Genomic DNA, 72,089 nt, shown 5'->3' on the forward strand with positions numbered 1-72,089 from the left:
GCGGTAAAAAAGAAAAAAAGAAAAATAAAATACTGAAGGAAACGTAAGAGGAGAAATTGGAGGAGAAAAATGGAAAAAGCGGAATGAACGGAAAATACATTGTTGACACTTAAGAGACGAAAGAAAAGGAGCCAAAGAAAATAGAGAGAGAGAGAGAGAGAGAGAGAGAGAGAGAGAGAGAGAGAGAGAGAGAGAGAGAGAAATAATAATAATAAATAAAAGTACCCTCCCCAACGTCCAGCTTCGTCCTAGTTTCTTCACGTGTGGAGTTGGACAGAGTTTCAAGTCCTCAGTCTGCCCTGAATACCAAGTGTCGGGGATCAGAGAGGAACGAGATCGAGCCCCGGGTCAGGTAGGCAGGGAGAGGCGATATGAAGTACTGGGAATCATAGAAGATCGAGTTCCAGGTCAGGGAGGAAGGGAGAGAATACAGAAGAGAGATGATGATGTTGGAAGGACGTATGGACGGATTAGAGACGAAGAACGTGCACTAAGAAAGAAAAAGAAATGAAAGGTGTGATATATTTAGATGAAAAGGAGCCATGAAAATAGAGAGAGAAATAAATGGTAACAGATGTAACTCGAAAAGAGGAATAAAAAAGGAAAAGGCTGAGAAATGAAGGTAGGGAGGCGGCATGAACAAATCTGGGAGAGAAATGAGAAACGGAAAATTAAACTAAACAAAGAAGAAAATGGCAGATCAGGTAGTAAACCAAGAAACAATAAACAACGGAGAAAACCGGTAGCATATAACCAGAAGGAATGAGGGAGGGATTCAGGATGATGTAATTAAGGAAGCAGTAACAGGCCCGATAACATTATGCAGTTCACTAAACACGGAAAAAACAGTAACAAATAAGGCGAGTCAAGATGAGACTAACGATCACAACCTCAGGGAGTGGTGATGATGATGATGATGATGATGATGATGATGATAAGGCAAGAGCAGGTGATAATGAAGGCACAGTCCAGTTACACCCTCAACCACGGCCCACCATGTAGGAACAGTCATCGCGTTTATAAACACATAATCATAAAAGGATATTCCAGACAAGCATAGCGGATTACAAATACAAACAGTCGAGGCCTTCCCTGTATTAAGTTGATGTAACTCTCCAACTATTGCTTACTCAGTACGCCATTAATTGCTGCTATGCAAATCAAGAGCGTATAATTTGGCGAGAGTGGTAGTTTCTCAGGACATGTTGCTGAGTTACTGTATGATCTCCTTTAGTACGATGACGCCAGTCTATTCTGATACTCAAGACAGCGATTTTATTCAGCTTACGGAAATTTCCTCGAATTGGGGGCCAAAAAAAATAACTTGTGGTCCATATGCCTTATCCTAGTACAGTCTTTTTATTTAATACCTTTCTTGTTGCTGTGACCCCAGGATCACCTCAAACGTGAACTTAGTAGACTTCAGGCTTAAGGTGTCCTCATCCTGCAGTCCATTATCTTTCCTCTGGGGGACAGGTGGAGAGTTAAGGGGCATTTGATTAACCAGGCAGTAGAGCTGCACGGTAATATCGGTGCCACCACGTGAAGGCGTCCCTCTCTAGTAACGGTACTTTTCCTGCTACCGTCATACAATTTAATTCATTTTAAGGAGAAAAAAAAGAAAAGGCTTCCAAATCGCAAACGTCCTCAACATTCAATTTCTGTTACGGTCATTCAATTTATTTCACTTTAGGGAAGACCTCTCAGTTTAAAAATAAATCATTAACCTTTCCAAAAAGCAATCACCTCTCTAAATTAAATATCTGTTAACGCCAGATGATTTCACACACGTTAAGACAAACATCGGCATCGTAAAATCACCATCACACTTCTCTATGGACTAGGCCACCACCTTTCCTCTTGGCAAAGACAGGTGTTGGTGGGCAAGTGGGAAATATGGACAGATATATGGTCGGAATATGGTGGTATTTGACAGGTATGGGGAGGCGTTTGACAGGTGGTGGCAGATATGGGACAGAAGGTATGGTAGGTTAGGGCTGCCATGGCTGCCTGTCTCGTAAAATTTCCGCTTACGAGCGCAGGGAATGAACTGGGGAAGCAAGATTAAGAGCATGCAAAGACAAGTTCTAACTTTATTATGAGTAAAAAAAGGGAATTTTATGTATTTGAGGGGAGGGTCTAACTTAGGCTTATAATCTTAGCAAACACCACGTGATCTCATTCAGCTATGGGAAACATCTGTCCTCTAAAAGGTTAAGAGATAAGTAATACAGATCTCGAATATGTCCACACATTTTGCACGTACAGTGTATGTAGGAAAAGAAAACCAGGAACTCAGGAATTCAGTATATCTAATACGTCTGACAAATAAAAATAAAAATCACAATTCCGTTATTTCTAAGGGATAATTTAAATTAAAAGAAAAGAGAGGTCAGAAACTCAAGAATTCATCATCTACCGTTACACACACACACACGTGTGTGTGTGTGTGTGTGTGTGTGTGTGTGTGTGTGTGTGTGTGTGTGTGTGTGTGTGTGTGTGTGTGTGTGTGTGTGTGTAAATTACATAAAATCACTATTATGAAAAAATCAGTCTTAATACTGAAGGAGTCACTTCACCTCTCTCTCTCTCTCTTTCATGGTCCCCAACAACCCCTACCCTGACCTACATTTCCGTCTGCGTATTTCACTTCTTTATCTTCCCTCACGTCATTCCCCTTTTTGCCAACTCCTTCACACCCTCCACGATAGCTTTTTTTTTTTCTCCTAGCACCCCTCTCATGCTATTTATATTGCAATGAGTCTTTCTTCCATGTATATTTGCACTCTCCCCATACATTACTTTTAACTCCCCCGCCTCTCTCTCTCTCTCTCTCTTTCAATCACCCTTATCTCCAATCTCTTTCTACCCCCTCTCTTAAAAAGCCTTCCTATCTCTCCCTCCCTCATTCACTACCTTCGTCTCTCTCTCCTCCATACCCTATTCTCCCTCTCACTTTCCTCCTCCCTCTCCGGCTTCACTCTCCCTTTCTTTATTCTTCCATATCTTCTACCATCTACCATTCAAGTAACCCTTTTCTCCCTAATTTTTCTCATGCCTATTCCTACTCATCCTACTCTCCCTTCATCTGTACTTTAAAAATCCTTTCACACTTCATACCTTCTTCCTCTCTCACATTTTCTTCTTCTTCTCTCTCTCTCTCTCGACCTTTATCCTTGTCCTCTTTAACCTCTTTCCTTTTATCCTTCCCTCTCCATCATAACTTTTTCTTCTTTCCCTCCCCATCGTTTCTCATCTACCATTCATCTCATCTTCTCTCCATCACGTACAAGATCTCTCCACCCTTCCTCATCTTTTCTCTGTGCCCATTTCTCTTCACTCGTCTCTCCCTCCCTCCCTCACTCTCTCCCTCTAATTTTATCTCTTTTTCCACATGCCCCCGTCTCTCTCTCTCTCTCTATCACAGTCAAGATCTCTCCTCCCTTCCTCACTTTCCTTCATGCCCCTCTTCACCCCTCTCTCCCTTCACACTCCATTTCCCTCCCTTCCGCTTTCCCTGCAACCTCTCCCTCCCTCCCTAGACATTCATTCTCCCTCTCTGTCTCTCTCCCTATTCCCTCCCTTACCTCCTCACTCTGTCTACTTCACCTTCCAATCATCTCTCCCTATCTCTCACTCTCACTCTCTTCCTCCAGTCTCTCACCCCTATCTTTCACTCCATCTAATAAAAATAAGGAGTATTTATGTGGGATCACGTAGCCCCTACCACTTCAACTTATGGTCTCTCTCTCTCTCTCTCTCTCACTCACACACACTTTCACCTTCTCCTGCAGCTACGGATTTTCTCTCTCTCTCTCTCTCTCTCTCTCTCTCTCTCTCTCTCTCTCACACACACACTTTCACCTTCTCCTGCAGCTATGGATTCTCTCTCTCTCTCTCTCTCTCTCTCTCACTTTCACCTTCTCCAGCAGCTATGCATTCTCTCTCTCTCTCTCTCTCTCTCTCTCTCTGATCTCAATTATGACAACGGCTTTCAAGGGCTTACAACTTTATTTGCCCCATAATAGTGGATCTATATCACTGAGCAGCAGGTGGTTGGGCAAGAGGGGGGTAGGAAGGGGGAGAAGAAGGGAGAAGAGGGGGAGAGGAAGGGGGAGGAAAGGAGTAAGGAGGAGAGGGAGAGACAGGGAGGGAGGTGGGGGTAGAGGGAGCGGAGAGAAACTGGGAGAGAAATATTGGAGAAGTATAATTTTGCAACCGTGGTTGGCATGGGTGTGAGGGAGTACAAAGGGAGGAAAACACCCTTCTCTCCCTCCTCCTTTATCTCTCCCTCCTACTCTATCTCTCCCTCCTCCGCTATCTCTCCCTCCTCCTCTATCTCTCCCTCCTCCTTTACTTCATCTCGTTGAAGGTGTATGTCAGAGTATGCTGTCAGTTTCATACCTATGGGTCGAATATAACATAAGCAAATCCAAAAAGGACTTCCCCCTCCTCCACTACTCCCCCAGCCGACGCAAGTAAGAAAGAGTGAGGGCTATCAGTTAATAAAAAATAAAATAAATACATAAATAAATAAGTTAAAAAATCTGTTTCTGGAATTTCATAGGGTACGATGCATGGACAATCTCTCTCTCTCTCTCTCTCTGCTAGACGTGTAGTGGGGTTTCATCTCAGGTATATATAAGATTTTAACTCCTGCCTAAGGACCGTATTTCGTATAAACATTTTTTTTCAAACTTCCAGACGATATTCTTCAATTTACAAAAGACTTTTTAATGCAGGGGTTATATCAAAGCCTTCAATAACCCCCTTCAATATTCTGGGTATATTCTGCTAATCTGATTTAAATTATCTGGCAGTATCAGAGTAAATAAAAAAATAAATAACTCCCTCCGAAAGAAGAGATTTAACCGCTTCACTCCAATGCTTTATTTTTATTATTTATTTTCTTGCAAACTCCAGACAATTTTACTGACCTCAGGAAAGACTTTTAGATCCGTATTTTCGTCAGTTAAGGAAGCTCCCTAACACCTTCTCCTTACCAGTTTATTTTTGCATACAGCTCACTACTAATCTCCTGTGTGTTATTTCTGCCTACCATGTTAGTGATTAAAAGATAAAAACAATATACAAGTGAGAGGTAAGACGTAGTATGGAAAACAAATCGCTAAGGAAAAGGTATTAGGTAGCATGAGGTCCGGCCCAACTTTAATAAAAATCGACTGACGGGAGAATTAATTTTTAATGGCGTCCTCGGGGTGAAGGTTTTAAGGAGAGATGGAGTGAGGGTGAGGGAGGCCTGAGGGTGGAGGTGGCAGGGTGTGGAGAGGAGGGATTAAAGGGGATTAGAGACGACGTTCAGGGATGAATGGATTTGCGGTTACGGTGGGGATTAGGATTATGGCAGGGTTAAGGTTGGGAAAAAGAGAGTTGTCGGTATCGTTATCATCATCATTATCATTATCATCATTTGCACGTTAACTCTCTCTCTCTCTCTCTCATCATTATCATCATTTACACGTCTCTCTCTCTCTCTCTCTCTCTCTCTCCGACAATTAACTCCGTCTTAATTAACACGGCAATTGGCGTCTCGCAAATGAAGTGTTTATGTTTCCTTCGTCTTGGCCACTTCAGCTGCTCTAGTTACTCTCGTTATAGCTGGGGGGAGAGGGAGGAGGAGGGGGAAGGGGAGGGGAAGGAAGGAAGGTGAAAGCGACGGGAGGGGGGGAGGGAACATGGAAGGGAGGGGAGAAGCAAGGAGGGGAGGGGGATGTGAAAGATGAGTCGAGAAGGGAAGAGGGATGGAGAGGGAGAGAAGAGAAGAGGGACAAGAGTGTGGAGCGAGAGAATATGAGGGAGGGGTAGAGGGAGAAGGGAGATCGGAACATAGATATGGCATGAAGGGAAGAGATATGGGGAAAGGGGAAGAGCGAAAGGAAAAGGGGGAAAGGAAGAGGAAGAAGGGAGGAAGGAAGGAAAGGGGAAGAGGGCATGAGGGGAGAGGGGGACAGGAATGGAGGAAATACATGCGCGGGGAAGAAGAAAAATGGGAAGGGGGGAAGGGAGTGCGAAAGAGGGATAGGGAATGTGCAAAGGAGCGAAGGGTTTTGAGCTCCTGATCGCCTTATTTCCTGGTCTTTATTTACTGATTTCGTTTTTTTTTTCTTTCTCATCTAATATCGTTACCTGAGTTCTTTTTCGCACCTTTCTTCTGGTTTTCACTGGATTTCAATGTTTGGGGTTTCTTCATTTGACATTTTTTTTTACTTATTATCGTAGTAGTGTGCCCCGTTTCACTTTTTTTTTTTTTTTTTTGCTGCTGAGTGTATTCTTAGGACTAACGAGAAGGGCAGAACACAGACAACTTCCTTACGATAAAGTCTTCACAGATTCTTGTCGCTTCCGGGTGATTTTATTAAGTCTAGGAAGAACTTGTCGAACTGAAGGTGTCGGATATACCCTTTACTGAACTCTTAAACAATACGATGGGCCTTTCCGAGGTTTAATTTTAAAGGGGGAAAGAAAAGGAAAAGGAAAGGAAAACAATCAACTAAATTTGACACTGTGCTGAAGGGAACATGAGTGAAAAAAGAGCTGTGGATACTATGATGGTGTGTGTGTGTGTGTGTGTGTGTGTGTGTGTGTGTGTGTGTGTGTGTGTGTGTGTGTGTGTGTGTGTGTGTGTGTGTGTGTGTGTGTGTGTGTGTGTGTGTGTGTGTGTGTGTGTGTGAACGATAATCTAGAAAGGTACCGTCCTACAGGTAAACTAACTATTGCTTGGTGTGGGTACGATCGAGTATTATGAACATCGCACAGGTACAAATTCACGACCTCGCTGCAATTACGTCTCTTATGTTCAGTTCTCGTTACCTCAAAAGAGTTGAATTCGGCAAAGGAGAGACTCGAAGTGTAAGGGTTAAATATTGCTTTCATTTTCCCCTTCAGACTTTAATGTCTCCCCCTCAGCAGAATACTATCCCTTGGTGGTTAAAAAATAAATAAATAAATAAATAAAATAAAAAGTATAAACAGCATATAGCAGTGACAAGGTGAAATACAATTACTATAAATACGCCTAAATAGTGGTGCATAATTTTTTTCCCTAGTAAGAAAAATATATTAAATACAATACTGTTCTGTACTATCCTGTGTTTCATTTGTCCTTCTTCATCCTATACTTAGACTGATCATTTATTGCACAATTTTGAAGAACAACTTTTAATATATATATAAAATGGTTTTCCTGTTTCAGTACAATGCAAGAATTACGAAAAGAGCGAGCGAGCGAGAGAGAGAGAGAGAGAGAGAGAGAGAGAGAGAGAGAGAGAGAATACACAAGCGGAAAGGGAAGTAGTGGAGAGGTGAGAAGGGAGGGAGGGGAGAAGGGTGGCAAAAACAATATACACGGGTAAAAAGATGTTTGCTTTCACCACCACGTGCAGGTCGCCGATACCGTCCTTGACAAACATTGTGTGTGTGTGTGTGTGTGTGTGTGTGTGTGTGTGTGTGTGTGTGTGTGTGTGTAAGACGTCGATCTGGCTAAGGGGTTAATGAATCTAGCTTCTAATCCCTCCAGTACGAGAGGCTTCCAGTAATGTAAATAAATTCATACGGTATTTGCAAAAATAAAATAAAATAAAAATAAAAAATAACAACACAACTCCATGTCAAAACATCGAGTCCTCCCACGATATTACAGAGACCCAACACACCCAAGCACAGACCTGACACAGCGGAGGAGGTGAGGATGGTTGGAAGAAGGGGAGGGGAAAGAGAAGAGGACGAATCAGAGGGAGGGGAAAGGGAGGGGAGAAAGAGACCAATGAAGCGGAGAGGATGGATAGGGAGAGAAGAGAGAAGCGGCCAGGAAGTAGACGGGGGGGGGGGGAGTGAAGGCAAGGCAAGGGAAATGGAAGAGATGGCAATGATGAAGAGCGTGGGAAGGCAAGGGAGGAGGAGAAAAGGAGGAAACAGAACAGGGGACAGGGCAACGAAGGGGGAAGGGAAGAGGTGGAGGAGGAGAGGGAAGAAAAAAAAGAGAGAAGGTGGTGATGAAGGAAAACGGGGGAAGAGGGAGAGAGATGACGGGAAAGGGGAGTCTATTTATCAACACGGGCAATGACACCGTCGTCTCGAGATGTTGCAGAGATCCAAGATAGCCCAACACAGACCTAACACAGCGGGGGAAGCAAGGGCAGAGAAGGGGAAGGAGGGTTGGAGCAGGGAAGCGTAGGAAGAGGGGGGACAGCAGGGTAAAGAAACAAAGGGAAGGGAGGGGAGGGGGAGGGAAGAGAAGTGAAGGGAAGAGAAACAAATGGAGGAAGAATGGAAAAGAGAAAGGAGGGAGAGAAATGGACTGAAAAGAAGCAGGGAAAGAGAAGGGAAGAGAAGATGGACTAAAAAAGGGAAGCAGGGAAAGAGAGGGAAGTGAAGATGGAAGAGAATGGGGGAAAGATAAGTTAACACAGACCCAAAACTTATCCTTCGGGGACGTTACGGATTGATAACACAGCCAAGCACAGATCTAACACGACAGAAGAAATCAGGGGGGAAGTGAGGATAGGAGGGGAAAACGACACAGTAGAGGAGGGAAGGGAAAGGAGCAAAAGGGATGAAAAGAGAAGGAAGAGGGAATAAATGAGGATGGGAAGGATACGATATGAAGGGAAGGACGGAAGAAGGGATGATATGGTAAAGGTATAGGCGAAGGAAGACTGGGGTAAAGTGGGAAAAGAAACAAGAAAGGGGAGCAGGAAGAAAGGGGAAGGAAAAGGGAAGAGTGGAGGAGAAATAGGGAAGAGGGAAGCGAGAAGAAAGGGGAAGAGAAAGGGAAGGGAGGGGGAAAGAAAGAGAGGAGGAAGCGGAAAGGGAGTTTATTTATCTACTGGGCCAAAAACACCGTCCTCCAGGGATGTTACAGAGACGCAACACAGCCGAGCACAAACCTAACACAGTCGAGGAAAGCAGTGGGGAGGTTGAAGAGCGAGGAAGAGCAGAAAGGGTAAAAAGTTTAAGAGGAACGAGGAACGGACGGAAGAATGGGAGAGGGAGAGGGAGAGGGAGAGAGAGAGAGAGAGAGAGAGAGAGAGAGAGAGTTAATTTATCAACACAGCTCAAAACCCCGTCCTCCAGAGATGTTACAGAGGCACTACACTGCCAAGCCTGGGGGGAGGGGGAGGCAAAAGAGGGGCAAGAGAGGGGATGAGGTGGGAGAAAAGAAGGGGAGGGAGGGAGGGAGGGACGAGAAGGAAGTGAAAGGAACGGAAGAGAAGAGATGAGAAAGGTAGGAATAAAACAGAGAATGGATGGGAATGGGAAGGAAAAGGAAGGAATATGAATTACAGGGAAAGGGACGGAAAGGAGAAGCAGAGAGAAGGAAGTGGGATGGAAAAGAGAAGGAGAGTGGGAGAGAAAGTGGAAGCAGACGAAAAGGACAGAGAAGGCGAGAATACCGTTAAGGAAAAAAAAAAAGTAGGACAGATAAACAAGACAACGAAACAAAATGGGAAGAGGTGAAAGAGACGATAGGAGAAAAAGGGAGGAGGGAAGATGTGAAGGAAAAGGGGAAGAAAATGGGAGGAACGGGGGAAGATAATGGGAGGAATGGGGGAAGATAATGGAGGAAACGGGGAAGAAAATGGGGAAAGAAGAGTGAAAAGAAGGAAGTGGGAAGAGATTACATTTATACGTAATGGGGGGAGGGATGGCAGGGTGAAAGAAAAAAAAGGAGGGGGGGGAGGGAGGGGGAGAGGGGAAAGGGAGTTTATTTACCAGGACGGAAGCCAGAGGAAGCATCCCCAGGGGCGGGTACTGGCGAGGTGGAGGCGGCCCAATGAATATTTTAGCGACTTTATTCATCGCCGGGAGGAGGGGAGGAACGAGGGACAGGAGGGCAGAGGGAAAGGAAATAAAGGATGCTGGGATGAGGAAGACGGGGAAGAGAAGGGCAAGGACAGGGTGTGCTAGAATGGAGGGAAGGTAAGGGCAAGGATGTGGGAAGGGAGGTGAAGGGCAAGGATGGTGGTTAAGGAGGGGCAAGGAGGAAGAAGTTAAAGGCAGGAAGGAAGAAAGGAAGTGAAAGGAGGGGAAAGGAATGAGCAAGAATGAGGGCTGGGAAAAAATAAACTGATGCTGGGAGAGGAAGAGGGAAGGAGGGAAAGGCCAAAAATGGGGAGGAGAGGGGAACAAATGGAGGGAATAAAGAGATATTGGGACGACGACAGAAGAAACGTGTCAAAGAAATTTGAATAATGAAAAAAATAAGCAAGGAAATGGGCAAGGACATGGAAGACGCTAGTGAGTACAAAGTCTAACCATTTCACCCCGAGGATTTTTTTAATACTTTGTTTTTGCTGTCACGTGGCGATTTTTTTTTTTTTTTTTTTAAGCACTGAGGAGAACTTTCACAAAGGAAGAGTCTAATAAAGATCACTAGTAACCTCCACACTGCTAGAATTTTCCTCCAACCACCAAACTGACTAAACTGGCATCGGGCTCTTCCAGTTTCGAGAAGGATGTGCTAACCAATGCGCCACTGAAAAGGATAAAGGGAATGTGATGGAGGGAAGTCACAGTGGAAAGGATAAGGGGAGGGGTGGGGATGGCATAGGGGAGGGATAGGGCCTTGTGGCAGGAGTCAGGGGGATCATAAAACACAGGGAGATGGACCTAGATATATGCAGAGGAGGGGAAAGTAGGAGGAAGGTGGGAGGGAAAGGGGGGGTAAGGGTAATGGAGGAACAGGAGAGAATTCAGAGGAGGGAAAAGATGGAAGGTACGAAGGTGGGTAGTGTGGAAGAACGGGATCATGAATAAGCAAAGGGATGGACGAAAGAGAAGCATAATGAGTACAAAAGTCGAGTATATGTAGGAAAGAGAAGGAGGCCGAGGGGAGAGAGAAAGATAGGGAGGGGGGGGGGGATAAAATGAGAGGAAGATCAGACTGTAGTGAAAAATAAGGGACGGAGGAGGAAGGGTGGCGATGAGGGAGAAACAGAATCCTAGACCAGAGAAAGTCGAATACGGGAACTGGGAGGGAAGAGGGAGCAGAAGCGAGAGGGGGGAAGGGGATGACAAAGAAGTGGGAGGGAGATCAGAGTCAGAGACGAAAGGACTAAAAGGTCGGATGATGGTAAGGGATACTGGATGCAAATTGAGATAGAATGACAGGCGGGATGGGGTGGAGCGGAAAGGAAAGAAAGGGGCGCGGGATCTGTTGGAATGAAACTGACAAGATGCGAATGAGTACGAGATTGAAAAAAGGGCGTGAGAAAGGGAGTGAAAGGAAGCGTGAATAAGGAAGAATGACTGAGAGCGGATCAAGCGAGGCTGTGACAGTAACAATGTATGAGAGAGTATGAGGGGCATGTGAGAAAGTGTGAAAGAGGGAGGAATGGTAAGAGAATGAAAAATGTGAGAGAGCAGGGGTAGGGTGTAAGCTGAATGTAAAAGGATAAACAAACACTGGGAGAGTAGGAAATGTGAGAAGGTGGCAGTGAGATCGTGTGAGAGGGGGTGAAGAGGGCGTGAGACAGTGTGTGAGAATGGGTGAAGAGGGCGTGAGATAATGTGTGAGAAAGGGTGAAGGAGGTGTGAGAAAGAGTGAGACTGTTGTTGAGATGGTGAAACGGATCTGAGAGTAAAAACGTGTGAGAGGTAAGAGAGGCAGAGAAAGGACTGAGTGTGTAGTACTGTAAAAGGGAGGCACTGAAGATAAATGGTATGGGAGACGAGGAGAGTATCAGTAAGATGGTGATGAAAGAAGGTTACTCTAAAAAAGACGACGATGGGGAAAGAAAAGAAAATTTAAATGAGATAACAACGACAGAAACATGTTTTTTTTTTTTTTATGTGAGCAAAAGTATAAGACGAAGGAGGTGACGGAGGAAGGAAACTCAAACAATGATGATAACGGAGAAAAAGGAGGGAAGAAAGTCATAAGAAGAGGAATAAATATGGCTTCCAGGTTGACAGATGAAAGAGAAGAACTAAAGAAGACAAGGAGGAGATGGAGAAAAGCAATGAGGCTTTGATAATGAAATCCGGAAGCTCCCTTAAAACAGAAAATAAGGGAAGAAAATAAAAGATGCCAGCAACGATCCAAAAAAGCATATGAATAATAAATAAAAATAGAATACAGGCAAAAAATGGGAAAACTATGAAGATATTATGAAAAGACAAAGTGCTACAAACAAAGAATTAAAAACCAAGACTAATGGCGTGTTACCCTACTACCACGGTACCCTTCAACCCCATATTACCCCTATGACGTGTAAGGTGCGAGGTTAGGCTACTAAAAATTAGAGACAGGTGACCAGCCGACGCCCATGTAGGCCTTACGTAATCGAAATTCTTCTTCCATTCGAATCGACGAGCAAATGACACGACCCCGACCCAAAATTGTCCCAAAACAGCACATCATCAAGCATCTCACATACATCTATATATTCTACCATATACTGTACTATAAAAAGGGGAGCTAATCTATATGAACACCTAAAAATCAGCCTCCCCCCCCCTCCAAATTCCACCCTCTTCCAATTGCCATGCACTTTTCTTCAACTCCCAGTCCAAAACTATCCCAAAATTCCTCCTTTAAGTCTTATTATCCCTTTTTCAAAATACCAACATAACACCTCTTCCAAAGCCACCCTGAAGGGCTTCTTACAATATCGCATAAAAATTCGTCTTTCAAAATTACCCCAACAAACAATCCGCTTGCAAAATGACTAAAATTCCTCTATCAAAACCGCCGTTTAACTCCTCTGTCAAGATTACCCTTCTCTCTCTCTCTCTCTCTCTCTCTCTCTCTCTCTCTCATATCCTCACCAATTTAGACGTGTAATGTAATGCTCTCAATGACCTCCGAGACACCTCAAGATGTCATAACTCCGGCCATCTTAGTTGGTGATGTTCAGAAGTGATACTGAGGCTGACGTTATAATGTGGGGAAAGGGGAGGTGGGCAGGGAGAAGAGATGTACAGTATGATGTGGAAGAATAAGCGTAATAAGTGGGATATGGATATGGATGATGAATACGGTATGGTTGGGGAGTACACGTGATATCGGAAAATGGAGGGTGGATAGGAAAGAAAGATTACGATAGGGAGGAAGCACAGACGTAAGGTAGGGTGGAGTGATAGACGTATGGTAGGGAGGAAGGACAGACGTAAAGTACGGAGGGATGACAGACGTAAGGTAGGGAGGAGGGACAGACGCAAGTTAGGGAGGAAAGATAGACATTGGGTTAGGAGGAAAGACTGATGTAAGGTAGGAAGGAAGGGCAGACGTAAGGTAGGGAGGAAGGATAGACGTAAGGTAAGGAGTAGGGATTGACGTAAGGTAAGAAGTAAGGATAGTCATAAGGTAAAAAAGAAGGACATTAATTCAATACTACTGTAGGGTCCCTAGTGAACGAGACGTAATGCGGGGGAAATTGAGGTGAGTACAGACAGGCTAATCTTAAGGTAGGGAGGAAGAAAAGATGTAACGTGAGACTAATATTAATGGAGCGCCTGTAAAGTAGAAATAATGTGAAGAAAACGAAAGGTGGGTTGGCAGGAGAGTAATGAGATAGGAGGGAGGGACAGCTAAAATGTGATATTACTTTAAGGGGGGGGGGGGGTTCGAATGAAGGTGTCAGTGGTTAAAGAAGTTGTCTGCTTTCTGAAGGACGTGAGCTGGAACCCAGGCTGGAGCAGGGATCAGTTTGATAATCTGAATTTTGCTACATTGACTGACATTCCAGAAGACCCACGAACATATTACAATCCTTCACCCCTTACTAATACCATTACAAAAGTCTTTAATTAGACAGCCTAGTATGTATTCAATAAGGGCGGTAGGTATTAGTTCCGATGTGATGGCATGTAAAAGTGTGACACGTGGGAGGACGCAAAGGAGAAAGAACAAGACCAACGTAATGTTCGATTGTTGTATAGTGAGGATGGTGGTGGTAAGGCAAGGCAGACCTGAGATGGAGAGTCGTGAGGCAGGCAGGAGGAAAAGCATGTTCTGGTACAGCTGTGGACATAAAGATCGATACACTTCAGCACGATAATGACTCAATGAACAATTACTTCTGAAATCCAGTAATGCCATCTTAGGAGCCAAACAAACATTTCAGATTATGATACAAGCGATTCTTTATTTTTCGATTAAGAAGTGAAGCGATATCCTTGTCCGCAACTGTACTCCGAGGCTGGTTATATGCACTCAAGTTACAGTAGATATGTTGACCGTAAAGTTTGTTAGATATACACGGCGGCTGGTTATTTAAACTAGAGTTAAGTACAGTATGTTGGAAGAGTAAATAATGTTCGATGCACACAGAGGAAGGCTGGAAGGTTATATAAAAGTTAGTTATGTTGGACTTTGAAGTATGTCAATCGCAACATGAGGCAGCTTAAAAGCAGTCAATACTGTACGACGCTAAGTGAGAGTAAGCATAGCCAAAGTAAAGTAGGTTAAACGAAGTGAGGTAAGTGAGAAGTAATGACGACAGATATAACCCATTTAGAATTAGAAGTTTGATCTAGGTTTCCGCAGATCTACGTGTGATTCAGATCTAAGGATATATATATATCCCAGTTGTGTTGGACGTATTGAGGAAGGTAACACGTCATGCGGTACGTTTGACGGGAAGTGATAATGAAAGACGTATATATAAGTAAGGGGGACAAAGTGAGAGGCAATATGTGAGGTCAATTATTATGTTAGACTGAAATGAGGAAAATCACACGCAAATTATACTATGTCACCCGTTAAGCGACATATTCTGAGATGGTCTGACCAAAATGGGACGATGGAGAATGAGAAACTGACTAAATAAATGTGTGTGAGTGAAGTGGACGGGGAGAGGGGTAGGGGGAGACGAAGGATGAGATGGAGGGAAGGAGTGGAGAGAGATACATGACAGAGGGGGGTGTAAGTTGGAGAAGGGACAGCCAAATGGCAGAGGACAGGACGACATGGAGGCAATTTGTTTGTGGCCACCTCTTACAGGATTAAGACGTCTGGTTAAAGACAGAAAAACAGGCAGACAGACGTTCAGTGAGGTAGGTTAGTCGAAAAAAAATTCATTTCTTGCCGCTTTCTTCATCTTTCAAGTGACACTTTGCACTTACGGAGTTCACTAGTCTTCGATAATTCTAGATATTCCCTCAGCTGAACAAAATCGTCTATCGGTGGTAAGAAAAAAACCGAAGACGTCATCCAACTGAGAGGGTTAATGTTGGGGGCTAGAGGTGGGGGAGAAAGGGAGAGGGAGGTGATCACAGGTAGAGCCGGGAGGAAGGTTATGTGTGGAAACAGGTAAGGTGTAAGACATGGTAAGGCAGGAATATGTGTGTGTGTGTGTGTGTGTGTGTGTGTGTGTGTGTGTGTGTGTGTGTGTGTGTGTGTGTGTGTGTGTGTGTGTGTGTGTGTGTGTGTGTGAGAGAGAGAGAGAGAGAGAGAGAGAGAGAGAGAAAGCGCATTAAATAAGGGTGTGACAGGAGTGAGAGGGGGGTGAGACAAGTAGGAAAGAGTGAGGCTGGGATGAAGCAAATGTAAGATAGGACGACAAGGTGAAACTGAGAGACAGGGAAGGAAAAAAAAAAGAAGATAAAGAGAAAAATTCCATTAAGGATAAACATAGGCAAGTTGAGGCAGGGCAAGGCAGGGAGTGGCGAGCGAAGAAAGTGAGGCAGTGGGAGGCATGGCAAGGCAAGAAGAGGCAGTGCAAAACAGGGTGAGGCAAGGCGACAGAGGGCAAGGCAGGGCTGAAACACGTGAAACACGGTGAAGCAAGGGTGAGAAGACATAAGACAAGATAAGGCAGGGAGAGGCAGGACAAGGCATGAGTGAAACACAGTGAGGCAGAATTAGGGAGACGTTAGACAAGGTGAGGCAGGGAGAGGCAGAGCCAGGCAGGGTGAGGCAGTGTGGCATACTTGGCAGAGGCCCCAGATCCCCTACTCGGCCAGTGTCTGTGCTCCCTCCCTCAGCCTGCTGCAACCTCGTCACTCCACACCACTCCACAGTACCTCACTCCACACTAATAGTACTTACACTCCACAGTACCTTACTCCACACTAATCGGCCTTACACTCCACACTAATGGCATTTACGCTCCACACAACTCCACAGTTCCACACTCCACACTAACAGTAGCCTACTTACACTCCACACTAGCAATGCTTACACTCCACAGTACCTCACTCCAAACTAACCGTCCTTACACTCCACACTAATAGCACTTACGCTCCACACCACTCCACAGTTCCACACTCCACACTAACAGTAGCCTACTCACAATCCACACTAACAGTACCGGGTACTTTCAATCCATATTCACAATACCTACATTTCATGACAATCCTTATCAAATCACACTACAGTAGCATGACTCACTCCACTTTAATCATACTTCCACTCCACACACACAACACCTGTTCTTCATAACGATCCGTATTACTTCACAAAACAGTACTTCCACTCCACTCCACACCACAGTACTTCACACAAACAGTACTTCTCCCTAACAATCTGATTAACTCCACACCACCAATACTTCCACTCCACGCTTTACCACACTGAAATACCTCCACTGAAGACTAAACACTCAAAACACTTACTCTCCATGACAAACCCTTTCACACCACAGTGGCAGTACCTCCACCTCATGTTTTTCCTTAGACTATTCGCACTGCATCACACTACTCCACACAACCACTTTTCCACATCACAAAACACTACACTGTCAATATCCCACGCTATTTCATTCTGTTCCACTGCCAAAACACTGTTCCAAATTACCTAAACTTATATTCCACACTACGAAACGCCACTAAAAGCACTTATATGTAAACCTTCAGTACCTCTTACTCCACACCACTCCACACTGAAGTCCGAAACGTGCCGAAACTGTTGTGTCTTCTGAATGAACATCTTTTTCGTAAGTTGATAAAGTTCTTCCATATAAAATACTTCTACTTGAAGCTACTCCAGACAGTTCCACCAACAGTTCATTCACCCTGAAATCTTCCACAACAAATACCAACTTACCCAACAAACCTTATCTATCTATGGTGCAAATAATCAAGGAGTTTCCACACTACTTCACTAACAAACAACACTCCACACCACTCCATACTCGTGGTAGTCACCCTCAAAGCTCCACACAATTCCATTCCAAACTTGTAATCCATCTTGCTCTCTAATAACCAATGCTTAAAATCTCCAAACGCATCTCTCCATATTAATTTAAATTTTTATTTCTCCATCTTCATCGTTAATCTCTCTCTCTCTCTCTCTCTCTCTCTCTCTCTCTCTCTCACACACACACACACACACACACACACACACACACACACACAAACACACCCTCACCTGTCAGAGATGATTAAGTCACCAGGTATCAAACTAAGACCTGAGTTTTTTCATTAATTTTTACTTATCAACCGACCCAAAAAGACACTGAAGCGGGATTAAACTACCAAAACCGAAGGAAAGGGCTGTTTATCTCACGACCAGAGTCAAGTAAACGAAATGGTAAAACAATATAAAAGTGCTCTCTCTCTCTCTCTCTCTCTAATTTTTCACTTTTTATTCGCCTCGACCCACGGCAAAGTTTGTCATCTGTGGCTGACACTAATGACCAACTGGCTGCTTCTTGTCTTTATCACCTTCAGGACGATGACCAATTTATTTATTTATTTATTCACTTATTCATCAGTCTGGCTTCCGGTATAGCCACAAGAATTTATTTAACCCCTTCAGTCCGATGATGCAGGTAACACTATACTCTTATCTCCAGACGATTTTTCTTCACCTCAGGACAGGCTTTTTCAACTGGAGGGGTTAGATACAGCCTTCATCAACCTTTCACTGCTCTAAGTCCTTCCTAAAGTGGATTAAATTGTCTTGTAGTTGCATGAGTAAACTAAATAAGGTCACTGGTTTAGAGGCGTTAATACAGATCTTTTCTGGAGTACTAGTTAACCTCTACAGTATGATGAAGTGCCTGTAGGGTTTTCCTGCTACCTCCAGACGATTTTATTCAGTCTGAGGAAGCGTTAAATTCAGGCTACACAAACTCTTCTAGTTCAAAAAGTCCTTCTAAATGTGAATAAAACAGATTGTGGTAAGGAAAAAATCTGAAAATAGGTCACTCATCTGAAGGGATTAATAATATTCCCGTTTTTTTCATATCCTTGTGGCCTTGGGGTGGCGGTGTTCAGTTGACACTAATACTGTGCAAAGTAAATCAAAGAACGTTAATTTCATGAATCAGATGGCGTATATTACTGATCTATTCTTCTTTCCCTCTGACGATTTTATTCAACAGATGTGGTTAAGGAAGGCTACAACAAACTCCACCAGCTCGAAAAAATCTCTCTTAGGACAAATGAAAACATACAAAAAAGCATTTTGAAAAATACGTCGACTGAATCAAGCTGTTTAGGAAAGCAAAGGCCAACCACAAATCTAAAGACGCCTCTGCTGCTCCGCGGGTGACTGTCCTAAACACTGAGGCACCCAAGAGGCACATTAAGGGAGTGAAATAGCCAGAGCTTCATGACTGTCAACCACAACTGAGTGACGACTGAGGCTTAAGCTAAAAGAAAAATAATAATAATAATAAAATGTTCCATTATGCATGTTTTTCTGGACAAGCACAAAGATGCAGACAGAGAGATAATGGCTATACAGTACCGGTATCTATAACGTACACACACACACACACACACACACTGTTACAAGTATATGTATGTATTATATCTATACATAAACGTACAGTATATATATATATATATATATATATATATATATATATATATGCAGTATAGTATATTATTACACATACATACATATACAAGCACATAATATATACTTTTTCATAAATATATACACACATATCCATACACATATGTACATCTACCTACCTACCTAGCTATAGAGCCTATAATATATATACAAATATCTATCCATCTATCTATCTATATCTATCTATCTATCTATATACAGAAAGATCAATTAGTCAATATACAAGATGGACATCAAAAGAAGGCAATGTTGCATAGTCCAGAATCCCATAAAAACAATATGTAAACATTATAATTTCCGTGAGAAATGGAGCGAGAAAAAATGTGTAAAAATGTATACATTTTGTCAGAGAAAAGGAGTCGTTAAGGTACTGGGTAGGGACAGTGACGTCTGAAGGTACATTTGCCGATGCCTCCCCCTCACAGGATGGGGCGTCAGGGAACAGACAGATGGACACAAGTACTCCAGTAGATTATTACCAGGGCAGGAGGATGGGGGTGAGGAGGAAGAGGACGGGTGAGGGGGAAGAGGAAGAGGATGGGGAGGGGGAAGAGGAAGGGGAGGGGGAAGAGGATGGGGAGGGGGAAGAGGAAGGGGAGGGGGAAGAGGAAGAGGAAGAGGAAGGGGAGGGGGAGGAGGGGGAAAGGGAAGGGGGGAGTCAACACAGCGGCCAAAGGGGAGGGGGGGAGAGATGTGGTGTTTACGCCAAGATCAGCTGTGGACCTTCTCACTCTCCCTCACCTCTCTCTCTCTCTCTCTCTCATTACCTCTGTTCTCCCACTGACTACCGCTATCTTGCATTTTCTTTCATACCCTGCATTATCTTTATCATCCATAATTTTTCACTTTATTCATTTATTTATTCTCTCCCAGTCTCACTTCATCTCTCTCCCTCATAATCTGTCTCACTTACATTTTTCTGCCACCTTCTCTTCCTGATTCCATCTGCATCTACCTTGCTGCCTCCCTCTACTCCCTTCTCTCACTCTCTTTATTCTTTACCTGCCTTCTCTATCTCACTTCATCACTCTCACTCACTTCACTCTTTCTCACACCATCTATATTCTTTCCGTCTGCATAGCTCTACATACCTTCCTCTATCTTTCCATCAGTTTCTTTCTTTTCCCTTCGTCTCTATCTCTGTGTCACTGCCCCCCCCCCTCTCTGTGTGTATGTATGCCTCTCATATACAATGATTTTCTTTAAATGTCGTCAACAGCGTAAAAGTTCATCTAATAAAATGGGCAGACTATCTCCCTTGAACAGTAAAGATTGTATGATCCTCTCTCTCTCCCCAAAAATCCTCTCCCTCTCTCTCTCTCCCCAAAAATACATACGAGCATTGTCTTATTATTAACATCTCAGCATGGTCGGTATATCTGGCCGCGAGGTGCATCCATAAATATATCCACAATAATACTCGTACTGACCTCCTTCTTGGGATACTCAGAGCTGAAGGCCCTATAATTTTCTTCTTCAGCTGATTCAATTTACATTTTCTCACCTGTTTCTTTCGTTGATTTATACTGTAAAGCGCTTAACCCCTTCAGTGCGATGACGTATTTACGTAGCTTATTTTTACATTTTTTTTATTTTTCAGCTTAGGAGGGCCCTCTGGTTGTGAAGGGGTTGACGGGGCCTTTATCTAACCCCTCCAGTCCGAAAAAAACTCTCCAAAAGTGAACACAATTATCTGGAAGCAGCAATACTAGTAAACTACCCCATCGTAGTGAAGTGGTTAGCGCTTGGATGTATATTTTAGGCGTGTTTACTATTTACGCCAAGATGATGCTGTGTTGGCGGACGTAACGAGAGAGGATAGTAGTAATCTCCGTCTGCCAGTACTCACCTGGAAAAGAAGAAAAGCAGTTTTATTTACTGGCAAAGCAGGAGAGATTTCTAAATAAATAATCTTAATCACCATCCAAACTAAAATCATACTATAACAAGTGAATGAAGTATTGCCATGCAATACACAGACCCCTACCGTATGATAACCATACATGTGTATTGTGTATACAATGTAGGTATGATAGCAATACGTATGTACTGTATACATAATACGGGTATGTAACGACCTTGACCTTGGGAGTAGATGGTTGGCTGTTGCGCGCGACACAGAGTCATAGTATGGGGAACAACTGTGTGAATTTATAGCAAAATCTGTCTGTGTTTGTGGAAGTTACAGAGCGGACACAAATGTAAGTACGGCTGTTAAGTATGACAGCACCCGACCTTGTTTGAGCCTCAAGTATGACCTTGACCTTGGGAGTAAATGGCTGGGTTTTGCACATGACACACCATCATGGTATTGGGAACAATTGGGCAAAGTTATTTCAAAATCTGTCCATGCAGGTGGAAGTTACAGAGAGGACACGAAACTGCGGACGCACTGACGTACTGACAGAACCACGGAAACCTTTAGTCCCCGACCGGTTTGACAGGTAGGGGACTAATAACTGGAGTGGGTATGATTATACATTTTCAAAAATTACTATAACAATATCCAGAAAAATTTTACCACACCTACATTCTCTAATAAACATTCAAGCTTTCACAATTCTTGGTTCTAACCCAGACATAAACATTCACATAAAAAATTTCCTTACACTGTACCTTGCATAAATATCAACTAATATTATACTGTTTTGTTCAATTACTTAATGTCTGCGTATTCCTTACCACAGAAATAAATACATGGATGTTTACTGATGACAAGGAAAAAGTACTACATGCATTACCTACTACAGAAATCACTAATAGTTTACTACTAAAAGTACTTCATAAAACAGAGAGAGAGAGAGAGAGAGAGAGAGAGAGAGAGAGAGAGAGCAAAGCAGATTATTTCATAAATCCCCTGGCTGCAACGTGGTTACTTACCATTTTATTTCGGATAATGTCAGACGCTTCTATTTACCTCACAAAAAGAATGGTTAAACCCTATTAAAAAAAAAACTGACCAACAATTGATTTTATTTTTTATTATATTCCATTCAACACTTTTTTTTTTTTTCTTCAGAAGAGGATACACAGCAGCCAAGAGAGTTCAATTACGAACACACTTCCTCCTTTAGTACAAAATCCCCGACAATACACAATTTAGATAATCTGCTACATTTATAAGGGTGTAAATGCTTTCTTCCCGGCGAGAATATTAATGGGGTCACATATTCGCTGAGCCTGACAAATACTACACACTCCTTTACCGTCTTAACAGTAAGAGTAGTCGTCTCTTAACCCCCTTCAGCCCCGCAAACGTTATATATATATATATATATATATATATATATATATATATATATATATATATATATATATATATATATATATATAGTCATTTGGGGTAATAAAATACAGTTTGCCTTAACTTTAACTTTTAATCATGTAAATCAAGCTTTCTTGACAAACAAATAGTACCAATACATTTGGTGCATGGATACTTACATGGTGTATGACTGAAATCCTCCTTGGAAGTAGCTTAAGAGTAAAGAAAATAAAACTGCTATTTTTTTATTACCCAGGTGAAAGGGGTGATAACATACCACTTTTTGGGTGAAAAAATACATACTTGTAAATTATCTGATAGTTGACAGTACGTTGTCAAACATTCAGAATATGTTACTTTAAGTAATCAGAGCCATTTCACAGTAAAACAGTAAATAAATTGAGGCTCAGAACTGAAACAGAACATTTATAATGAAAAAGTCTGTAAGAAATACTGCCGCACATCATGAAAATATAGCACTGGTGCCACAGAAGTTCACTAAAACCACCCATAAATGCAAAAAAGGGAAATACATTAGGGTTTCACTTTCTTAGGACTGGGGAACCCACATCTCACCACCTCCTTGAAGTAGTCATCAGCCTGTGCCTCTTCCACAAAGTAGTAATTTGCCTTACCACGTGACTGAGTTTCTATGACAGGTTGAGTTGGACCAGCTAGCAAGCGTGACACATTGATAACCTCCCTGTCTTCTACTTTTGGTCAGTCCCACCTAAGACAATGATGATCACTAGATGGAACAGAGCGTTTCAGGAACATCATTTGCATAAGTCCACTCTTCTTCAAGGAGAGTTTATGCCTCTGCATAACGTTTTTGGCCCAGTCATAACCCAGATTTTTGTCATTAAACAGATAATTTAGTTCGTTGCCCCTTAAGTAATCTCCAACGATTTCAATCATTTCATTCAGGGTGGGCCCAAATCCCAACTCGGCCATGCGCTTTATGTACCCAGCAAGCTTTTCCTCCATATCTGGTGCCAGTCGCTGTTTGGCACCTTGTTTCTTGAGTGTAATCAAACCCTGACTGTGTTGGCACCTTTGGCGAAGCATGAATGTGGACATACGATATTTCTTTGCTGTAGACCTCACGGATGCACCACCTGCAACCTCCTGAATGGCGGTTGCAACTGAAGCCTCTGTATACAGTTTGGTTTTTAGTTTGTAGGTTCGTGGCATTGTAGCTTCCGTGCTGCCCAGTTACAATGAAGTGCCTGTAATAAAAAAAAGAGCAGGTGAATGTCACATATATACATTATGTATTTTAGATTTTGACTATTGACAGTTTATTCCACCAAAAACTTTGGTTTTTATTGCTTTTGTACGGATGGGGTAAAAAAAAAAAAAAAAGCATGTTGGAGTAAATAAAAAAAACCATGGGTATTATTTACCCCAAAATAATGATTTTGGCAATGGGGTAAAAAAAAATACATACCGGTATTTATATCCTCAGAGCTGGAGTAATGACGATGATGTGTCCCACTGTTTTAAATGGAAGTACTGAAAACCTGAAAGCAGAATAATAAGCGTAGGGCTACTATCCCCTGAATGGCAAAGAGTTATATGAAAACCTCAAAAAAGTTGAAATGGGATGAAAAATACTAGTTTTTAATCTCCTAAGATTTCTGAGGTACATAAATGCGATTGACAAAAAACTGAGATATGTGTTGAATGGCTATTGCATGCAGATTTAGGGGGGGGGGAATAAAAAAAAATAAAACTAAAAATCAATGAAGAAAGTGGCCATGTTTCTTTTTACCCCAACTACCCCCCCTAAATTTTTTTATCCCAATTGACTATATATATATATATATATATATATATGGAGCCTCTGTGGTACAGCGGTAAAGTGTGCGTTTCGTACATGGGAGAACGAGGGTTAGCGCCCAGACAAGGTAATAATCTTTGAATGTTCTTCCGGCCACGTACTGCTTTGCCAGACATAAGGGGTGCTGTGGTTGAACCAGTGTCGCATACTATAATGTATGCTTGCACCCAGTCGGCTTGAGCGGGCCGATTACACTTGATTCACAGACTACACACACAGCCAAAGCCACTCCAACACTACAATTACACTTACAAGCACTTCTCACCCTACAAACAATCTCTACGAGACAACCTAAGCCACTTCGTAGAGATACACTGGCTGTATCGCTCCCATTTCGGTCGGGATTTGCCGGTCCTGCAGTGGACACTCAAACGGCTAATGATGATGATCTATCTATCTATCTATTGCCAGACGCTTCAATCCCGTTTGGGGTGGCCACAAACAAATCGCCTCCACGTCGTCCTGTCCCCCGCCATTTCACTGCCCTGCTCCCAACTCACACCCCCCTCTCTCACATACCTTTCCACCCCATCCCTGCATCTCATCCTCGGCCTCCCCCTCCCTCTTCCTCCCTCCACCTCACTCACATACATTCTCTTCGTCAGTCTTTCATCCTCTCCACATGACCAAACCACCTCAGTGTTATGATGATGATGATGATAAATATATATATGAAATTATCTGTGAAGGTTATACCTAACTACTCCCGCTAGACAGGACCTATATTTATTAAAATTGCCTGAGTGTACGAAGAACATGCAAAAGGCGGCGTTTGATTGATGTGGTTAACTGCATAATATATATCCCTTGGGCCACAGATATACTACATCCTTTACTTCACAAATATGATATTTTACTGCCGAATATTGAGCATTCCATTTATTTAACGATTTGCAGCCGTGGCCTTGGCAAATAGTTGAACGAGGCTAATATTAAACGCTTTTATTCAGTTGAGGGAAATCTTGACATACCATGAGACATAATGGAAATTTTTTAACCCTTAGTCGACGAGAAATCACTCTTCAGAAAAAAAAAAAAAAAAAAAATGTAGGTACCATGAATAAACCAGCTGGGATCTCTATTGTCAATCACAGGCTAATGGAGACTTCCCTTTCCTTTTTTTCTTCCTTCCTTTTTTGCCGACGAGACGCCACTACTAGGCTAAAATGCGTCTTGAGGTAACCATAATGGAAATAGTTAAAAATTTCTGCCTTCGATACAGGGTTAGGAGCCTTCCTGATTACCCCTATTTCGCTGCTAATAAGCGTCTTACAGGTGCTTTACAAGGCCGAACATCAGACGCCTTTGTTTACCTAAAATAAATTCCTGTTGTCTGCAGCCATTTTTCTGGTTAGTATTCGTACCATCGGGGGCGAAAGTCAACCCATCATCTCGCCCCTCCTACTTCTCAATTCATTTGCTGACTAATATTCCCCCAGTCTGGCTTGACATATTTCTCTGCCCAAAAATGATTCTCCTTGATACGATGCATCAGGGAAGAAAGTGACGGACATGCGCTAAGCGTGAAGCATTGTAGTGGAACAGTAGGCGAACTCTTGTGCCTAACTGTAGCACCACTTCACCGGATTATTCTGCTTATGACGCCTTCATAAAATTCTTGTACGTTATTGATACAAACTGTGTCGATATTAAACAGACACAAACTACAGACAAAAAAAATAATAATAATAAAGAAATAAAAATAAAGGCTTCACGTAAAATAAATCGCTAAGAAAGAGGTACTATAAAGCTCAAACGTCAAAAGGTTCTCTCTCTCTTTCTCTTACACACACAAATATGCACAAATACATATACTTTCACAAAGATACGAAAACACACACACACACACACACACACACACACACACACACACACACACACACACACACAGCATACTCAATAACAAACATGAAAACACTGGACACAAATAAAAGGCATACTGAGGTGAAGAAGGTTGGAAAGGGAAGAGCATACTAGAGGGAAAGGAGAAAAGTAAGAAGGTATACACTCCCACACACAACTCTCGTGACTGTGCATCCTCACTTTACCTCATCCAACCCTTTTGCTCTTCCCGTCAACATTACCCCACCCCAAAAACAGTTCAACTCCATGTTCCCTTGATCCCTCTCCATTTCACCCAAAACAGTTCAATTTCCTTCTCCTTCAACCCCCCCTCTTACCTCACCCCACCCCACACATAACCCAACCACCTACACAGCTCTACAAAACACTATCTTCAACTTCCACCAGTCCCATCCATCATTCCACTCCACCCCACCCCATAACACTTCACCTCTCAACCCCTCCCTGTCCATCCATGCATAACCCCACGATATTATTCCTACTGTTCACATCAACCTCATTTCACCTCATCCCACCTCATCCCACCTCACTCCACTCCTTATCCCCATCAGCCCCTATCTCCTCCACCCAACCCATCTCTAACCCCACTCCCACCAACCCACCAAATATCTCACCCCACCATCTCTCACCCCCTCCCTCACATGATATAATAAAGCATCCTTCCTGCCAACGTGGGAAAGAAAATGGGAGTTATGAGTGGGGAGGGGGGTCTATAATATTAGTCACGTGTGGGTGGCGCTCTTAGTCCACTCTCACTCATGGTGCCGTATCCTCGTGGGCTTAGGAGCCTCTCTAGCAATTTTTCTTAACTAGTTTTCTTCTACGAATGGTAGAGTAACTCTTTCAATACGATGTCGTCTTTCTAATTCCACTCTAACTATTCCCAGACATTTCTATTCATTTTCAAAACAACCTCTTGAACTGAGGGGGTTAGAAATAATCGTCAATAACCCCTTCAGTACAAGACGTCTAAGTCAAGCAAATTGTCCGAAGATAAAAAACTATATATAAATGACGTCAAAGTACTGACGGTGCTATTATTCAGTGTTATTTTTATCTACTTTGTAATAAAAAAAATATATTATCACAATCCAAGACAGTATGACACTCTTGAATACATCGGCGTACTTCTTATTCACCTCTTCCCATCACCAGACGATTTTATTTTGCTCCGGGGAGACTTTTCCAGCTGGAGGTAGTACGGCCTAAGCAGTGTTCAGTAACCGCATCAGTAACAATTTTTTTCAAAGTCGAAGAAAACTGGAGGTAACAAGATTCAAGTGCACTAGGATGTCGTCGAAACGAAGGGGTTAAAAAGAATGAGGTAAAATAATAAACGAATGTCATAATATCAGGTTCTCCAGCACCTCTCCCTCGGCACTAACTCTGAATGATACAACTTCCATATCATTCAGTGTGTTGTATATCTGCCATTACAAATTCGACTTAGCCAAACATGTTACTATCACCATCGAGTCTATTTCCATGTATGTATCAATAAACTGTGTAAATGTCTGTCTGTCTGTCTGTATGCATGTATCACTCTCTCTACTTTCTCATTTCTTCTGGTCATCAAATACAAAATATGACACACACTTGAGGATATCTCTTTTAGTGCAGGGGTAAATCTATCTATCTATTGCCAGACGCCTTAATACCGTAGATGGTGGCCGTTTGTCCTTTGAGTTAGTCGATTTATAGGCAGGGGCACTAACCCTCCGCCAACCCACATGCTGACACGATGGTGAAATAATAAGTAAATCGTATCATTTATAAATAGTATCGTATCGTTTATAAAGGCTCCAGCAAGCTTGCATGCGTCGACCTTGGTCACCTAATGTCGACAGAAGTTAATATCAAAGTGCCATGTGTATCAATAAACTGGTAAAGAAAACGCGTCACTTGTGAAGGCTGTTTAGCACCTCCTGGTTACCGATATATCTTATTATATCTACCTCAATATTCTGTTTTGCTCTTTACATCCTTCTAATGTCGATATAGACTGCATAAATTTTACAAACGATAATACTGATGCGTCATATGCACGAATACACTCGAAAGCAAGAAGTGTTTGGGCGCTTCCTTACACGACGAGTGTAAGATACCAGACAACGCAATACATTTCTTACCTTATATCTATCCTTCCGCCATTTCCACTTCCCCACCTTCTATGACCACTTCACAGCACATTAAACTTCTTGAAAATAGACAGTTATCGTGTATCTACGGCAAATGTCCCTAATTAACAGACTAAAAAACGAGAGCGATACCACTTGTGACATTTGAACACTTATTCCTGCAGAGGAAGACGCGGAGGAATAAATAATCACGCAGGCGGTCAAACTTCATCAATCATAAAATAGGTCTGTACGTAATTATGGCCATTTTTACCCTCTTAATGGCTTATTCCTATTATTAGTTTGCAATTATACATACACTGAGCATTGAGACTGAATTAATAACGCCGGATAACGAATATTTGTTGAAAAATTACCTGAACCTGGAAATGGGGAGCGGCGCGTAATTTACTGTGGAGAAATTATTTTAACGCTTATCTTAAGACGTCTCCCTACCACGTCTTAATCCGCTATTTATTATGCTCATTACACTTTACTAGTCTGATTTGTTATTTATATCTTTCTGTTATCAACTCAGACTGCACTAAGAACACAAAAGAGAATAAGTAAGTCCCACGTGAAGAAATAATGCGCTAACGATGAGATGGCTGAGAGACACCTTTGCCCACGAGAAGAGGTGCCCAGAGGCATCAATCAGGCTGTCGTCTCTTACCGCCAAAAAACTAGTTCTGTAGAAATTACGCAACTTGTACTCCTTTTATGGTGTATCCCTGTTATTAGTCTACAATTATATAGCTACTGATCATACAAGTTTAATGAATAATGCCGCGTAAGGAACATCTGTGGAAAAATCACCTGAGTTGGAAGGTGAGGAAGGGCTATTTAAACTAAGGAGTCCCTATCACCTCTGCTATCGCTTATTACACCTTACGAATCCAATACATGTTGTTTATGTCTTTCTATTATCAACTTGGTTTGCATTAGTAACATCAAACAGAATATAAAAGTCTCATACGAAAAAATAATGGCGTTAAGGAAGACATGCTTGGGTGAGATCTTGGCCTACGAGAATACGTGCTAGGACGCATCACTCAGGTGGTCATGTTTCCTACCACCAGAAAAACTAGTTCCAAATAGGCAAGTTTTTACCAGCTTTACATGGTATCCCTGCAATTAGTCAGCAAATTGATATACTACATGCAGTTTTAATGAACAGGCAACGTAGCAATATAGGAAAGATTTTGGGGTTTAATGAAGAATGTCACGTAAATATTATTATATGAAAGGACTATCAACGTAAGAGCCTCGTATCCGCAAAAGAAAGTAGTACCACAGAAAAATGCCATGCAGGCTATGTATAACACCTACCATTGAAAAAAAAAAAAATCAACCTAAACAATATCTCTGGAGGTACGAAGTATGCACTACGAACGCGTCATTGCAGTGAAGCGATTAGCGTGCCAAATGCAGAAATACTGTGGTTGCGAACAGTTTCTAAATCTCTGAAGAACATGATAAGAATTGGGCTTTGACTGTAGGGTGGTGATTTAATGATCTGTGTTGATTTTATCTTTATTTCTCTCTCTCTGCAAATGCACTACGTAGTTTCTTGTTTCTCTCTCTCTCTCTCTCTCTCTCTCTCTCTCTCTCTCTCTCTCTCTCTCACGCATGCAGTTCCAAATTCACAAGCACATGCATTTCAAACTCATTAGCAATAATTTTCTCAAGTGTTGAGAGGCACGCTGAGAGAGAGAGAGAGAGAGAGAGAGAGAGAGAGAGAGAGAGAGAGAGAGAGAGAGAGAGAGAGAGAGAGCTGTGTTTTACCTCCATGATGATGTGTTTATTGGTTCGTCTCGATACTGCCGCCCCAGCCACCGACAGAAGGACAAAGGGGGGGGGGGAGAGAGAGAGAGAGAGAAGGTTAAGAGAGGTGAAAAAGGAAAGAAGGGGAGGAGAGAATAGGGAAAGCGGGTGTGGAGGGATATGGGGAAAGGAGAGAATGCTGGACGAAACAAAGATAGTTGATTGGGGAAACTGGTCACATAAGAGGGGGAAATTGGAGTGAGATATGGGAGGGAAATGAGAAAGTGAGTGAAAGAGTGAGAGAAAGAAAAAGAGCAAGTGAAAAAAAAAAAAGCGATGCAAGAGCAAGAAAGGAGACAAGCGGGGATGATGGCGAACAGAATATGCAGGGAGGAGAAGTATAGGAAAAGAAAAAAGAGGACTTGAAGAGAGCGGTAAAGAAGATGAAGAAAGGGTCAGTTCGAGATGTAGAGACGAAAAGGGAGAGGGACGAAGGTGGGGATAATAGAGGAATGATAAAGGGAGAGGATAATGGGTTGGAAGGGGAAGAGAAAGGAAAAGGGGAAGCTGGAGAGAGGAGTCTGGTAAGAGACAGAGAGAGAATTGAAGAGACAATAAAAGGAGGGAAAATGGAGAAGGAATGGGAGATTGAAGAAAGCATTAATCAGGGGGAAAGTGGAAGGATGTGAAGAAAGGGTGACAGGTATGGGAGGAAAAGGAGAAGCAACGAGAGATTAGGAGAGGGGCAAAAAGGGGTGAGAAGGTAGAAAGAGGCAAGCGAAGGAGTGGGATAGAGGGGAGGCAGTGGTATGGATGAGGGAGTGAGAAGGGAGAGGAAGAGGTGGTCAGTGCAAGAGGGACGGGAGGGAAAGGTAGTTTATTAGGGGTATATGGCGTTTGATAGAAAGGTAAAGGGAAGCAGTTCATGGTCACGAAGAAAACGGCGGAAGAGAAATGTGTAGGGAGATAAGAAAAGAAAAAGGACGAGAAAAGGAGAGAAATGGAAAGACAGAAGAGAAGTGTAGTGAAGTGGAGGAAAATTTGGAGAAAGGGAACCAAAGTATCGAATGACTACTGAAAGGCCGAGAATTATGAGAAGCAAACGGAAGTGAAAGGGCATGAAGTACGACCTGAGAATTATATGTACAGTAGAGATGGATGAACCGAGGCCGATAACAGAGAGAGAGAGAAAAAAAAAAAAAAAAAAAAAAGAGAGAGAGAGAGAGCTGCTGAAAACTTGTACACGGCTACCTAGTACGCTTCCTTTGGGATTTATTTTGTATACTACACCTTCATATTCTTTTGTAAATTACTTACGTCATTCAAAGAAAGGATTTAGTATGCTTAATCAACATACAGAAGAAAAAAAGCCCTTTTCCTGTCAGGATATTTCTCAGACGAACCGAATCACCTGGATGTATGCCTGAATAAAATATAACTACGACTATAGAAGCAAAATAAATAAATAAATACTCCGGCTAGTTGCAGGATTTCTCAGTTAAAAAAAAAAAAAAGCCAATTTCTAGTCTGAATAAAACATCCCCCCCCCAAAAAAAAAAAGGTTAACGAGTCAAATTGCAAGAATAACCGGATACGAACAAGAGTGAGTAAGCAGAGGGAGCCTTCTAAGCACACGACCCCACGACCTAGGGAAGGTGTATAAATTTAATAGGATGAGACTTGAAAGGGGTCGTTTGGCACCTGAATGAAGAGGAGTGGGGTGGAGAGAAGAGGGATGAGGAGGGAGGGAGTGTGAGGGTAGGAGATAAGGAAGATGGAGGAGAAGGGGAAAGGAGAATTTGAGAGAGGGAGGGAAGGATAAAGACAGGTTTAGGAAAGGTGGAGATACCCGTATATGGAAAGGAGGAAAAGGATCGTAGACGGAAGACAAGAAAAGTGAGAGAGAGAGAGAGAGAGAGAGAGAAACTTAGAAACACCTGTCACATCTTCATCAGCTAAGTGCAAAGCTTATAAACAATAACTGTAAAATAAGAACCGACAACAAAAAGGAACAGACTGCAAAGGGAGGATGGAGAAGAATGAAAACTGGCAGAAAGAAAGCTAATAAAGAGAAATGTGATGCAAAGGGAGACAATATTAGGGAAAGCGAATATGTAAGAAGAGGGGAAATAAGAGAGGGGGAAAAAATATGGTAAAGACGCGGAGGAAAAGGGAAAAGGAATGGTGGAGAAAGGAAGGGCCAGAAACTGATAGGGAAAAGTGAGAAGGAGAGGACAGGAGGAGAGAAGAAATGAGAAATAGCTGAAGATTGAGGAGATAATAAAAAATAGGACCAAAAAAAAAATCACAGGCTTTTACTACCTATGTTAGAGGCCACTAAAAAAAATTCTCTCTCTCTCTCTCTCTTTCAAACCTCGCATTTATTCTATCTTCCCTCCAGTGTTACATCCTTCTCTCTTAAATCTTCTCTCCCTCTTCCTTCCTCTATCTTCACAATATCATTAAATCTGCTCTTTCCTCTCCTCATTCTTCCTGCCTCTCCCACTCCCTTGCTTTTAGTTCATCTTTATCCTCATCCCTTTTTTCTCTCATCACAACCCCCACCTCTCTCTTTTTCGCTTACACACACACACACACACAATAAGAGTGGAATCCAATACACGCGAAGGTCAAACAGTCTTGTCCACCCCCACGGCTACTGGGGATGACTGGGGGGAGAGACTTTTTCACCCCAGCACTCCCCTCCCTCTTCACCCCCTTCTGAATTCGCTTTCTGACTCTCTCACCTTCCAGCCACTTTCCAGCTTCTCTTGGTTCCATTCTTAACACTCCCTTCTTTTCCAGACTCCCTTTTCTTTCACTCTTTACAACATTACACTTCCTCAAACCACATAAAGTCTCCCTCGATTTAACTCTTGACACACTATTAATATCACATCAGAACTTGAACATCAGAGAAATGTTATATTAGGGGGATTATATATAGCCTTCATTAACCTCTTCCATACGAGGTTTTTCTTAAGTTCAATAAAATCATCTGGAGGTGGCCCCCTAAAAATATTTCATCACACTGAAAGAGTTAGACAGGAACAAAATACTTCTAACAATCTGGCTCTCTTGATTATCCTCTCGTGCTGATATCTGTATGCTCCCTGAGATGAGCTGGGATCAATTGGGAAGCTGGCTGAATTATGTACCATCGTCAACTCCAGAAGGATTACGCTCGCATGTTTCTGTTGCTTCAGGACTTAATCAAAGCTGAACTCTTTCTATTTGTTTATCTATCAATACTGACGTCTATCTATTTGTTTATCTACCCATCCAACTAACTGTTTCTCTACTACAAGAAGCCAGATCCTATGAGGAATAAGTTCAGTAATATGATCTCCAACAATTTCTCTTTCTACTCGGTAACGACCCATCCTTCCACAATATATCACCTTCCCTAACATTCTCTCCCACTTCGTCCCTCTACTTTGCTTCTGATCTATCTAGCTCCCCTTTCCCTATCAAGAACAAATTGAGAGTCGAGTATAGCCACAGTCATTTATCACTTTACATGGCTGGGATTGCGAACTAAAGAAGAGAAACGCTAGCCCCTGATTAATCCCTTCAATCCGGTGAGCTGGATAAGTGAGATTTAGCAGCCATTAACCCCAGCACACCGCGACCGCTCTAAGGAAAAAAATAGTCTGGCAAAAACTAAGAAAATACAATAACGCACTGACAGGTTAAGAAACGAACTGAGAGCAAGACATAATACTGCTGTTAACCTTCCTTATAACTCACATATTTATTTCTTATTTCCTTATCGCCACTTAAATCTTGGGAAAATGGTGAAAATTTCTCTCTTAACTACGAGTGTGATTTGCCACTCCCTCCCAATTTACAGTACCAATTATGTGGAAGAAAATGTGATAATATTGAATACATCTTTGACTTACAATGAAAACAACCTAAGTGAATCTAAGATAATTATGTATGAGAGGAAGGATATAACTCTATCTTGCAGCCAGTCAAGGGTGGATCCAATCTTTTTCAGCTATTCCTATGTTCATTAATCTTCAGGTTGTTGACTTGCAACCGGTTCCTCTCTCTCTCTCTCTCTCTCTCTCTCTCTCTCTCTCTCTCTCTCTCTCTCTCTCAAAGTCACATTTATTCTCTGTTCTCTATCGTCCCTCCAGTTACATTCTCTCTCTCTCTCTCTCTCTCTCTCTCTCTCTCTCTCTCTCTCTCTCTCATCAATCGGAACTATCGTCTCTTCTCAGTGCTTCTTATTTTTTTTCTTTCCCGGTTCGAAAACACTTCCTTTCTTCTTACCAAACTATTGCCAACAGAGAACAGAAAAATCAAACTAACGGTAATGGGGTTTATACAGCTTAACCCTTTATCTACTAGTATCTTTCCCTTCACTACGAGGAGGAGTGAGCGGAATAAAGTCGTCGGGAATCAGGCGCCATCGTACTGAAGTGGCCGATATTTCCGTAATAAATAAGAGCTTTCCATGTAACAGATAAAGTAAACAAAAATATATGCCACAGAAAGCACACCACATCATCAAAGGACGATATATAGCTTAACACAGCATTGTAATTCTTAGCTTTCCCAGGCACAGCTCGAGTACACGCATATAGCTTATACAGATACTACTACATGGTGTATTTACTCATTAACGACCCCCCTCTCCCACACAACACACCACGCTCCCCGAAATTAGCTGGGGCGAAAATTTAGTCTTCCCCGTAAGAGCCGGAGCGACCTAAATACCATACCTGTGAAGAGACCAGCGTTTACCTACTCATTAGGCACACAGACAGGGACCAGGGAAAGGGCTACTGGCATCCTGAATAACACTGGCACTCACTGATTCGCTTTGGCACTACCTAGTTCACTGACTCTGTGTGTGTGTGTGTGTGTGTGTGTGTGTGTGTGTGTGTGTGTGTGTGTGTGTGTGTGTGTGTGTGTGTGTGTGTGTGTGTGTGTGTGTGTGTGTGTGTGTGTGTGTGTGTGTGTGTGTGTGTGTGTGTGTGTGTGTGTAATTCCGGCACTAATTTGCTCTGGCACTCCCCGATTCAATGTCTGCCTCATTTTACCCCTCACTAACTCACACTACTTCACTTTAGCGTCGTGCTGGCACTCTCTGATTTGCCCTGACACTTCTTGATTCACTGTCTGTTTCATTTTATCTTTCACTGTCGTGCTCTTCTCTCTCTCTCTCTCTCTCTCTCTCTCATTTATTCTCTCCCTGTCTCACTCTCATCTTCTTACCCTGTTTCACTCTGCCTCATTCTATCACTTTATCATTTCACTACATTCTCTCTTTACCTGCCTCACTCTAACACACACTTAATCTCGCTGTTTCACCAACTCTCCTGCTCCCTGTTTAATTCTACCTTACTATACCCTCCGATGTCCTTCATATGACTATTTTCTCTTCCTGTATCACAATATCACTCTCTCTTTCCCTATCCTGCTGAATCGCACTATCCTCCTCCTCCCACTCTACTTGAATCCTCCTCACTCCTCATCTTCCTGCCTCAGTCTGTCTCACGCTACTGCACTCTTATACTTTTCTTCATATTCTTCCTCATTTAATTTACCGCCACCTCCTGCCTCCACACTTTTCTTCCGCTGCCTCAATGTTTTTCACTCTATCACTCTTCGGTCTTCCTACCGCTCTCTTTTTCTCGCCATCTCTCTCTTTCGCACCTGTCTCCCCCGTCTGTCCTGTCTCACTCTGTCTTACTCGCTCTCCTCCGGTGTACCACATTTCCACCCTCGTTCACTCTTTCACTCTTCTTCGTTTTTTCTTGTCCTACATAAGCGTCTCTCACTCGCTTGCCCTCTCTTATTCTAATAACCACTCTCTTTCTGTATACTCGTAAATCTCTCTCTCTCTCTCTCTTTCTCTCTCTCTCTCTCCTGTGTTTTTCACCCACAGTAACTCAATCACTCTTCGTCCTCCCTCCCTTCAATATCCTCTCCTTTTCCCTCACATCCGTCTTTCACAGATTCCTCTCTCTCTCTCTCTCTGGCAAAAGGTTCCAGAACTCTTTTCAGACGAATGACAGCAATGTAATATATAAGTGATATTTAGCATTAAGTCAGAGAAAGAGAGCGAGAGTAAAATAAAGTGGTGGTCTGATTACGAAGGCAAGTCTTCTCTCTCTCTCTCTCTCTCTTTCCACCTGGACCCACCACCATGGCATATAATTATAAACAAGAAATTATTATAACCATCATACCTTAGGGTGCAAAGCGAGTTTACAGACAGTATATCTTCGCATGAAGTGTGTGTGTGTGTGTGTGTGTGTGTGTGTGTGTGTGTGTGTGTGTGTGTGTGTGTGTGTGTGTGTGTGTGTGTGTGTGTAAAGTGCGGGTGCTATATGGTGCTTGAAGTGCCGGGTGAAAGTGTGCTGGTGCCACTTGGAGGACACAACATCATAAGTGTCATTCGTATCTCGTGACTGAGCTGACGTTCTGACACACTTACGAGCTCTTTTTACTTTTTTTTTTTCGGTGATACTTATTTGCTTCAGCCAACAATATCAAACGCTGCACAATCAAGGACAAAGGGCTGTATGAGGTCTAGGTCTGAACAAGGATAAAAGCGAGTCACAACACATGAAAACAGATGATGGACTGAAGCAAGAAGGTGAAGCATGAAATGTTTCGAAATCAGAAGGAACTGTTGCAAGGTCTCTCTCTGCCGCCAGCAAGCAGAGATTTAGGCAGTTTCAAAGAGAAAGGAAAGAACAAACAAAAATTAAATATCTATGTCACAATACATGTATGACCATAAAAGCAAGAATTGACTCATAGTGATGGGAAACAAAACAGAAGAAAACACACACACACACACACACACACACACACACACACACACACACACACACACACCAGGAAGGACAAAGGTAAATGAAAGAACACGAAGCGGTACATTAAACATGACAAATACGGGTACGTGACAAAACATGATAGAATATCCTACAACATACAGAAATGGGATGACAGGACACACACACACACACACACACACACACACACACACACACACAAAGGATAAACTATAGGCCATAAATGCACGGGGGTGTACAGAAGAGGCCGCAGAAAGCTGGAATGGTTTAAAGCACGCCACAGAAAGGAGGGATGCAGAAAAAATCACAGAAAGGATGGCACAAAAAAGGTTAGAGAGAGGAGAGATACACAACAGACCACTGAAAGGAGGCGATACAGATAAGGCCATAAATAGGAAAGGTACAAAACAGGCAACAGAAATCACGGATGGCTAACACAGGCCTAAAAAGGGAAGGATACACAACAGACTAGAAAGAAGGGGTACAGAACAGGCTATAAAAAGGATGGGATACCGCAACATTGAGCTTTATTGTGTGCCTGCTTGGCCTTTAGAACTAACTCATTTATTTCGGCTGGTTCCTATGAACGCTGTCTCCTTTTCGTGACCCATTCTGTTCCTCTTCCTGTGATCCATCCTGTACTCCTAATGTACACTAATATACAAACACATACTGTATACTGTACATACAGATACACATACGCGCACACACACATGGGCAACACACTCACAAACATTAATTTGCAACCCAAACACACGTGCATACAAACTAACCTCTTCCTACTCACACACACACACACACACACACACACACACACACACACAACCACGAAGTCTTCAGTTACATTAGTATATTATAAAGGAGGTGCGTACTCCATCATACAAGTAGTTTTTACTCTGATTACTTTTATCTTGAGTTTTTAAAGGTGTGGTGGTGCTTTACAGGCGATGGGGGAGGACGGGGAAGGAGATGAAGAGGGTTAGGAAATGAAAGAGACGGACAAAGGGGGGACGGGAGGAGGAGGATAACGAGGAAAAAGAGGAGGACGTACATGATTGAAGATGATGAGGAAACAGACAAAGGAAGAGGATGAGACAGACCAAGGAGGCGGAAGAAAAGGAAGAGGAGACAAGAAAAAATTAACTTGTAAGAAAAAGATTTGTGGTGGTCGCAACTTGGTATTCGTTACCTATTTCTGCCACATCCCCTGACCTGTCACCTGTCTCTATCACATCCTCTGACCCGTCACCTGTCTGTCACATTCTCTCACCTATTACCTGTCTGTTACATCCTCTACCTGTCATCTATCACATCTCCTCACCTTTCAAAGGTCAAAAAAAAAAATAAAAAAAAAAAAAATAAAATCATCTGTCAGAGTCATCATCTCACCTGCCACCTCTCTGTCACATCCAGTCGTCTGTCTGTCACATACCCTCACCTGTCACCTATTTGTCACATCCCCTTATCAGTGTTAATGATTAAACACCCATCATTGTTTCTATGCTTCCATACAACCAACGTGGATAAAAATCATATTCTTTTATTACTGAAAGGTCGGCCCAGAATTAGAATCCGATTGGCGGGATGGGATGAATGGGGAGAGTGAGGAAGCAAAACAGTGGAAGTAAGAAAACAGCAAAGACTATTGAGAGGAGAGAAACAGGGATATAGGCTTCATGATCGTGTGTGTGTGTGTGTGTGTGTGTGTGTGTGTGTGTGTGTGTGTGTGTGTGTGTGTGTGTTGTTAACCCAAGTTCAATGCACAACTGGAATGCGTGTTTGGGGGGGAGGGGAGACTGAACAAAGACTGAGTGTGAGAGAATCAGTGGCAGTGGGAGAAAGTTTGAATGGAAAAGTGATAGGGAGAATGACAATGTGTTGGGGAATTGTGTGAGAGAGAGAGAGAGAGAGAGAGAGAGAGAGAGAGAGAGAGAGAGAGAGAGAGAGATGGGTGTGAGGGAGGAAGCAAAGGATACGAGGGGTGAGGGAGACGAAGAAAAAAAGTGACAGACACTATAAAAAAAAAAAGCTACAGGAACGAGAGGGGATGTGATAATTAACAGGGGAGGGGATGTGACAAGTACGGGAGGGGATGTGACAAGTAGGAGAGGGGATGTGACAAGTTGAAGACGGGATGTGACAAGTAGGAGAGGGGATGTGACAAATAGGAGGGCGGGGGGTGATAAACACGAAAGGGGATGTGACAAATAGGGGAGGGGATGTGACAAGCGGGTGAGGTGTGACTGGGTATAAGTAACGAAATGTGAAAGAGATACGAAACAACGTGATAAAAGTGGAGGAAATTGTAGTAGCAGGAAACATCAATATGAAAACCAGAAAGAAAGAGCGAATGAGTAAATGAATGAATGAATGAGTGAATGAGTGTACGGCTGACGAAACTTTAATGAATGGGTGGTAGATGGAACATGGACGAATGAATGCATGGTGGACGAAACTTGGCAATATGTATGAATGATGATGCAATAGGAAGGACGGAACGAGTGATGGATGAAACCTGAATGGATGAACGGCAGCTGGACAAAGAATAAATGATGAATAAATACATATATGGTGGACAAAAGTAGAGTAAATGGATGAATAATTGGAGAAGGAACCATAAGCGAGTGAAAGATTGGCTGTAAGTATATATCACAGCAGCGAAGCCATAAACTGTTACATCAAGACGCTATAAACATCTTCAGTGCCATGGCGTCTTTCTTCTGTCATTCCTTCGATCTCCATATATTATTCTGCCGTTTAAGGAGGGCCTCTCGTTGTGAAATGCTTAAAGTTACTGTCTTCATTAACTTTTACACTGTACGATGGCTTTCTTTACATACACAAGAATCATCTGGTTGTAGCATTAATAATTAGTAATAGTAATAAGATTAATAATAATAATAATAATAACAACACAACATCAATAATAATAATAAATAATCATAACAATAGTAACAACAACAACAACAATAATAATAATAATAATAATAATAATAATAATAATAATAATAATAATAATAGGAGTCAATGAACTAAGAAGGTGGAAAATACTGATGCAGATCCTAACAAACATTAAAACCTCACCGTCTTATCCTCTAGATTCTGATGGCCCATTTTATTGGCTTACCCCTGCTACTTCCAGACAACTCTGATCACCTTAAGAGAATTCTGTAGTAGTCGTATTAGTAGTAGTAGTAGTAGTAGTAAAGGAGGAATTAATAAAGGCGAAATCTGACCACTTCAGTCTGGAAACCTCGCGTCAGTTTAAATAAAATCGTCTAAAGATAGCAAAAATAACATCAATAAATCATTGGATTGAATGGATTTACTAACAAATATTAAACGAACTTGTGAAACATGAGAGGGGCGCCAGAAATAGGAGAGGCACACTATACTGTACATTATATACCATTAATGTCAATTCAGTGCCGCTTCAGTCAATATAACACAGGCTAGTTAAGAGCAGTTTACTATCACCAACTTCTGAACTCATGCAACTATGATTAAATCTCTCTCTCTCTCTCTCTTTAGTTTTGTCTGTCTGTCTGTCTTTCTATCTCCTTCTCAGCATCACTCCAATACATCCAGCATATAAGGTTAATATACAATATATGTAGGCACTTAAATATAACCTACGAAGTTCGTGAATCCAGTCGAATATAATTAAAAGAAGCGTAAAATACAGTCTAACATTAACAAATTCTACAGTCATAAACAATAACCAACATCTCTGACAAAAATCTGAGGTGGGATTTTGAGGTAAGAAATATACACGTAAAGCAGAAAAAAAAAGAGAAGCCTGCAAGAGTGCCAATCCTATACTTCCTATTTCGAGGTTTACAGCAGGGGTTGATGCTAGGTTATCGTGCACCTGTACACTGAAGGGTAGGTGACCTGAGTACTCCCCATGTTGGCCTACGTGATCTGAGAACCTCCAGTCACCTCTTTGGGATCGACTCTATGCAAGGCCATCACTCCGACTGGGGTGTTCTGACCACTGTACTACCGATTTTATCTCATCAATAGCGTTGTACATATAGTCTTATCATTAATGGTATAAGCCAAATTCATCCACTTTCCCTTACGTCATTCTATACTCAATCAATCATCCTCTACCAACATATCCACACCCTGTCATTCACTCTATCATTCTATTTCACCTAAATCGCAACCACCCAATCTTTCATGCTATCCCATTTAAAACCACATTCCAGTCTATCATTCTATTAAAACATCTGCATTCCAACCTATCATTTTATCTTATATCCACAATTAATTAACCGATCATTCCCAAACATATTCACAAATAACCAATAACTTAATTGCTGTCTAATCACATCCACACTTACATATTCTCTTCCAATCACACCCAACATCCACTCAAACATATCTACACGCAATCCGTCATTCTATCCCAGGCACGTCCACAATCTAACAATCATTCTATTCCAAAAACATCCACAACCCGTATATCATGCTATACCAAACATATCTACACCCAATCATTCTATCCCCACCCAATCCACATTCCAACTAATCATTCTACCTTAACACATTTACAACTCATTTATCACTCTATGCCAAACACATCCACAAATATCCAATCAATCCACATTCAATCAATCAGATTCTTCTAAAGATATTCGCACCTCTGTCTATAAATCTCATCGTCGAAAACCTGGGCTTCCAAAGGCCATAACACCATTTATACAATTCCATGTTTAATCCATCACTATGAAATGTGGATATTAGTGCAGAAGTGGTGGCAGGTGAAGGTGTGTGACAGGTACAGGCAACTGGACCTTAGGGAACGAGCTGTATACGCTATGTCTCGTGTCGGGAAAATAGTCTACGTCCAGAGTCGGAAACAGGAAAAAATAAACCCGATGACGATGATGATGATGATGATGATGATCGGTAGAGAGGTGACTTGCGGTCCTACCGGACCCAGGTTCAAATCCCCGCTGGTGCAGGGAACAGTTTAAGGATTTGAATTACATTACGGCAGAGTTTACCGATCTACCAGAAGACCCGCCGACATGTCGTAAAAATACCCCCGCTAATACCAATACACCAGTCCTGTATGAGACAGCCCTAGCATGTATTCAATATGGACGGTGGGTGTTAGCGCCGAAGTGGTGACATGTAGAGGTGTACGATATGTAGGAGGACTACTGGGCCTTGGAAGCAGGCTGAGAAGCCTACGCCCAGAGTCGAGCACATTAAAAAAAAAAAAATAATAATAATAACAATAACAATAATAATAATAATAATAACTATAAGGAGAATAAAAAAAAATAACAACAACAACAACAACAACAACAGTAAAATCTATGCACAGACGTGGATACAGAGAATAACCACTTCCACTTCCACAATGAGGCCAGCCAATCCATCCACCCACAAATATCCACATCCACGCCCTTGTCACCTTCCTCCCCGTACCTGCAATATGTCACACCTGAGTCAAACCACCTGTCCTCGTATCTTAATTGCCACAAAGCCTAATTATATATATGCAGGGGAGACATAATTAAGATGGAGGTCATGGAGTGAGTGCAGCCAAGTGAAGTCTGTCTCACTTGCCAGAACCCGACAGCTATTTCCATATTTCCATCTCAACCTCTTCATTTCCTTTACTTTTAATCTCCAAGTCTTCATATTTCTATCTGCATTTCCCCGGATTTGTAGCCCACATTTTCTTTTACTTTCCACTTTCCTCCTGTAACTTCGTCTGTTCATTTTCATTTCAGAGTCTTTACATTCTATCTTTATTTTTACATCTTCATCTTATCATTATCTTCCACATTCCATTTTTCCATCTTCGTCTCTACACTCCCATTTCCGCACCACCTAAATTTCATCAGTATCTCCACATCTGCATCTCCACATGTTAATCCGTTCAACTCAAGGATATCATTTTTATTTTTGGTTTTTCATATCTTCTAACAATTTTATTAGGCTTTAGACAAATTTATTCCATATACTGAAGTACTTGCAATTTTCCCTACACTAAAAGAAGGCTCCCCTGAAGATAAATTTGGGGGAAGTAGTATAGATAATGTTTTTAGGAGACTTCACCGGATTCACAAAGTTAATTTTACCTGCACGTCCATCTCCACAATTTTACTTTCAATGTTTTATCTCTGCATCTATATTTCCACATTAATATAATCTTAAGTCTTCATTTTTCCACCTTCATCTCCCCCCTTTAACCTTCACATTGATATCTAAGGCTTCCACATTTTTAACTCCACATCTTCACCTCCACACAGACACTATTCCAAGTCGTCTATAAATTATTATCAATACTTTTTTTTAATCTCGACACTTCTATTTCCTCTTCACTTTCACTATTACTCTACACGTTTCGACAGAGGAGAAAACGTCGTGTATATTTCTAAATTTTCCACAGACACCCCTTGCAAACAATGTATTTAATTTTTCACCTCTCCACCTCCTGCTCATCACTTCCACCCTGTAGCAACATAGCGTTTCTTCCTATTTTAATCGTCAAGAATTAACCATTTCACTCCGATGACGTGTTTTTAGCTCGTTCTTGTTACTCCCAGACGATGTTAGATACAACCTTCATTAACCCCTTCACGGCTACAGGTACTTCCAAAACTGCACATATATACGTATAAATATAGCAAGAATCAACCAATACATCACCGGACAGAAAGGGCTGATCACAATACAATACTTTAATTCCTCCGTCGAAGTGAAGAACTAATGGAGACTGTTATAATTCATACTTTCGTTGGATGTTTTTCTTATGATTCAAACTGTCTGTCGTTGGTGTATGTAAGAAATATATGTCTGAAGACAACCCCCACCTCCCACCTCCGACCCTCCGCATCAATCCTTCCAAATGGACTCAATCTTTTTCATTTCCTCCTTTCAACTGATACATTAATTTTCATTCCGAGACATCCATTTCTCTCCCTTCATTATCCATCCACTTATTCCGTTTCCAGTTTCTCACCTCCTGGACTCAACCTCACCCTTCCACCTCCACCTCCTCCACTCCATGCCTGTCTTCCAACTCCCCTTGATCAACTCGGCCACCCTAAACTTATTTCACTCTCTTTAACTCCACCACTAACTACTCCAATACTACCTACACCACACCAACTCCACTACCTCCTCACTTTTTTCATCACCAGTATCATCCTCACCCCATTCCTCCCCCCTCTCTCTCTTTCTCTCTCTCTCTCTCTCTCCCTCCCTCTCTCTCTCTCTCTCTCTCTCTCTCTCTCTCGACCCTTACAGCCAGATTACGAAGTTTTCATTTTATTCTTCCTATTTCTGGTCAATTTAATTGATATATAAGTCGTTTGATGGCGCAAAGGGAACGTTACCTATATTCCCCTACTTCAAAAACTGTAAGCTGAATATAAGTGCTCAGAGATGACAAAAACAGAAAAGACGTCCTGGTACTGAAGGGATAAACAAGGGCGAGTGTAAACGTGGTGTAGATTGTGTTGGCTGAGCAGAGGGCGGCCCCCAACCTAGCCCAGTGTAACACAAGGCGCTAGGACAACACAAGGAGGAGAGAGAGGAGGAGGAGAGGGTGTAAGAGGGGAAAGGGATGGTGGGGGAGAAGGAAGGGGTAAAGAGGGTAAAGCGGAGAAGAAGGAGAGGAAAGGGGTATAAGAGGGGAAAGGGAAGAAGGAGGATATGGAAGAGGTATAAGATGGGAAAGGGGAGAAGGAGGAGAGGGAAGACGTATAAGATGGGAAAGGGGAGAAGGAGGAGAGGGAAGGGGTATAAGATGGGAAAGGGGAGAAGGAGGAGAGAGAAGGGGTACAAGAGGGGAAAGGGGAGAAGAAGGAAAGGGATGGGGTATAAGATGGGAAAGGGGAGAAGGAGGAGAGGGAAGGGGTATAAGATGGGAAAGGGGAGAAGGAGGAGAGGGAAGGGGTATAAGATGGGAAAGGGGAGAAGGAGGAGAGGGAAGGAGTATAAGATGGGAAAGGGGAGAAGGAGAAGAGGGAAGGGGTATAAGATGGGAAAGGGGAGAAGGAGGAGAGGGAAGGGGTATAAGATGGGAAAAGGGAGAAGGAGGAGAGGGAAGGGGTATAAGATGGGAAAGGGGAAAAGGAGGAGAGGGAAGGGGTATACGAGGGGAAAGAAGGTGATGGTCAGGGAAGAGGGGAAAGGGGAGAAGAAGGAGAGGGAAGGGGTATAAGAGGGGAAAGAAGGTGAAGGTGAACGAATAGGGGTAAAGGGAAGGTCAAGAGGGGGGAAGGCGACAGGGATTGAGGAGTAATAAACTGAAGGAACGCAGGCAGAGAGTGGAAAAAAGGAGGAAACGGGGAAGACTAGCATGAAAGAGAACAGAATATTAAGGGAAAAGAGAAAGGGAGAGTAAAAAGGAAAAAAATAAAAGAGCGGGAGCGGATAGAAACCGTGAAGTGAGACAAGAACATTAAGGAACAAGAAAAAATGCTGAGGGGAAGGAGAACGAAGGAAGACGAAACTAAAGTGTAAGTGACAAGAGAAAGTAACGAGAATCAAGAATAAAGTGGAAGAATGTGGCTAACAAGAAGGAAAACCGAAAGAAAAAAAGAGAGAAAAAATAGGTCTGTCCTTACTCAAAGACGCGTAAATAAATAATCCGATAATTGAAGTTATAGGAGAAAATTATTTTAGGATAAATAACAACGTTTTAGAGTAACCAATGAGAATTCAACAACCAAGTAATAAAAGCTGCAAAAAAAAATATATATATATATATATTATATCGACATAATAATAATAATAATAATAATAATAGTCTAAACGCACTTCCCACTAATTCCGGAAGTAGTAGTAGTAGTAGTAGCAGCAGTAGCAGAATAATAATAATAATAATAACAATAATAATAATAATAATAATAATAATAATAATAATAATAACAACAACAACAACACCAACAAACAACAACACTCATAACAACAAAAATATAATTAATACTAATAAATAATCAACCTGTCAAGTCCTCACTGACCCACTAAACAAGCATAAACTTCCAAGAATTACGGGCCCTGGGGACAAGCTCTGAGAATCGGGTTAAGAATGCTGCCAACCTACATAGGAGAGAGAGAGAGAGAGAGAGAGAGAGAGAGAGAGTGTGAGTCATGTAAAATTTTGTACTACCATGATTTTTTTTTTTTTTTTCATTGCAGTATTGCACCTGGGACTTGACTTATTCTTATTTTTGTTGGCTGTCATGACGTCTAATTTCATTGCTATAAACGCTCTCTCTCTCTCTCTCTCTCTCTCTCTCTCTCTCTCTCTCTCTCTCTCTCTCTCTAAACTAAGAAAAGTCAAGGGTCAATGGAAGCTTTGGCAGGGAGGGGAGCATTAGGACAAAGTGTGTGTGTGTGTGTGTGTGTGTGTGTGTGTGTGTGTGTGTGTGTGTGTGTGTGTGTGTGTGTGTGTGTGTGTGTGTGTGTGTGTGTGTGTGTGTGTGTGTGAGAGAGAGAGAGAGAGAGAGAGAGAGAGAGAGAGAGAAAGGAGAACGGGTTAAAAAAATGGAGTAAAAGTGTATCAAAACAGGGAAAAGGTGATGCTTAAGGTAATACACGTTAATAAGGTCATCTCTATGTAGGTGAGTCCCCCCCTTCATACCTCCCTCTCTATCCCCTACGTTAATGTGACCCCCTCGTGATTAGCGAAAGGTCAAGATTCTCTCTCTCTCTCTCTCTCTCTCTCCAGACGATTGTATTCATCTTTCGTGGGCCATCTATAGTAATGAACGGTTGAATGAAGACTGTATCTAACCCTTCCAAATCAACAAAAAGTATTATAGTGTCAACAAAATATTCTGGAGATAACAAGAAAAATATGTACAAAATGTCCTCAGGCTGGTGAACACTTGGCACAATGAGGCAGTCTTTTGCGGTATGCGATAAAGACAACCCACACGCATGACGACCAGGAAAGCGCTTAAACATTCCTGCAGCATACGATTACAAGCGTTACTTTTACCGCCGCTGCCTATTTTTTCTTCGGGGTGGTATGGAGGGGCCGAAGCAAAGAATTCGGCCAAAAGTTATGGGAACTTAACTCCGACGTATGTTAAAACTCTTGACTTTTGCAGGAAACTTTGGTGTATACGGTTCCTTTAAAGTTTTCACTATTCTTTTTCTAATTATTCTTTTCTACCTCTTTTTGCGCTTGAAGAGTTAGATACAGCCTTCATTTGCCCCTCCCGTGTTACAGACCTCCCCTAAACTGAAAAAATTCTGGAAGTAGCAAAAAAAAAAAAAAAAAAAAAAAAAAAAAAAAAAAAATCCTCTGGGTGAAGAGGCTATAGGTTTTCATACTCTAGGACAAGACCCACCAAAGTCACTCAAAATAATTGAACTAATACAAAATCACCGGCGCACGAGATATCCCAAGCATATTAGAAAAGGTGGCTATTATTAACAAAGTGGTGGAGTGTGAAGGTGTACGGAGAACCTTTGATGGCGTGTTGTGCGTGAACTACTGGACATCGTTAACGGGCTGGCTAATCAGTGTCAAGCAATTGATATACATAACTACTGTAAAAGTAATATTTAAAAATCTGACATTAATCGACCCTACACATTACCTGACACTACTATATGACACCACATTTGACATCTAATTATTTTCTAACGTGGCTCTCGATTGCATACCACCGAATGACAGCAATAATAATGACGTATTTATTTGTTATACCAGTCATCGTCATGTGCCATACATCTACCTGCCAGATATGCACTTCTGGTTACCTGTCACCAGCACATACACACACACACACACACACACACACACACACACACACACACACACACACACACATATATATGTACGCACGCACGCGAATAAACGCACATACCCACACACGCATGTGTTTGTGTATTATTTATACAAGTACTCATGCATTCACAAATGTGATCCACTTATGAACACCGACATATGTACACACCAAAAAGTCACAGAAAAGCAAAAACCAAATCGGATACTTGTCGCAAAGTATTACAGAATAATTTGTACTATACAATTACTTCTTATATACTTATGCATACTTTATCATCATCATCACTAAAACCATCACTACAACCCAATATTTCAGCATTAAGAACAGTGAAATTTATCCAGAAACAAGATTTTGAAAACAAAAAATAGAGAAGTTATCTTAAGAGTACCAAGCAAAATAGCACGACACACTCCATCACTAATCATTCACGCCTCCGATATACACAGGCCGTACTAATATGAATCTGTAATAACGATGGAGGCGGAGGTGATGTATTTGGAAGCTTACATGGCATGCAACACAAAGGTCCCGGGTTCGATTCCACGGCAACAACGTAAAGTTCGGTCACGGTCAATCCAGCCTGCCCAAACCTAAAACTGAAAGAGGGACCTGGAGCGTAAAACAACGGTTGAATCTTAAAGTCATGCGGGAAAATCTGAGTGTTTTCCTTGTCATTCACTTTAGAGTAACAGGTAACTAGGAGAAAAAGGCGAATAAAGCTCTCATCTCTGTTTACAAAATACGACTGACTTCATTGGACTACATCAATTTCCATAATGCAAAGCCAAAGTAAAATAGCAATGGAAATTCTACCCGCCTTCAGCATGTTTCTTACTGACTGTTCACTCTTCGTTTTGTTTAGTTTCGTTCTCCTCACTCATTTGAAATTATAGCCAAGTGTAAAGATAAGAGCGCATCATATTTTGCCTACATTCTAGAGCTGTGTGTGTGTGTGTGTGTGTGTGTGTGTGTGTGTGTGTGTGTGTGTGTGTGTGTGTGTGTGTGAGAGAGAGAGAGAGAGAGAGAGAGAGAGAGAGAGAGAGAGAGAGAGAGAGAGAGAGAGAGAGAGAATGTGATCTATGTTAAATTTTTCTTTCTCAAAACAGTTAACCACAATAAACAATCAATACTACTACTGCTATTACCACTACTACGACTAATAATAATAGTAACTGACAGGATATGATGACAGATTGCTACTAATAATAATATCTTCTCTGCAATCATCCCCCACTGAGAGTGTGTCACGGGAGAGAAGATGCGGCTGGTCTGTGTGTGTGTGTGTGTGTGTGTGTGTGTGTGTGTGTGTGTGTGTGTGTGTGTGTGTGTGTGTGTGTGTGTGTGTGTGTGTGTGTGTGTGTGTGTGTGTGTGTGTGTGTGTGTGTGTGTGTGTGTGTGTGTGTGTGTGTGTGTGTGTGTGTGTGTGTGTGTGTGTTCTCTTGGCACACACAGTTTTGGAGTAAAGACAGGAGCCAACCCAGACGACACCCGAGGCAGGCGCTACGGTGGGGGCGGCCACAGGGATAGACTTTATGGGGCACTGCACGTAAAGGAAGATTTTTTTTTCTTTTTTATCCTTTCTAATCCACTATGTCTGGGAATCGATTATGGGGGATTTTGGTAGATTTACTTGGAGATTTATTTGGGATTTTACTCAGAATTCACAGTAATCGCCACTGTAAATGCCAGTATAGATCCTTGTTTTTGTGGATATGACGTCAGGTTGATTTAAACGAGGAAATAGTTTGGGTATTTGTATGGAATATGAGCGCCTTCTGGGTAAGATTAATATTACTTCCAAGTAGTGTTCTCTCTACAGCGTTTCTCCGCCAATAAGCAGACAACCGTGGAATGATGCGCACTTTATAATTTCTTCAGTGCAATTCACAAGCAGCAAAAATTAAACTGCAAATCGTATACAAACATGTCAAGGAAATGTTTTGTGTTTTATCCCTCCCTTTGTTTCAGTGTCGTAAATACAAACTGTACCTTTACAAGAAATATATTTTTTTGTGCATTACTCATTTATTTTTTACTGCCTTGGTCTATGGACACAATGCACAGAGCAAAAATAATACCGTGCATGGATATCAAGTCTGGAATTAGCGTATAACAGACTACCAGAGTCAAAAAGAAAATTAATTTGTTAAGTGGATTTTCTTAGCGACTAATTATGATACATTCTAGACACGTTATATACCTTACAGGTATTACATGGTTCCACACAAAACAACTACTGCATACTGAGACTCATACGGTAACTGGTGAATGGGTTATACTGTATGCACTTGTAATTAATCCCCTTTTGTACGATGGCATCTTTCTATACACCTGTTAACGCCAGACTAGTTTGTGTTTTTTGAGAGAGAGAGAGAGAGAGAGAGAGAGAGAGAGAGAGAGAGAGAGAGAGAGAGAGAGAAATTCCTCCCTTTTTGATGTCTCGAAGTTCATTATGTCGCTGACTACCAAGATGAGGAATCGGTAATAGGGGATATCAAGGGATGTGGGCCTATAGATGTGGGTATTTGCTCGATAAAGATGTGATGATTTATCTAATACTTTAGGCACAAATGGACTGAAGAGATACCTTCCAAAATCACACGCAGAAACAGCAGTAACAACAACGTATGATCCATGATAAAGTAAAATCTTCGAGGAAAAAACAAAAATACAAAAATAATGTCGAATAATTTTCAGTTTCCTGATCATATAAGGGGAATGAGCATGGTTACTCTGACCTGAAGAGGATGGATTATTGAGAGGAAGGAAACGTGGGGAAGGCGGTAAGGCAAATTGTGAAAAAAAAAAAAATAAATAAAAATAAGGACTAATGGATAATTATAGCACTTACTGACCAAACGAGAATGTATGACATGGTGAACACGAAGGAAATATTGTACGGTTCCAAAGTATTAGGGGGTTAAAGGGTTAAATGCTGTGGTTTTTACAATGATAATGAGCTCTGTGTAGTAAGGGTAAAGGGATGTAACGGTGAGTGATCAACACATCGGAGGTCTGAATTAAACTGCGCTCACTTTTTTTGAAATAGAAGATGAACAGAGAAGGAAAAACAACTACGTATAAAAATTCCATACACTAGATTACTGGTGGCCACACGAAGAACAAGGGTATGAACTGGGTCGGAAAAACAGGAATATCAACAAGTCTGATGGTGGGAAACAGCAAAGAAGTCCGAGATAATCGATGGATAATGCATATGAATGTGTCAAAAAAGTGAGCTTCGAAACGTGACAAATCAAATAACACTGCTACGGAAGTGACACGGATAGATGAAGTATAAATGGATAAGTACCATCTAAGACAAGAGCTGCATCTCTACTTTTACTTTGTAACACATGGAATGACTATGTGCAACAAGAATCTGGGATGAGAGAGAGAGAGAGAGAGAGAGAGAGTGAGAGAGAGAGAGAGAGAGAGAGAGAGAGAGAGAGAGAGAGAGAGAGAGAGAGAGAGAGAGAGAGAGAGAGAGAGAGAGAGAGAGAGAGAGAATTGTCTTTGCCTGTAGGCTGAAGATATCGTTGACCTACTTCTGTGGGAAGTACAGTATGTTGATGATTAACCTCTTTTATATTTTTTCTTTAGTATATCTGCATTCAGTCCACTCATTATTGAAATGATGAACATGATGATAATGATGATGATGATGGACAACTGATTACTGGCGGCACCGATGACGACGACGGGGGTACCTATCACGATCACTGTCCAATATCAGGGCATATATCAGGTGAAGGTCATGTGTCGTGTGTACACAGATTCCAGCCTTTTCAAAGCGTTTTTTTTTTTTTTCCAGATACTGACAACACGAGTGTGAGGTCAGCCACGTATAACGCTGTGTTCTGGACTATGGCAGCTTGGCTTTGGTTAGGTTAATTCTAAATAAATCATCTCTACAAAAAGTAAATACTAAACCGTGCAAACACCTTTTTTTTTTACTGGTGAAAATTGTGCTCATTCACAACATAATTTCCTAAAATAAGCAAGCAATAAATTATTCTATCACAATTATAGTCATCGCTGGGACCACCACAATTTTCCCAAAATTAGGGATACCCTTTCACTGTCACGTTAGCCTCCTAAAGAGCGTATTTATTGTAGAAATGTCCATCACATCTTTCTCAGATACCCATTAGGTCGTTTTATCCCACTAAGTGCACTCATTATAATCGCAACTCCTACCGCACTTCCCATTATTTCATTTTAAGCTACTCTGTCAGGTCATTTAATACCATAAAGGACGTTAACATTAGTGGTAAGTCCTATCGCATCTTCCAAAGTTTAGGCTGCTCTGCCATGGCCACTGTATCCTACTAATAAGAGTTACAGTGGCCATGCCCTCCACACCTTATAAAAAAAATAAAAAAAAATAACGCTAAAAACAAGTAGCTAATCATGGCCCTTTTACTCCACTAATGAGAGCATGGTAATATTGGCGGTAACTCTTATCACACCTCTTAAAATTATTTATTCTCAGCAATTTCATCCCATTAGTCCCCTTAGTGCGATGTAGTCCTAAAATAATTCTTGCTACACACACACACACACACACACACACACACACACATATATATATATATATATATATATATATATATATATATATATATATATATATATATATATATATATATATATATATCTGATGGGGTCATGTCATATAAATAAATTTTGTATTAGCCCCTTTCCTATCAGCTCTCTACCCAAAGCTAAACTTGTTTGTCCGCAGCAAGAGATAAAAATATGTAATCGTACTGAAATGGGTTGATAAGGATATATATATATATATATATAGATATATATTACATCCCCCCCTGTGGCGGGGGGGACACAACCTGGCCGCACTATGGGGTGGTACTACTACTCTGCGGCCAGGTTGTGTTAGGAAGAATACTGCCACCGTATTCCCTGAGTGTCGTAAAAGGCGACTAAAAGGGGCGGGGTGAGGGGACTAGGGACCCCCTCCTCTGTTTTTTAGTTCCTAAAAAGAGACAGGCCAGAGAAAGGGATGAGGGATGGAGTTATCCCCGTAACCTGAAGATTGGGTTTATGAATGTGCGTGGATGTAGTACGATTGAGGCTAAAAGGGAGGAGATTGGGAGAATGTTTGTGAGAAGAAAGTTGGATGTGTTAGCTATGAAACGATGAAAGGGAAGGGAGAATCTATGTTTGGAAGTGTGAATGGAAGATTGTCAGGTGTTGATAGAGGAAGGGCAAGAGAAGGTGTGGCCTTGTTAGTGAGTCCGGAAGTACAGAAATGTGTGATTGAATGGAAGGAGGTGTCATCGAGACTGATGTGGGTGAAAGCGAAATTTGAACGTGAGTTGTGGGTGTTTGTGAGTGCATATGGGCCTGGTAGTGAAAGGGATGAACAAGAGAGGGAGTCTTTCTGGAATGATGTTGATGAGTGTCTGCAGAGTTTTGGAGCGAATGTGAATGTGGTAATGATGGGAGATCTGAATGCTAGAGTGGGAAATGTAGCAGTTGAAGGCGTAGTTGGTATGCATGGTGTGCCTGGAAGAAATGAAAATGGGGAACAAATGATAGCGATGTGTGTTGAGCGAGAGATTGTGATTGGGAATACGCTGTTTGAGAAGAAAGATATTTATAAGTATACATGGGTGAGACAGGAGGGTGGAAGGGTTGTTGATATAGTTTTGATGGACTATGTGGTTGTGTCTAGGAATGTAATAGGAAGATTGTTGGATGTGAGAGTTCTGAGAGGGGAGGGTGGAGGTATGTCTGACCACTACCTGGTGGAGGGAAAGTTAAGAGTAGGTAAGAGATGGGTGAGAGCTAGGAGGGTTAGGTGTGGCAGGGAGGTTTTGAAAGTGAGTGAGTTGGATAAAAGAGAGAAAAAGATAGAGTATCAGGAGAAATTGAAAGTTGAGTGGAACGCAGTGAAAGATCGGGAAAATGGCAGCGTGGAGGAGGAATGGCAGTTGTTTAAGAGTGCTGTGGTGGGGCATGCAGAAGAGGTGTGTGGTGTGAGACGTGTGGGTGGTGGTGTAAGAAAAGGAAGTGAATGGTGGTGCGAGGAAGTAAGTATGGCTGTGGCTGAGAAGAGACGTGCATATGAAGTGTGGCTGCAGAGGAAGGATGAGATGTCATATGAAAGGTATAAGGAAAAGAGGAACAGAGCGAGAAGGGCTGTGCGTGATGCTACTCGTAAAGTGGCAGCAGATGAGAGGTGGGGTAGGCGGCTGACAGAGAATTTTCAACAGAATAAGAAAATGTTTTGGAAGGAGGTGAAAAGGGTGCGAAAGGGAGAGTCTGGGAAGGAAGAACGAGTAAAATCAGAGGATGGAAGGATGTTAACTGAGATGGATGCAGTAAGGAAGAGATGGGCAGAGTATTTTGAAAGACTGTTAAATGTAGAGGAGGAAAGGGTGGCTGAGATTGTGGCGGATGGAAGGGTGCAAGGAATAAATGTGTTGGGAGAGTTGAATGATTCGTTGATCACGAAGGAGGAAGTGGAGAAGGCAGTAAAGGAGATGAAAAGAGGGAAAGCGGCAGGTATGGATGGGTGTGCTGTGGAATGCCTGAAGGGTGGTGGAGTGACTATTGTTGACTGGTTAGTAAGATTGTTGAATGTGTGCTTTGAGAAAGGTATGGTGCCAATTGACTGGGCAAGTGCTTGTGTGGTCCCGTTGTATAAAGGCAAGGGTGATAAGTATGAATGTACTAGCTTTAGGGGTATAAGTCTGTTGAGTGTTGCAGGTAAGGTGTATGGTAGAGTGTTAATTATGAGAGTTAGAAAGGGTACAGAGGGAGTGATTGGTGATGAGCAGTGTGGCTTTAGGAGAGAGAGGGGATGCGTTGATCAGGTGTTTGCTGTGAGACAAGTGTATGAAAAGTATTTAGCGAAAGGCAAGGATGTGTTTTGGGCATTTATGGATCTAGAGAAAGCGTATGATAGAACTGATAGGGAGGCTTTGTGGACTGTTTAAAGATTGAATGGACTTGATGGTAGGTTACTAAAAGGGGTGAAAAGTTTTTATGTAAATAGTAGAGCGTGTGTAAGAGTGGGAAATGCTGTGAGTGATTGGTTTCCCGTGAGAGTGGGGCTGCGACAGGGATGTGTGATGTCGCCTTGGTTGTTTAATATTTACATGGATGGTGTTGTAAGGGAGGTGAATGCAAGAGTTTTAGGTGGAGGTCTGAGTCTGGTGAATGTTGATGGTGGAGAGTGGAATCTGAAGCAGCTGCTGTTTGCAGATGATACTGCACTGGTGACTGATTCAGAGGAGAGATTGAGACAGTTAGTAGAGGAGTTTGGAAGGGTGTGTGAAAGGAGGAAATTGAAAATAAATGAGAATAAGAGTAAAGTGATGAAGTGTACGAGGTTGATATATGGTAGGGGGATGAATATAGTTTTGAATGGTGAGTTGCTTGAGGAGGTAGATTGTTTTAAATATCTAGGGTCACATGTTGCTGTGGATGGAAGAATAGATGCAGAAGTGAAGTTTAGAATAAATGAAGTAGGAAAGGTGCTGGGAGGAATGAAAAAAGTGTTTAAATGTCGTTCGCTTAGAATGGATGTAAAGAGAAGGCTGTATGAGGGTGTTGTGGTACCGACTGCGTTATATGGGGCTGAAACATGGAATATGGGTGTAGCAGAGAGGAAAAGTTTGAATGTAATGGAGATGTGGTGTCTGAGGAGTATGGGTGGAGTGACGCGTATGGATCGGGTGCGAAATGATGAAGTGCGAAGGAGAACTGGAGTTGTTCGGGAGATGGCTGGTAGAGTTGAGCAGAGGGTGTTGCGATGGTTTGGGCATATGGAGAGAATGGATAATGAGCGATTGGTGAAAAAGATAACTAGATCTGATGTGAGAGGTGTAAGGCTGAGAGGAAGACCAAGAACAGGATGGATGGACAGTGTGAAGAGAGCGCTGGATGCGAGAGGGATGTCTGTTGAGCAAGGAAGAGTGGCTGTGCGTGACAGAAATAAATGGAAAGAAATTGTGATTGAATAAGTGATCATGCAGCCCTAAGGGGATATTCTCCTGCATTTGGTCTGATCAGCTAGTCAGGTCAGGTGCGGGTAAGGGGATGGGTCTGTTATGATGTGGCAGGGGTAAACCAGTTCTGCTGTCGGGCCCTGCTGTGGATGTCACTGATTGCATTGCGCAGTTGACCCTTGTGCGGTGTGGTGCGGTGAGGATCTGTCCGTTCTCCCCTTTGGGGCTAACATGCGAATGAATGTGTTTAAATGGATGAGTAAATGGGGAGTGTGTCGTCCTGTCTCGGCTACCTCCCTTTCCTTGGGGGAAGCAGCCTAGGTATATATATATATATATATATATATATATATATATATATATATATATATATATATATTGGAATTCTACTCACAATTTTCCAAAGTACTATTACTATTATGATAACTAATGTGGATAAATATCCAGGCATTCCTCTTAACCTTCCTAAAATACCATCCCTCAAGATCATTCTGTCCTAATAATTGGGTTAATTACAGGACTTTCCCTTCACAAACAAGAGTATTCCATCCTGCTCACTCAATCCCACAAATGACGTAAATACAGGTCATTCTAACCACTCTAAACTTAATGTGTTAACTTGATCATTCTCTCACAAAAAAAGGTTGTTAATTATTTCCTGCGTTAGTAGGGTAATGATTTCTATATGCCACTAAAAAGATAATTATGATCATTTCCCAAGTTCTTTTTCTAACATAGAAATTGCTTTGACTATTCCCCTGCTAACGTGATGGCTACAGTGTCCATATCAGCTAACGTAGATAATTAATATGTGAATTATTCTGTACTCTGGTGGATAATTCTTGGCTATGATGGTGGTTAACACGATCTTTCTCTTTTAACGAGGCAGGTTCGTGTGGATATTCTCCCTCTTCATGCATCCATATGTCAGGGTCATTTACTGTGGTAATTCTCCACTATAATAAATCCTTGGTGCGCTTCTATCCTTACCATCTCAAAAAAATGAAAGTGGTTAGTGTGGAATCTCTACTACCAATATTAGTGGATAATACTGAAGCCCTTCTATCCCTACCATCCCAAAACAATGAAAGCGTGGACTTTCTCCAGACGATAGTGTGAAAGTGCTGGAGATAATATCGTGGTCCGTCTATCCCGACCACTCAAACTAATAATGGTGGTTAATGTCGAATTCCTATTTACAACAGCAGTGAAGCAACACTGTGGATTTTTTTTCTTAATCCTTAGTATCTTATGAAAGATAACGGTGAATAATACTGTGGACAAAACTATGCTCCCGCCCCCCGTCACCAAGTAACCTAAATCATGCTTTAAATGGTCCCCTCGTCCCAATCCAACACTGTATCAATTATTCAATTCCTCCCCCTCCCTTTCCCCCAGTAACCTAAATCAAGCACAAACAACTTATATAATACATTCAACGGCCCCCCCTCCTCCTTCTCCGTCCCCATGTAACCTTAGGCTTGCATTACTGACCCTCCTGTATCCAAGTAACCTCAATCATGCACTGGATATTTACATGTCTCCACTGAGCAGAAGCGTGGCATCACTCTCGCCCATCGCCCCAGCATCCCCGGTAGGCTAACCCATGGCCGGGCTGCCCTCCGATGCACCCACTTCTGACGACGACGCAGCAGCAGAAGGCGACGAAGGTGTATTACAGCATCCTTCCACTACACTGAACACTGAGACACTGCCACCGTGATCCACTCGGTGTGAAAAGCCAGATCAGGTGACTTTTTATAAGCTCACTCCTCACACACTACACCGAGATATATTTGCTCGCACTGCAACACTCACACACACCCCACCACACACTTGTTGCTCACTCCCTCTATTCCTTCTCTCAGGCACTTTAAACCCCCGGCACTGCGGTACTCTCTGGCCCCTCACAACTCCGGCAGAAGGGGGGATTTCACTCGCTCTCAAAACTCGGGGCGCTCAAGTATCACCCCGCCCCAGCACAAGACGACTTTCTGGCGCCACCACACATCCACGTGGGGGTAGATGGCGCCCAGCTAAACCCGGACGCCCAGGCCACTACACCCGAACTTCTGGGGACACCTCGGACACTATCACTCACGCCCCAGACTTGCGACGGGGCGGGGCGGGGCGGGACGGGGCTGGGAGAGTCGCAACTAACGTCAGAACCGACACTCCACTGCCGCTCTCCACCCCGCCACGCACAAAGGTACAGAAATAACTCGGCTCTTGTTTTCTCGGCCACACTCACTACCTGCTCCTGCTGCTGCTGCTGATTCTAGGCCGGGACGATGGTGCTACTCTGCTACCGTTGACCCCCTACCTCCCCCTCCTCTCCTTTGCAAGCGTTCTATCTCCTTCCTTAATCCTATGCAACTTCTCTCTCTCTTTCCTTCCTTTCCTACTTCTCTAGTCCTTATCCTCCGCTACCCCCTGTTCCCCTCTCCCCCCTTGGTACCTCTATCCACACCCCTCTCTCCTTTCCTCCTCTTTCTCCCTTCCCTCCCATGTCACCTGAATACCCCAACCCCCTCCTTCCCAGCCGCTCTACTGCTAGCCATCACAGCACAGTAATGCAACTGCAGCTGCAACACGCGCAATCTCCCAGGTACATCTGTCAGCAATGTTAGAATTACATCGTGCCACTTTCCTGCTCTGTTTCTCACACGGTAATAACTTTCAATCTACCCACACCTGTACACATAAAATATATTTTTTTACATAATTACACCATCCGTCCTAGAACACATTCTATACTCGTTCACATCCACTACTGCCTGTCCACATACATTTACACTACCACACATCTATTCATACCTATTTACTGTATATTCACCAATACCTCCTCCGTCCACCATGTAATGTACACCGTTCCACGCACCCCTTCAAATTAATCCACTCACGGTCATTCAGTTAAGTCCGCAACCATCTAAACACTCTTAAAATTCGCCTTCACTCACCTACACACTACCTTCACTCACCCACACTCGTCTACAGAGTTCCACACACCTTTACATTTCACACTATCCACTTACTGCCATTCATCCAGTCCACATTTATCTATTTTATCTACACGGACATTCACATTCATGCACATATCCAAAAAGACACGGTACCAAATAAATCAACACACAACTACCTACATCCTCAACTCAGTCAACATTCATCCACATTCAAAGTGCAAATATACCACTTCACATCCATGTATGAGAGTCCACATAATTCTACGCAGCCTCTCACATCCACCCATCATCAATATCCACATCCACATTTCACTACATGAATCGGGGCTGTTCGGCCAGACTACATAGGGAACTACTACTACTACTACTACATGAATTTCAATTCCCATACATCCTCATAAATCCACAATCACAACCATTATTTAACATCCACTAATCTCCCGCTACAACAACTGTCGCCACAACCTTTAAATGCCGCCTACACAAATCTATTGTATATAATCTCCCACATCCAGTATCATCAACATCCGCATCCACATCCAACTATAGATTAATTTCATTCCCTATTCATCCTCATAAACCCACAACCACAACCGTTAACAAACATCCTCTATTAATTTTCAGCTACAACAACTGTGGCCAAAACACGACTGACCTAATCATCCCATTCAGCCTAAAACTACCCATACAAATCTACACACTGAACTATTTCATTCTTTATTCAGTCCACAATGACCACATATAAGTGCCTATACAAAAGCAAATGTACACTCTCAATCGGACATTTGCAGCTTCTCATCCATCCACACTCATTCACATCCACACCAGCATCCAACATCCATGCAATCCCTACCTGCAACTGAGACCAATTTAATGTGGCGACAAACACTCACATACCACATCCATCCACCTATCTACATGAGAAGCCTACACATTCAACCACAAACAAAATTAATTCAGCCTACATTTACCCACATCAATGTCCACAACCAACGCAGTTCCCAGTTCATTTTAACCACACTCACTCATATCCACGATGAAAACCATCTACAGCCAGATTCCACTCTACACTGTCACCTACAACACACAACTCCTCGCTTCAGTCCATAACTATCCACAACCACCCACACAGTCGTCCACAGCCAATTACAGTCCACAATCTAATCCAGATCCACGTCTACAACCACGGACAAGAATATTAAGAAACCTCCACTCCACACCTTCAGTCTCAAGTCAGTCCACACTCATCCACAGTCCCCCACATCCACTACCATCAGCACCCACCATCCATTCTCTACACTCACCCACACCCACATCCATCACCTACAGCATCCACCACTCACTCTCCACACTCATCCACATCCACCACCGACACCTACCACCCAATCCTCACACACATCAACACCCACACATCCACCAGCAGCAACAGTCAGAACCATTTCCCACACTCATCCATATTCACCCATATCAACACCACCCAAGCCCCACCCCCAATCCACCGGCACCCCCCATCCATTCATCCTCCACCTGCATCAAGTGTAGCCAATTTAGTAGCGCCACAAACCCTATCTGCCACATCCACCTACGCCATCCCAAACAAACCCAGCCACAAAGGCATTCATAAATCGCGACGTCTCATCACTCGCGAGTTTACACCACACACGCGCTAACGCACACAATCTAAGTTGGCGTGGACATACACACACTATCAAAGTTTGTGCACACACCCCAGGGTCTCTAAGTTCACACACACACACACACACACACACACACACACACACACACACACACACACAATATCTAAATCCTCTTACACACAGACATGAACACAAGCTAAGTTTAAACGGGCATGCTGACAAATCGCAAATTTAAGAGTATGCATAATTTAAGTAATTGAGCGCACACACACACACACACATGACCGTCCACCTGGGCACTCGTGACAGGCAGAAATGAGGCGGCGGCCCTGCAACTGTCTCTGGTTAACGGGTATATTTATAAACAGGGCGGGGCAAAAAATAGAAAGGTCCCCCCTGTCAGAAATATCCCCGTGTTCTATATGTGGCTCCCCCAGGCAAAAAGTTACAGCGCTCCCTACGGTGTGAAAATATGTAAACAAGTGGCATTCTTGGTGATTTTGGGCGGTGGCAAGGTGAAGGGGTGGTTTGTTTGTAGCTGTGTTTAGTTGTTTTAAGGTTAGTGGTCTGAATAATAATAATAATAATAATAATAATAATAATAATAATAATAATAATAATAAATAATACTAACAATAAAATAATAAAATAATAATAATAATAATAATACATTATTATTATTATTATTATAATTATTATTATTAAATAATATCATAACAGGTGGCACTCCGTCAGTTTTTGGATATCTGCGAGAGACAGGGGTTAGTGTGTGCTTACAAATTAACAATTATCAAGTCTGCGGAAAAACCTAATATCCAAAAGCATCAGCTTTATAATAATAATAATAATAATAATAATAATAATAATGGAAAAACAGAAACACAATAACGAAGTTTCCCCAGAACAATTAAACTCGAAAAATAACGATGAATATACTGTATACAGTACAGTACTTTGGTGTGTGTGTGTGTGTGTGTGTGTGTAATGAAAATATATAAAAGCCAAAAAGTACTTTTAGAATCTTCATGGTTTTCTTTCCTACAACTTACATATTACGTAAAAACAAAGACACGAAGAAACTAAAATATCTTCTTTTTTTTCAGGAATGGCTGATTTCCTTTGACAGTTCCATTTATATGCCGTAATCCTTCGTTTATAACTGCGGATGATGATGAAATAGACTTACGAGCTCTTGACTGCTCTCTCTCTCTCTCTCTCTCTCTCATCCAAACGTCTGCAGTACCACATCTCCCATTTTCTTATTTTCTCTGTACCTTCTTTCTCTACCTCTCAGATTCACATGTATATCCTTATATTTCTAACATCCTCTCCAACTCAAATCCATCTCCATTCTTCTCATCCTTACTTTCGTCAAATTTTCTTTGCTATGCTTACCTCCTCCTCTTGCCTACTATCCTTCCTTCCTTCCTTCCATAAAATGTCCTCTTCTCCTTCATATAAGACTCACCTCCTCTCACCCTTCCCCTCCAATATCACCCTCTCCTTTCTTTTCTAAGCAGTTTCCCTTCCTACCTTCAATATTTATCCCAGCTCTCCTCCCTTACTCACCTTCCTCTTCTTCTCTTCCCTCCAGAATTAATCCTTTCTTCTCACTCAATCTCTCTTCCTCCCATCCGTCACTATCTGCGCGGCTATCCATTACTCACTCCTCTCTTCCCCAATCGTGTTTCCCTTTCACCTCTCTTTTCTTTCAACACCTTTCTTTCTTTTCTGTTCACCTCATTTAACACAATATTCATCCTCCTACATTTCATCCATTCCTTCCACATCCCACTCTCTCCCCTCATGACTCCTACCCCTCCCAAATCCTTCCCACATCGTCCACATCTCCCCCACCCAATCCACTTATTCCTCTCCCACTCAGTCCATCCACCCCACATTTCATCCACTCCTTAAACATCTCTTTCTCGTCCTTTCCGACTCCTAAATCCTAACCCTCCCATCTCTTCTATACATCTCCCATCCCTCCCACATCTCTAGCTTTGCCACACCCAGTCAATCCCTCCCATACACGTTTCATTTACTCCTCCAACCCCCTCTCAAATTCTTTCTCTACATCACCCACACTTCCACCATCACTCCTACCACGAGCACTCTTCTATATCCCAGGTAAGAACAGAGCGGAAAAAAGGTGCCATCATATCCATCCTACACCCCTCAGCCTCTCTCATTCCCATACTCCCATCCTACACCCCCTACATCCCCTTCCACTCGACTACATCCCTCACAGATTTCTTGCTTAACTCAAACATCCCCCCACATATATATAATCCCTTCGAGCATTTTTTTTTTTCATTCTTACTGCCGGAAGATCGAACAAATACAGACTCCTCTTGCCACCACGTTCCTCTTTACCTCCACACTCCTCTTACCACTCTCCCACATCCCAGCCATCCCTCCCACACCTCCCCTACCCTTCCCACCCTTCAATCACCACCCCAACCTAGAGCAATTTTTCATTCCTCAGGTCGTAACACTGAGCGTATACAGACCCTCCCACACCATTTGCACCCCCTCACCTCACACATCCCTGCCAACTCTACCATATCCCAGCCACCTTTCCCACATCCCACCCTTAACTCTCAATGCCTCACCTCTTCCACATCCCTCTCTCTATACCCATTTCATCCTTCCCACATCCCTAAAACATCTCTCTACTCCCCTACATCTCCAACATACACCTTTCACCTTTCCCACTCGCCTTCCACATCCTCCCCACATCCTTTCACTCCTTCCACACCACTCCTATATCTTTTCATTCCTCCAACAATTATACCAACTCGCCCACATTCCCTTCTACGGTCCACCTCTTCTACCCTCTCCCCTACTTTTTCCAGTCCCCCTACACACGTCCATCACCACCCCCACCCACAGCAGTTTGTCATCTCACAGGTCATAACAGAGGCAGGTTGACACTCTCTCTCTCTCTCTCTCTCTCTCTCTCTCTCACACACACACACACACACACACACACACACACACACACACATACAGACACACAAACAACACGTCGAATACAACATGAACCCGCTCATGCTTCGCGAGCGTGGGTGCAATAAGGAAAAATTAAACTATTTGTTATAAAGATAATTTACCATTACTTGTTATTTTTACATTAGGTCACCATGCTTCAATACTGCATCATATTATTACCCCAATTCCAAATTTAAAAGTTTTCTCTCATGCATTTAGTTATTATTCTTGCCATTTTATATTAACATTGCCAAAGTTACCCCTCCTCTGAGTTTCACCTCACTACCTAGCGTCTCTCATGTCCTCTATGTCCTCTCCGTTTTCTTCCGTGTTCCACTTACCCGCCTTAGTTTTTTTTTTTTTTTTTTTTTTTTTTAACACTTTTCACTCGGTTGTGTTTTTATCTGCCTCCCCCCTCCGTTCTCCTCTTCTCATTTTTTTATACTTCTGATTTTCATTCTTTTTTATTGTCATAAGTTTAGCTTGTTTTATCTATAATCTCATAGACAAAGTACGACTCTCTCTCTCTCTCTCTCTCTCTCTCTCTCTCTCTCTCTCATCAAACTTGGTGGAAGTGTTGAGGGTCAGGCAAGCATAAAGTAATTAGAATTTTACGAACAATCACTCAGAAGTCCAGGTCACGAGTCAAATCACGTGTTGGGCCCTTAAACCAACTGTAAGGGCGGGTGTCACAATCCCTGAGTGCTCCTTCATGCTATATTTTTATTAGCTTTATTGTTGTTTTTGGTAACTGATAGCACTGAACTCAGGGAACGTCTCACGTGGAAAAAGATTCAAAACATTCTCCATAAACTAAATAACAATAATAATAATAATAATAATAATAATAAAACAAAAAATCCCTGAAGACAATCAAAACAAAAGCGTGACAACACAATAAAAAAAACAAATAAGACCCCATAAACACAGGAACAATGACAGAATATCACACCAATCGAAGAAGCAAACACACACACACACACACACACACACACACACACACACACCAAAGCAACCAGAATAGGACACAATAAAGGAAGCACGCACGTCTCTATTGTGAAGTGACAGATGAAAGCACCCCGTAAGGCTATCACATTAACACCACCTTAACACCTCACCACACGGGCATCTGGTAAAGAATTCACCATAACACTCACCATACCATCACTGGGCCAACAAAACATTTAACCACTTCAGCATGAGGACGTCTATTAAACTTAAATTTGCTACGGCTAGATTTTCTTTTTACGTTTGGCAGTTACCGGGTGTATTTTTGCTGAATTTATACTAACAGTTCACACACACACACACACACACACACACACACACACACACACACACACACACACACACACACAACCACTGCATTCAACGTCAACGTCGCCTTAACGTCACCATCACAACATTAACAAAACTATTACTACCCGTGACCTAGTGTTTCGTAAGATTAGGGCAAGATTTTTATATTTCTTACGCAACACCAGTAACATTTCGATAGTATTATGTAACATTTTCATCGCCCGACGTGTAAAGCTGTTCCTCCAAGATTATAAATGAACATACGTGCTTATAAACAGGCTTCAATTTACAGGCCTGCGATAACGAGTACCAGTATATTATTCGTGAGTAATGACGAGGTGAAAATAAACTGTGATTCAAGAAGAGATATATGAGCCAAAAGAAGGAGGAAGAGTGGAAGGTTACAGGTGCAGGTGGATGTGGGAGAGAGATATAGGGGTTACGGTGAGATCAGAGGGGTTAGAAGTAGGTGAGATGAGACAAATGTGAGCGAAGAGTAGGGCAGCTGAGGGGTTATATAAATGAATCAAATGAGAAGAGTGAAATGTGGGTCAGCTAAAAGAAATTGTTAGTAGACCTTAGTGTGCTGAAAGTAGACTAGTGTAAGATAACAGGTGATCTGAGATGCTAAGTGGGCTAGCAAGTGATCTGAGAGTGTGATATGAGGAATTTAAGTGAGGTGAAACTTGGCTGGGAGTGAGCTAAATGGTGACTGAGTGAACCTAGAAGAAACAGAGTGAGCTGAGACAAGAGCTGAGTAAACTGAGAGATGATTGAGTGAGCTGGGAGAAGTGATTGAGCTGAGAGGAGACTGTGTGACCTAAGAGGCTGAGTAAATTGAAGGATTTTGAGAATAAGCTGAGGGATGAGCAGAGCAGAGCAGGAAGAAAAGTACTGTATAACAAATATAATATAAAACCAATTAGAAGAAACAAGAGGCCGTAAAAAAGAAAATGATTGGTGGTGGTGGTGGTGGTGGAGGAGGAGGAGGAGGAGGAGGAGGAAATGGAGGAGGAGGAGGAGGAGGAAATGGAGGAGGAGGAGGAGGAAATGGAGGAGGAGGAGGAGGAGGAGGGAGCATGATATCACGGGCCAAGGGAAGTATGCAACCACACCACCAAAATAACTCTTCTCCTTCTCCTCGCCATCTCTCTTCCTCTCATCATCTCACTTTTCTCCCATTTCTCCTTTTCTCTCCTTCTCCACATGTCCTCATTTATCCACCACGTTTCTCTTCCTCCTCCAGTTCTCTTTACATTGCTCATATCTTCGTCACCTTTTTATCTCTTTATTTTTCTTGTTCTTACTCGTCTCCTTTACACCCAATTTGTCTTTTTTACCCTCTTTTCTCCGTCCTACTTCCCCCCACCTCCCTAATTGCTTCTCATTCTCATTCTCTCTTTATTTCATTCTTCCATCTCTTCCACTTACCCTCCTTCCTCCTTGCTTACATTTCCTCTTCATTGCCTCAATTAGTCCTCTATTCCTCACCTTCTCTTTTCAGCTTTGTGTTCCTCGTTCATCATACACTATCCACATTTTTTTTTCCACAGTTCTCCCTTTCCTCCATAGGTTCCTGTTTTTTCTGTATTTCTTCCCTCCTTATCGACACATTTGTTTCCTTTTTTCTTTCATCAGCCGACTCTTGCCATAACTTTCCTTATAACTTTCCTTATTCTTCCCTATTCTTCATAGGTTTGTCTCCTACTCCATCTCTTCATCTGATTGTCCTCCCCATTTTTTCCTTGCATTCTCATCTACTCTTCTCTTTCCGTCCTCCTCTCTCTGCATCGCTATTACTCCTTTACTGTCGCTTCGATCACACTTGATGACTTAGTACGAAACTGATTAATCCATGTATTTTTTTTTTTTTTTTTTTTTTTTATGCGAGGAAGAAGGAACCAAAGGCCATGAGCCCGCAGTAACAGTTCCCTCCAAGAGAAAAACAAAATACAATAGAGAGCCAAATTCAAGATCCGATCATTTTGAGATGCCTGGACACACTGCGTTTGAAAGACTGGAGATCATAGGCAGGAGGAAATACAGACAGAGGGAGACAGTTCCACAGCTGACCTGTTGCATGAATGAAAGACTGGGAGTAACGGTTAACTCTTGCATTAGAGAGTTGGACAGAAAAGGGATGAGAGTTTGCTGCCAGACGGGTGCTACGCGCCCGTCGTAGAGGTGGAGGAATGCAAGCAGACAGTTCAGAGGAGCAGTGACCATTAAAGTAGCGATAGAAAAGAGATAAAGATGCAACAGTGCGGCGAAGAGACAGAGGTTGAAGGGAGTCAGTAAGAGGAGGAGAGTTAATGAGACGAAAAGCCTTTGACTCCACCCTATTGAGAAGAGCTGTATGTGGGGAGCCTCCCCACACATGAGAGTTGTACTCCACACAGGGGCGGATAAAACCCCTGTATAGAGTCAACAATTGGGCAGGGGTAAAGAAAGAGCGGAGTCGGCTTAGCACACCCAATCTCTTGGAAGCAGATTTCACAAGAGATGTAATATGATCTTTCCAAGATAAGTCCCTGAGTAAATGAAACCCCCAGCATGTTCAAGGATGATGCAGGATTAATCTGAATATTATTAAACATTAGTGGGTATACCTGTGGAAGATTTTGTCGGGTTGATAGGTGTAAGAACTGAGTCTTAGAAGCATTAAAGACAACCATATTATTTTTACCCCAGTCAGAGATATGAGCCAAGTCAGACATTAGGTGTGCCGTAGCCTCATCCCTTGTTTCTTGAAGTAACTGTTGAGATGGGCGTTGCGGGAACCGAATGGAAAGGTGAAGGGTGGAGTCATCAGCGTATGAGTGGATAGGGTTAGATGTACAGCTTAGAAGATCATTGATGAATAAAAGGAAGAGAGTTGGTGATAGGACAGAGCCCTGAGGAACACCACTGTTGATAGATCTAGGAGAAGAACGATGGCCGTCTACGACAGCAGCTATAGAACGACCAGAAAGGAAGCTAGCGATGAAGGTACAGATAGAAGGATAGAAACCATAGGAGGGCAGTTTGGAAATTAAAGATTTATGCCAGACTCGATCGAAAGCCTTTGAGATGTCAAGTGCAATGGCAAAGCTTTCGCCAAAGTCCCGAAAGGAGGATGACCAGGAGTCTGAAAGGTAGGTGAGAAGATCGCCAGTGGAGCGTCCCTGACGGAACCCATACTGACGATCGGAAAGAAGGTTGTGATAGGAAAGATGCCTTAAAATTTTTTTATTAAGAATTGACTCGAAAACTTTTGAAATACAGGACGTTAAAGCAATTGGACGATAGTTGGAGGGTTGGGAGTGGTCACCCTTCTTTGGGACTGGCTGAATGAGAGCAAACTTCCAGCAAGACGGAAAGGTACAAGTTGACAGACAAAGGCGAAATAGTTTGCCTAGGCAGGGTGTAAGCACAAGCACAGTTTTTGAGAACAACAGGAGGGACCCCATCAGGCCCATATGCCTTGTTAGTACTGAGGCCAGTAATGGCAGAAAATACATCAACTGAAGAAATTTTAATGTCAGCCATGAGGAAGTCAGAGGGGGGAAGTGATGGAGGAACAGCACCGGAATCGTCTAAGGTGGAATTGGAGGAGAAAGTCTGTGCGAAGAGATCTGCTTTATCAGTAGAAGAAATAGCTACAGAACCATCAGAGTAGAAAAGAGGAGGGAAGGATGATGAGGTAAAGTTGTTAGAAAGATTTTTGGCAAGGTGCCAGAAGGAGCGGGAAGAATTCGAGTTGGAGAGTTGAGAGCATTTAGTATGGATGAAATTATTTTTAGTAGAGCGAAGAACAGACTTAGCACGATTCCGGGCAGAAACGTAAAGATGATGTGATTCAGGGGTGGGTTGGCTCCGGTACCTTTTGTAGGCCTTCTCCTTGTTGCGGACAGCATTAGAACAAGCGTGATTAAACCAAGGCTTTCTTGCGTTAGTCAAAGGATATGAGAAAGGAATGTATGCTTCCATGCCCGAGAGAATAACCTCCGTAATGCGCAAGGCACACTCAGATGGCTCACGGCCATGGAAGCAATAATCATTCCGGGGAAAATCAAAGAAGTACTGCCTGAGGGCCTCCCAGTCCGCAGCTCCAAAATGCCAGAGACGACGTTTCCCTGGAGGGTCCGCAGGCCGTACTGGAGCGATAGGACAGGTTAAGGTAATAAGGTTGTGATCGGAGGAGCCCAACGGAGAGAAAAGATTAACAGAGTAAGCAGAAGGATTAGTTGTGAGGAAGAGGTCAAGTATGTTGGAGCTCTCTCCAAGGCGGTCAGGGATACGACTGCCGTAGTGTTGATATTCTAACATCTAATCTAACTTCAGAAGATATTAGAACCACTCAAGCTAAATATACAGAAACGATTTTTTTTTTTTCCCGTCGATGAGATTTATGGTAAGACTGAATAAAAACAAATATCCACCTTCACTGAATGTAGCATGAGGAGCTGCTTTAGCGACCAAAATATTTCGTTTTGTGTACTGCCGTGTGAGGAATGGGAGGCCAAGAATAAGATGGAAGGATTGAGTACATGGGGGAATGCGGCTTGGAGTGACCGGGCAAAGGAGAGTGAAGATGGGTAGTGATAGACGCGATTGGAGGAATTTTTTGTCGTGGGTATGCTAGGAAAACCCCGGGATTAGGCATGTGCCCATACCAAATGACTTGGTATCCGTATGTACAAAGCTATCAGACTCCACAGTTAAATTCATCATCATCATCATCATCATCCACACTTCTTCCCTAACCTAAAGACAGGGTGATGTAGAGTCTAAAAAAGACAAAAATCCATCATCTCAGTTCTTTAATAAGACACATTTCTGTAGTTTTTCTTCCAATCTCCTTGCGACTCTGTTCCGCTTAGATGTATTTTTTAGCTGGGGGGGGGGTTAAATGCAGGCCTCAATAACCCCTTCATTAGCACGGGTTTATTCTAAAATCAATAAAAATCGTCCGGCGTTGACAAAATAAATTTAATAATGTCCTCGTAATGACAAGAAATATGCGTTTTTGGTCAGATCAAAATATATGCCATCTAGTACAATCAAAATTGCCTACATCTGGAGTATCCTTAACCAATTCATATTAAAAAGATATCCTCGTAGTCAACAGGTTAATTAATGCATCCAAATGACATAGACACAGTTACGGGTAGACCAAATTTATGCCATCCTGTATAATCGAAACTGCCTAAATCTGGAATATCCTTGGTCTATCCTTCATTATTTGACAGCAAGGGAATCTCTGGGAATAATATTTGTGGAGCTGAATGTAGCGGAGGTAAACTTCCTCTTTTCTCGCCCTCTCCTCCCGTTTTTCTCACTAACTCACACACCTTCAGCCTCCCTCTCACAGGTTCACACGTCCAAACCCCAACTGTCACACATCCCTGGGTATACATCTCAGGACCACATAAACACTTCATATACTTAGCCCCGCACACGCGCACACACACACACACACACACACACACACACACACACACACACACACACACACACACACTACGACGCATATCGTACCGTACCGTAAGTTTACTCACATTTACCAAATAATATGTCGTCACACACACACACACACACACACACACACACACACACACACACATACTAAGATGCATATCGTACTGTACGTTTACTCAAATTTACCAATCGTTTGTCGTCACACACACACACACACACACACACACACCTGACACACAATCATGCACACCCATATCATTCCTTCACCTGACATCTCACTTCCCTCACCGCCAAAATGCTCACCCACATTTTAAAGCATCCCATTTCACTAGTCACACAATCCTCCCAATATACAATGTTTAATTTATTCAGTATTAAGATCAGTCCCTACAATATACACCTTCCATACTGTCAAACCTCGGTGAACTGTGCAGTTTGCTTGCTGGAAAATCAACTGTGATTATAGCTGGCTGCAAAAATAACGGAGACCTGAGTCTGGTGAACCATAAAAAAATGACCTTTTTTCGCGAGGTGGGGTGGGGGAGGGGACTGGGAAAAGGGAAAAGATAATCCAATAAATAAAAAGGGCATAATGCATTCTCCTCGCAATGAAGGAAGCCATATAATAGCCTGAAAGTCAGTCTGGTAATTTTGTGATATCACTTATACAACCAAACATAAACACGGATATATACATAACCTTGTTCGTTCGACCTTCAGCAGTGGAGGCAAAGTCGTAAAATAAGTTTAATACCCTATTAATAAGACCTGTGTGTATATAACAACAAATAAAGTTGTTTCGACAACCAATATATCAGCATCACTAACTGAAGACCTTAATTAACTTCAGATACAGGCTGATGATACACAGATCAATGACGCTGATGATCCACTGCGACAAGTGGAAATGTTGGGTGCGAGAGAGACAGGTTACAGTTCGACTTTTTTTCCTCTAACGTTTTGGGCTACACAGGATCCATCTTCTGAGAGTTTGAACAAAAAGTGATGGAACGGAGAGATTTATACCACTGGAAATTCCGTCTCCCTTTCTTGTGTTGTTGCCTGATTGGCTACCTCTAAGAAAATCCCATCACTGACAAAGATCTGAATAAATAAATGAGAAAAATGTTGCACGCAGCTCACATCAGCGTAAAAAATGCAACTTACTACAGGGAGGGATTTTTCAGTCTATGCAAGTATACAGCAAGCAAAAATAGTAATGTCGCAATCAGAGTTGGGTGACGGAATTATCCCAGAGGTACCCAATCAGGCTGACACGATTAAAGGGGAGGGAATTTTCAGAGGTATAAATGTCTGGACCCTATCACTTTTTGTCCAAATTCTCTGAAGATGGGTTGTGTGTAGCTTAAAACGCTGGAGAAAATAAAGAATTCAAGCTCTAACCAGTGTCTCCTTCCCAATACTGTATTTTCACAGATCAATGAATATGGTGGTCAGAAAGATATAAAATAAGACCTAAAATAAGAAACACAAGACATAAGATATAAAATAAGAATAGTAACTTCATATTATCCGTAACCTCCAGACACATTAACCTTAGTATATCGACCCTAGAGAAATGGGAGATCATACAATACGGCTATCAACTCTTCAGCAGCACAGGGATTATCTGGAAGGGTTCTAGAGGAAGTTTTCAACCCTTTACCAGCGTAGAGGTTCTCTCGGGTGAATAAAGGCGTCACAGGGTAGAAAAACGAAAATACCTACAGCACATACCTACGTTGACTGGACCAGCTAAAGGCTAGTTTTAGTGTTTTTACGGATGGTTTATCTCAAGTCCTATTGGGACATCCATAATCATTCATCCCTTCATCCGGAAATGTATTAGTTTAGTTTATTTTTGCTACCTCGAGCCTTTTTAGGGTGTGGGGGGAGAATTTCTCGATATGACGGTATTAACGAAGACGATTTACAAAGCGTCTAATTTCGAAAGTCTCCCCTGAACGGAAGAGAACCGTCTGGAGACAGCAAAAATACAATAAAACGTCATCAATGTGGATGTGTTAAAACAAGGATATGAACCACGAAAAAGTGTTTACAAACGCTGGTCAGGTGGCATCCGTAGACACAATGGCGAACCTGGTCTCGTATTTGTTTACTATGGGGTCTTTAGCGGCATAGGATTGTGTAACCTTTTGATATCTGTGGGTAGCCTCTTTATTAGTTGTATCATTATAACCACCAAATACTGTACCCATACTATGTCAATCTACCTATCCCAAATTTACCTTTATCTATGCATCACCCATTCATCAGTCAGAAAAAATTGTGATTTTCTATCCACCTACAATTTACCTATCGTGACTGCCAATCTTCCCAGCCTTTTATCGACGGATCGGCAGTCAATCTAACTCGTGTGAATTTGAGTTTTTCTATCCCCTTACCAGTATATTCATCCAGCCTGCAGCTCCTCCGAAAGTTTCATAAGACAAGCTTTACTTTTATAACCATTTACAATGAAACTCACCCTATTTCATCTTCCTACTAGTTATCCATTAAGCACAACTATATCTAAG

This window comes from Coenobita brevimanus, chromosome 71, assembly GCF_032717465.1.
Source record: "Coenobita brevimanus isolate Jiangsu-jjx chromosome 71, ASM3271746v2, whole genome shotgun sequence".
Taxonomy (NCBI): domain Eukaryota; kingdom Metazoa; phylum Arthropoda; class Malacostraca; order Decapoda; family Coenobitidae; genus Coenobita; species Coenobita brevimanus.